The sequence below is a fragment of the Chenopodium album genome, chromosome 19 (assembly GCF_948465745.1).
Source record: "Chenopodium album chromosome 19, dcCheAlbu1.1, whole genome shotgun sequence".
Taxonomy (NCBI): domain Eukaryota; kingdom Viridiplantae; phylum Streptophyta; class Magnoliopsida; order Caryophyllales; family Amaranthaceae; genus Chenopodium; species Chenopodium album.
The window spans coordinates 34,291,196-34,363,284 of NC_137852.1; the positions used below are offsets into that span (position 1 = coordinate 34,291,196).

General features: G+C 36.4%; 3 protein-coding genes across 3 annotated transcripts; 2 read left to right on the forward strand and 1 right to left on the reverse strand.

Moving 5' to 3' along the window:
* The first annotated feature begins 7,138 nt into the window (after window positions 1-7,138).
* On the forward strand, window positions 7,139-28,588 carry LOC145595217 (uncharacterized). Its single transcript, XM_081651598.1, has 21 exons — window positions 7,139-7,440; window positions 11,545-11,640; window positions 12,859-13,010; window positions 15,630-15,702; window positions 16,403-16,525; window positions 17,769-17,877; window positions 20,052-20,131; window positions 20,337-20,418; window positions 20,679-20,818; window positions 20,936-21,046; window positions 21,202-21,318; window positions 21,479-21,568; window positions 23,073-23,126; window positions 23,833-23,907; window positions 24,266-24,341; window positions 24,447-24,546; window positions 25,077-25,146; window positions 25,466-25,527; window positions 26,607-26,716; window positions 27,414-27,692; window positions 28,127-28,588. Exons 1-21 carry the CDS (start codon window positions 7,315-7,317, stop codon window positions 28,396-28,398), a joined length of 2,397 nt encoding a protein of 798 aa, XP_081507724.1. The 5' UTR covers window positions 7,139-7,314; the 3' UTR covers window positions 28,399-28,588.
* Window positions 28,589-36,949: 8,361 nt separating this feature from the next.
* Window positions 36,950-40,174, forward strand: LOC145595220 (uncharacterized). The gene is made up of 2 exons (XM_081651599.1): window positions 36,950-38,794; window positions 39,589-40,174. The coding sequence occupies exon 1, from the start codon at window positions 37,098-37,100 to the stop codon at window positions 38,553-38,555; it is 1,458 nt and encodes a 485-aa protein (XP_081507725.1). The 5' UTR covers window positions 36,950-37,097; the 3' UTR covers window positions 38,556-38,794; window positions 39,589-40,174.
* Window positions 40,175-41,256: 1,082 nt separating this feature from the next.
* Window positions 41,257-49,262, reverse strand: LOC145593585 (NADH dehydrogenase [ubiquinone] iron-sulfur protein 1, mitochondrial-like). The gene is made up of 5 exons (XM_081649857.1): window positions 48,741-49,262; window positions 46,823-47,069; window positions 45,200-45,494; window positions 44,342-44,716; window positions 41,257-42,425 (listed from the first exon to the last, which is right to left on the reverse strand). Exons 1-5 carry the CDS (start codon window positions 49,180-49,182, stop codon window positions 41,526-41,528), a joined length of 2,259 nt encoding a protein of 752 aa, XP_081505983.1. The 5' UTR covers window positions 49,183-49,262; the 3' UTR covers window positions 41,257-41,525.
* Window positions 49,263-72,089: the final 22,827 nt, after the last annotated feature.

The following is a 72,089-nucleotide window of genomic DNA, read 5'->3' on the forward strand; positions in this document are numbered from 1 at the left end:
TTGTGTGACACGTGTCATCCCAGATATTTGGGAGAATGTCGGCCTTCAGGCCCAAATCCCGAGAAAGACGTGATACGGCGCAGCCCATCTCTGATTAGGGTTCTGTCACCTAATCAGGGGCACAAATCCCAATGACCCTATAAATAGGGAAATTCCCCTCTTTTGGAGGACACGTTCTTTCATTTACTACAAACTGTCCCTTTGATAGAGACAACTGAGCTAGAAAACCTAGCTGATCCCCACCTAAATTTCCGCACCTTTTCCTCTCCTTCAAGTTACTAACTTGAGCGTTGGAGGCGGAGCACCACCCAAACAGTGTCTCCGTGATTTTGCAGGTACAGAAGCCCTCCGGACCAGTCTTCGAGTTGTAACTCTCCCAAGGGACAAAAACCCCCAAAACAGTAGGCTAATACCCTGAACCACCATGAATAATCTATCCACTGAACCTTAATTAACTTGATATAAGCACAAAGAGCAAACACAAGACAAAAAAAAAACCAAATAATTAAATAAAATAATATTTACCCAATACATGGCATAGATTTTTGATACAAGAACACCAAGAAAATCTGAGATTAGAAAAAAAATTGAGATCGATACCTTTAACTCCATGAAGGTCTCTTGACTAAATATAATGGACAATTGAGTCAGATTTGTAGATCCTTTTAATGAACCCGGTAATAAACCATAAAAAAAAAAAAAAAAATTAACCCATTCCAACTATATTGATATTGATTTGGGTTTTTGATAAGTTCTAATTTTTCAATTGTTATTTCGATTGGCTGTATATTACTTGATGAAAAATAAATGTACTGTACTTTCTGGGTTTTAGTGTTGAAGATTGTATGGCTTAGTTTCAATGTGAAGAGAATGACTTTACTTTCTCTTTTCTATTGCTCCACTTTTTTTTTTTAACATTTATTTTTTTATTCCCTGGAATATCGTTTGATTACTTTACGATTTATGTAACACCCCAATAATTCTCCCTTTTTCAAACCACTTACTTTAAATAAAATAGTGGAGAACCGTTGACGTGCAACCGCCACGTGTTAAAACGTTAAGGCTTTATCAAAGTATCACAGCGGAAAATCAAACTTAAGTCTTTAAAATAACATAGTTTAGAAAACGAATAAGTCAAAGCTTACAAGTTGGAACCATTTAAGGCCCTTATTAAAACCAAACCAATATTCAAAATCCCCAAAACATAAGCGAAATAGCAAAGCATAAATAAGTTCGACACAAAGAACGAATACGCTCAATTACACCATCCCTTGACAATGCGATTGTCAAATCCCTGAACTTCACATCATCAAGCTAACCTGTGCAATACTGCTCCCCAATAATACAAGTGTAATAATTGGATCATCACAGGGTCATTGAAAGGCGAAGGCCATGACCAAAGAAAGACACACACAAAATCACGTAATTAGCAAAGCTGCGTACATACAAGCTACAACGTACAAAACCTAGTATGCTCAATTAATTAAAATAAATAAACATACAACACGAATTCATTAATCAAGACTCCACACTTAGACTATTCAATTGACTCAGCATACTTACTAATTAATTCCAAACACTTGACTCATATTTAATTCAATTAATTTAATTTGGAGTAAGCAATATACGAGGTTGTCCAATCCACCAAATCATTTTGGTCCCAAATGACCATTTAAAATAAAAGTATAGCGCGATGCAAGAATGGGCGCGACTCCATTCTCACAAAGTTAGTCTAGGATCTCATCTAACTTTCATTATAAAATAAAATATAAATACCAAAAGAGAAGAGGACATGTTGATCAAACAAGCCTCTATTGGCCACGGGCTACCACCGTGTACCCCAACCCATAATTGTCAATACTCTAGAAGTGCACGCTTTCCAGAGTTTTATTGCTCATCCATGTTTCACTTTACATGATTACAACTTTAATTAATATCCGACTCATTTAAGTAGACCATACATAACAATCATACATCAATTCACTTTTAATCTTATTTAGGACAATGATGATCACATCACAAATTAACCTTTAATTCGATTAAACTTCCAAATTATCCAAAATTGTTGAACTTAGTCAACTCACCTAGCTATTTCGGCTTAATCCACCTTTACTCAACAAACTAACAAGTTATGATTGAGTAATAAAAAAAAAATAATAACCTTTTTGGAATAATTAATAAATTCATTCTACTTAAACCATTCAATTCCAATCCTTTAATAATCCAAATGTGGTTAACAAACCAATCTAATAAAAATATGCTTGTATCAACATTCCATACAAACAATTAATCCAATATAATTCAACATGCTTGTATCCATAATTCCATACAAACACAATGAATTCACCAAAACTGTAATCCCCCGTATTTTTAAATATATTATTAATGAAATCACATTTTATTCATAATATTTATTTGTATTTTTTTCAGATTTAATTTCAAAAGTTTCAAATTATTTTTGGGTTTGGTGAACGATTTTATTACAAAGAACTTTTTATGAACCTTTCTTCAATAATTTATGTCCAATAAACAAACCAAACCCACTTTACTTTCTTAATTGGCCCATTATTTTTATGTGGCCCAATCTTAAAACTAACCCTACACCACTCTCTCTCCTATAAATACCCCATACATCCCCAAAATTTCCCCACACAAAAGGTTAATCTTATTTTTTTTCTCTTTTGTTTTATTAATTTGTGTAATTATAGTTATTGATTATGGGTTTTGATTTTATTGTTTGAAATTAATTTTTATTAGTATCAAATTGTATTTTGATGATTAAATTTTATAATTTTAGATTTTATAAATGTTATAATTTTCATATTTTGTAAATTTAATAACCTAGGGTTTTAATTATTGAAAATCATGATTTTAGGGTTTTTATGAACAATTGATTTAGGCTTTTATAGTAATGATGTTTTGAAATTTTGGTGATTATAACTACTAATTAGTTTAACTTAATTTCAGATTATTTTGAACACGTAAATTCTTGTTTTAATGTTTAGATTTCGGTTCGTTAATATTAATCTCGTTTTAATCCCGATCAGCAACTGAACTCATCTGATTTTGACAAAAACGTAGTGTTTTCCATGTGGAAACGATGTTTTAAGAAAAGTGAGCACCACCCTCTCGTGGCCAAATTCTGCCTCTAAATATGATTTTCGGGCAGTATTTCATTTTTAACGAAGTTTTTTTATGCTTAAAATTTTATCCTTGAGTTTGATTAATAAAATTAATTATGTTCAAAGTTAATTAAGCATATAAAAATGTTTTTTTATTTTTAATAAGTTTTTCATCATATTATATTGTTGGAAATTACTTGGGTTAGTAATATTAATTGGTGGTTGTTTTCTAGGAAGTGATTATACCCTAAGAGAATTTTAAGTGATTATAAGTGGCACAAAGGATTGTTTATACGAGGTACGTACATGTCTACTTCGTTGCAAGTAATATCATGTTTAGGTACCAAAAGGAAAGAACTTAGTTTCATAATTAGAGAACACTTGGATGGAAATTGTTTGGTTATATATTTAATTAATTTATGTATTTATGTTTATGAGGCATGTTTTGGTGAATTAATTATGCTTGTATGGAATTACGGATGCAAGTATGTTAAATTATATTGGATTAATTGTTGGTATAGAATGTTGATACAAACATATTTTATTGGATTGGTTATTTGGATTGTTAAAGGATTGAATTTTAATGGTTTAAGTGGAATGAATTTATTAATTATTCCACAAGGTTGTTATTTATTTTATTTATTACTCAATCATGACTTATCAGTATGTTGAGTAAAGGTGGATTAAGCCGAAATGGCTAGGTGGGTTGGCTATGTTCAACAATTTTGGATAATTTGGAAGTTTAATCGAATTAAAGGTGAATTTGTGATGTGATCACCATTGTCCTAAATAAGATTAAAAGTGAATTGATGTATGATTGTTATGTATGGTCTTCTTGATTGAGTCGGCTATTAATTAAAATTTTAATCACGTAAAGTGAAACGTAGATGAGCAATAAAACTCTGGAAAGCGTGCACTTCTAGAGTATTGACAATTATGGGTTGGGGTACACGGTGGTAGCCCGTGGCTTTTCGAGGCTTGTTTGATCAACATGTCTTCTTCTCTTTTGGTATTTACATTTTATTTTATAATGAAAGTTAGATGGGATCCTAAACTAACTTTGTGAGAATGGAGTCGCGCCCATTCTTGCATCGCGCTAAACTTTTATTTTAAATGGTCATTTGGGACCAAAATGATTTGGTGGATTGGACAACCTGGTCTATTGCTTACTACAAACTAAATAAATTAAATTAATTAAATTATATATAAAGAGTCAAGTGTTTGGAATTAGTTAGTAAGTATGTTGAGTCAATTGAATTGTTTAAGTGTGGATTCTTGATTATTATTGAATTCACATTGTATGTTATTTACTTTAATTAATTGAGCATGCTAGGTTTGTATGTTGTAGTTTGTATGTACTCAGCTTTGCTGATTGCGTGCTTTTGTGTGTGTCTTTCTTTTGGTCATGGCCTTCGCCTTTCAATGACCCTGTGATGATCCAATTATTACACTTGTATTATTGGGGAGTAGTATGCACAAGTTAGCTTGATGATGTGAAGTTTAGGGATTTGACAAACGCATTGTCAAGGGTTTGGTGTGGTTGAGAGTATTCGATTCTTGTGTTGAACTTATTTATATTTTGCTATTTCATTTATGTTTTGGACTTTGATTATTGGTTTGGTTTTAAATAAGGGCCTTTATGGTTCCAATATGCAAGCTTTAACTTATTCGTTTTCTAAACTGTGTTATTTTAAAGACTTAAGTTTGTTTTTCCGCTGCGATACTTTGATAAAGCCTTAACGTTTTAACACATGGCGGTAACATGTCAATGGTTCTCCACTATTTTATTTAAATTAAGTGGCTTGGAAAAAGGAGAATTATTGGGGTGTTACAAAAACATGTCTCATAAACATAAGCACATGAATTAAATCAATGTGTAACCAAACAATTTCCATACAAGTGTTCCCTAAATATGAAACTAAGTTCTTTCCTTTTTGGTACCTAAACATGATATTACTTACAACGAAGTAGACATGTACGTATCTCGTGTAAACAATCCTTTGCGCCACTTTTAATCACTTAAAAGTCTCCTAAGGAATAATCACTTCCTACAAAACAACCAACAACAATAAATTAATACTTAACCAAATTTCCAGCAATATAAATTTGATTAAAAGTCCTTACAACTTCATTAAATACATGTTTTTATGTTTAATTATGCATTAGAAATCCAATAGGAACAAAAGCCCCAAATTAATTAGTCATAAGAACCTTAAAATCTCAATTTAAACAAATTAAAACCCTAGGTATTATAATTACAAAATCTGAAAAATTAACAACAATTATAAATCTAAAATTAAAATCTTTATACCATCAAAATATAATTTTGACACTAAAAACATAAATTTTATATTATAAAAACTAAACTCAAAATTAATTACATAACAATAAGCAAATAGAATTGAAAACAAGGGAAAGATAAGGGAGTAAGTGGCCGCCGGCTGCAGGGGCAGCGGCGCCGGTGGTCAGGCGGCGGCAGGGTGGCGCGCCGGTGGTGGCAGGGCAGCATAAGGGGCGGCAGCAATAGTGAGTCACAACTCACGTATGAAGGAAAAAGAAAGAAAGAAAAAGGAAAAAGAAAAGAAAAAAAATAAAGGAAAAGAAAAATAAAATAAAGAAAATAAAGAGGAGGAAATATAAGACTAACTTTTTTTGCGGGGAAATTTTTGGAGAATAATGGGGTATTTATAGGAGAGAGAGTTTTAGGGTAAGTTTTAAGATTCGGCCTCATAAAATTAATGGGCCATTTAAGTAAGTGATGTGAGTTTGGCTTTGTTTGTTTGGACATGAATTATAGAATGAAGGTATGTATAAGAAATTTGTACCAAAATAATTTTCGACCCAAATTAAAAATTGAAACTTTTGAAATTAAATTCCGGAAAAATACAAATAAATATTATAAATAAAATATAATTTCATTTATAATATATTTAAAAATACGGGGGATTACAGTTTAAATTTTTTTTTTTAAAAAAAAATTTAAGGGGAAATTAAGTTTTGGTTATTGATGTATTGGACTACTATTTTACGTAAATATATATCTACAAGCACCTTATTCTAAACACTTCTCAAATTTTTTTTAAAAAAATTCCTACTTAGAACCTGTTCTAATTTAGTGAAGTGAATAGAGCTGATTGAACTAAATCGAACTATAGAACTAAAATGAATTGAACTTGTTGTAGCTGACTTTTAACAATTATATTATTTTATTTTAACATGACTAATTTAATCAACGCATATAAATAAGCCAATAAACATTATCATCAACAAATAAGGATTTATATTGAGTGGTGAACCTGGGGTACATACTTGTTGAGATTATTAAAAGGAAATAAAGCAAAATTGGGATTATTATTTACAATTTTTTTTTTCCTTTTTCCAATCTGGTCAATTGGCCTAACAATGCGAGTCTGAACTCGTTCAACTTAGGGCCTGTTCACATTTATTGAACTAAGCTGAACTAAACTGAACTGATTGGAGCTGAACTGAACTGAACTAATTGAAACTGAACTAAACTAAATTGAGTTGAAATGAATATTTTATGAGAGAAGGAAATTAGGAGCTGAACTGAACTGAACTGAACTGATTGGAGCTGAACTGAACTGAACTGAAATTAAGTAAATATGAACATGTCCTTAGTTAAGTAATATCGTATTTACTCCCTCCGTGTTTTTTTAATTGATACATATTGACCGGCACATAATTTTATGCAATTTAATTCTCTTAAATAAAATAAGAGGTAAGTGGGGTAGTGGAGTATTAAAAAATTGTTAAGCAAAGATAGTGGGGTTAATAGTTAATTGAAAAGTAATATATGTGAGAGTAAAGATATAATAAGAAAGTAGTAGTGGGTTTGGGTGGAGAGGAGAGACATAATATTTTAATGTATTGTTTTGCCAAAAAAAGGAAATGTATCACTTAAAAAAACACGGCCGGAAATGGAAAATGTATCATACAAAAAAAATGTTTTGGGAGTACTTATGACTGTATGAAACTATGAACCATTGAACCTTCTCTCTTCTAAAGGCCAAATTCTGTTGGTATTCCATTGAATATTTACAGATCGCACATCAATTGTTCGTTCGTTCAAGTTGGCCTTGCACTACTGTCTTTCATCTTTCATCTTTCATCTTTCATCTTCAATCCCAATCTCAATCTCCGAGATCGAGAAGCGTAAAGCAAAAAGCTAAAGATGTTCAAGTTCTTGAAAGGAGTAGTTGCAGGATCTGGCACTGGCGTAAAGGATCTACCCTACAATATTGGGGAACCATATTCCTCTGCTTGGGGTTCTTGGGTTCATTCTCAAGGCACTTCTAAGGTATTTTTTTTACCTTTTTTTCTGCATTTTTTGTAATCAATTTCCTCTAATTTTGGTGGGTGATTGAATTTTGGTGCTCAAGTTAGCAATTGCTGTGACTTTGTTGATTGAATGGAATTTTGTTGTAAAATTGCAATGTGTTTTTGGTGTGATTGGAATTTTAATTGGGTGATTAGTGGAAATCTGAATCGTATTGTCGGCGAAAATCGTTATGTTAGTCGGAAAGTCTTCTTGAGTTGAATGTACTATGTTTATTGATTATATTGTTGTAATTGAATTCATATTGTTCATTTTAACTCGAACTCGTAGTGGTTTAGTTCGACTTGTGTAGCTGGATGGTATCGATTACTTGATTGCTGTGAAAGGGTTGGATTTGTGGCAGCTGTGAATTGTCTTGATGGGTGTTTACAGGTCTTTCCAAGTTTGTTTAATTTTTTTTTGTTTGATATTCAAGCTCATTTCATTAGTTGGATGTGCTGGTTATAGTAAGACACGTAACGGTTGTTGACTTCTCTTGTAGCTAATTGTGATTGAAAGATGGATGGATGAAATGGGTTTCTATGTTTACTAGGATCTAGGATGTAAACTGCACCTCGGATGAGTTAGTTCGGTGAGGGCGCAAATGTTGTTTAGGGCATCCGCGGTATCAATACATTTATTAGAAGAGTTGATTTAGGAGGAGATAGTTTCAAAGATATCTATTCTAGGGGTGAAAATTTTCATTCAAGGAATTTAGGATAATTATTATTTAGTTTCCCTCGTTTTAAAAGCTCTTATTTTCTCTTATTTTTTCCCCCCTTTCCATCCCTTCCGTAATTAATTGGTTTATGAATAAATGTAGGTTTGAACATTTAAATGTTAGCCCATGGAAGTTGTCGCCTTAAGAACCTAATTTCAACCTAGTTAACTAGAGAAGGAAAGGAACAGAAATGAGAAGAGAGGGAAGAAGGTTAAAAGCGTGTTTTTTATTTTTTATTTTTTCTATAGAGGGTTGGTCTTTTGATGCTCCTATTGAAGTGGAGAAAATAACAAATGGGTTTTGTTTCTTCTTTTAGTGAGATAAACATCCAATCTTCAAAGAGGTCCAAGATAATTCTCCCTCCGTTTTTTATCGGCTAGAGATTGGATTGCGCGGAGTTTTTAGGTGGTTTAATAAAATAATATGTTAGTGGGGTAGATAAGGTTATTATTTTATTGAAAAATAAAGTGGTGTGAGAGGAAGTGTGAGGTGTGACCATTAGAGGAGTGAGAAATAATAAAGTAAGAAAGAGGGTGGACATTAGTGGGTAAAGATATATTATTAAATTTTAAGAGATTTCCAAAAATAGAACTCTAGCTTATAAAAAAATGGACAAAAATAGTAACTCTAGCTTATAAAAAAACGGATGGAGTATATGGATACAAAAGAGGAAGAGAGAAAGCGATGAGAATAAGATTATGTTAGTAGTGGTAAGGAGTGTTTGGATTTGCATGATGGGGCTTATTGCATAGTGTTAGGTGAAATGTGGCAATTGATGGAGCTAGAAAAGTGTAGGAGGTTATGTCGGAAGTATAATTGTAACTCACCCCTTTCCTAAAACTCTTTTTATATAGAATCTAGACACCATTGATAGCTTAAGAGAATATTCTAAGGGGTCGTTTGGTTTGCATGGGGTAATCGAAATGAACAAAGGGAAAGAAAGAAAATGGAATGAAAATCCCTCAAATTTCTTATGTTAAGAAACATAGGGAATCAAACCACTAGTCCAACCACCATACCACCACCACACAACAACCTATCTTCTTCGCTTCTTACCTTTTCCAGCTTCCACCCCACCATTTGCCGCACCTCCCCCACCACCGCTGATCTTCGCCGCCTCTCCTAGGCCCTCGTCGCTCCTCCCCTCCCCTCTTAAAACTCTCCCCTTCCTTGAAAAACATCGGCAAGCTTCGTAAAACCCTAAAAACCCCTCCCTATCCCCTTAAAATCGCCGTTCGTCCATCTCGCACCCTTGAAACCCTAGTCGCTAAGGTTTCGAGGGTGGCCGGAGAATCGGCCGACGATTTTACAGGGAGAGAGAATTGTTTCTAGGGTTTTGCGGGGCTAGGGTAGGTTTTTCCGGGGGAGATGCGGCGAAGGTCGGGGGGACGACCGATGGTGCGGTGGCTAGATTTTCGGTGGTTTCGGTAGGAAGTAGGATGGTGGTATGGTGTTGTTGGGGTAGCTAGGGAATGAGAATGGAAATATCCGAGGTGGTTGGAGAATCAAATTAGAAGGATTTGGGGGTAAAAAAAGGGGGTAAAGGGAATGGGAAAAAATGTTGTTCTTTTTAATATATGAGAAAAAAACATAGTGAAGTGTTGCGCAGTTGTTTCATCTTGATGAATACTTTTAGATTATCAAACATAGATAAATGTTACTAGCATGTAATTATGAAATTTTAACGATTTAAAAAGTTCGTTGACAAATGTTTCAAATGGAAATGAAAATAACTTGTAAGAACAAAAGTAGCAATGTATAGGAGAGGAGAAAGGGTATTTGGTTATTCATAGGCTATGCTTGGATTGATGGTAATGTATTAAGAGGCCGTTTAGTTTGCACGGGGTAATAGGAATGAAATTAAGAAAGGTCACAGAGAATGGAAAGAAAAATCTTTGATGTACACCACACATAAATATCACCCTTTATTGTCGCCACCCCCCTTCTCCTTCTTGCCGTTGTAGCCCCTTCTCTCTCTTCTTATTGTTTCATCACCATCATTAAAGCTCAAATTCAAGGTTTTAATGGTCAAATTTGAATATGAAAACTCTAGCTCTAGTGTTTTCATGGTCAAATTTGACCTTTTAAAGCCATGATTGAAGATATTAAAAGGTGATTTCTCATTTCTAACTTTTTCTAGCGTTATAGATTTTTGAATGGTTGTTTTTCGGTGGAAGAGGGTTGGTTTTTATGGGGGTGGTGTTGTGCGGGTGGGGCGTGGTTTTGGAGAAGGTGATATTGGTTTTGAGTGATTGATAGGGGTCACGTGGTGGTGAAGGTGGTATTTGGTGGTTGGGTTTGGTTCGATTTGTTATTGGTGGTGGTGCTAGCGGTGGTGATGAAGGTGTGGTGGTGGTAATGGTGATGAGGGTGACTTTAGTAGTGTTGTTTGGACATGTTATTTATGGTGGGGTGGTGTTGGTGGGTACTATTGTGTGGGTCGTTTAGGAAATGGAATGGAAATACTATTGGGGATGGGGTAGGAAATCATGGTAGAGGGAAGTAGGGGAAACAAGAGGGGAAAGGGAATGAAAAAAAATGACCTAACAAACAACGAGTAAGGGATTCAAGCTAATTCATTGCTTTTACCCTTTCTTGATGGTCCCTAAGGGAATAATAAAGTTAAACTAGGAAAAATATAAGTGATTAGAGGTGTTGTAAATGAGATAAGGAGTTGAAGATGAAATAAGGTGGTGGTGATATGAGGAAAAAAGTGTGATGGAAAAATTATTACCCTCATAATGAGGGTAACTCACCCTCACTATAGGATGAGTATTTCCTCCAAAATGAGGGTAATGTTTCCCATTTCTTCAACTCTTACCACACCATCGCAACATAAATACATAATCCCCTTACAATTATGCTATCTCATCTTTCCTTACTACACTTCTATTTACTTTCATGTTCTTTAGTTTGACTTTTATTATCCTATTTATAACTTATTCCCAATTCATGCACATCTTTAGAAAGAGAAGAGTACTTGTGTCAATGTACTAGTTAGCTTTCACAATCCATCCCCCCCCCCCCCCCCCCCCCCCCCCACAACAAGATTCTTGGTGATAGGGATAGGACATTTTCACCTATGAAAAGCTCTTTCTAAAGTAAGAATTACTTCTATTGAGATCACATTGGGTTTTGCTTAGTGCCATTCATTGTTAAGGCATGGAATATTGGAGTGCAAGTACATCTGCAAAATGTTGGTGGTTTAATATATAATATAATCTTTTGTTTGACAAAGATCAAGTATGTTTTCCCATGTTTTTTAATTTTTTATTTGTGTGTGTGTGTGTGTGTGTTTGCACTGTTGAAAAGTTATTTATCTGGTTATAGTTTTTTAATTCCGTATCATTGATCTATTGTTCCAGGATGATGGGTCTCCGGTTTCAATATTCTCTCTTTCAGGAAGTGCCCAAGATGGTCATATAGCTGCTGGGCGCAATGGGGTAAAACGATTGCGGACGGTATGCTACTCACGTTACTGTATTTCCTTAAACCTATTGATTCCCAATTGTATTTCATTCTAAAACAAGTTAATGCCTTCAAGTCATGGTCAAAGTAATCTAGAAAATTCTAATGGCGTTCACACGCTAAAACTTGACGGAACTAAACAACAGCCTCACAAATTGAAATTCCTTAAAAGTCGTTGCCTTTTTCCCAAATGTATTGCCAAATTGCTAATGGATTTATTTTTCAACTTTAACCAACCAAACTTTATTCAACTGTTCAATCTTTTCTTGGCAACAAACACATCCTTTAACAAACAAGGTTATACCCATATTATCCCTAACAAGGCTAATGAATGATAAGTGCCAAAGAGAAAGAACTTATGGATAACTGAATATGTTCTTTCTTCTTATGGCAAAACTGTTGTGACTTGGATTGGAAAAAGTTCTTCTTTAGTTGGGAATTCGATATCTTCACTTGTGACCCCACCCAAGTTTCAAAAAGCTTCAGGAGGACTGGGGATCATTCTTCTTCTGGATATCAGCTGTAGGGAAACCCATGTGCAACTCTTTATCAAGAGAACCCAACTTCAGTTTTAGAATATGAATTCATATTACCATTCAGGACATTCCTGAATATGTTCTTTTTACGTTACAAAATAAAATGTGATGGTTTGAAATTAGTTTTTTACTTCTCACTCCAATACATCTATTCTTTCTGACAATTAAGCATTATCTAAGTTGCTATTTTCTCAATCCACTTCCACGTATTTTTTTTAAACTCAACAATTACTAAAATTTGTGCCTAATCAACTAGGAGCTTTATTGTGGGGGCGTAGAGAGTCTGAACCTGGACATGACATATATGGAAGCATACTAGTGTCACAATTCTACGTGGTTCAGGGTAGACAGTACCTTGGGTAGGACAATTACAAACCATATATTAGAGAGAGTTGAGGTTCTAGTAAAAATTGGTATTCAAGACCCACTTATAATCGTTTAATTGAAGTATTGTCTGAATTTCTTTTGTTCTGTCTATTGAAGATAAAATCCACCATATAAACAGCTATCCAGGGGTGACAGGCATGTCTGGTTCTCTAGCTGCCTTTTTTGGTGCATTTTTCTCCTTTGGTAGTTTGGTGGTTGACCATCTGTTTTGCTTGATGCTTCTTACTCCACTTGATTTTTCTCAAATATTTTGTGTACTTGAAGATGCTGTTTTGGCTGTTTTTGCAGGTCAGACATCCTAATATATTATCCTTTCTTCATAGTACTGAGGTTGAGATGTTTGATGGATCTAATACCAAGGTCACGATTTATATTGTAACTGAACCTGTTACACCATTGTCAGAAAAAATCAAGGAGTTGGGTTTAGATGGCAAACAAAGGTATGTGTACTGTACTTAATATTTTACTCATAACTAGAAATGTATTACACAAGTAGATCCAAAAGGTAGAAAGCCCTAAATAGGGGAAAGTCGTTCCCAAGGAAAAAATGAGCTCCCTAGGGAAAATTCTAGCCCCACTCTAGTGAACCTATGAGTTTATATATTTTTGAATGATTGGACTAACGATAGGCCTATATACCTTGGATTTTTTTTTGTTAAAATTAGGCTTTTTATATATACATGTGGGTGTGTTTGAAATGACATCTAGAAATTAGAAGCATAGAAGAGTATTTAGAATTGTACCTCTCACTAAATATATTTTCTATGCTTGTTAGACTTGTAAATATCAATATAAATCATTAAGGATCTTAAAAATAAATCTAAAATTTAAATTTTCTCTAGTGTGGGACAACCACCAGTTGTGAACATTGAAGAATAATTGAAACAAAACCTCTTACTCCCTCATTTTTATATGTCTTATATTTAAATTGGCATTCAAAAAAGGAAAAAAGGTAAAGAAATCCTCCTCATCACATCAATTTTCAGAATTCAAATTTAAGGGTTGTTTAGTGAAGCCTAAACCTACAAGAGGAGGGGTGTGATTTATGTGATGTTGTGGCTTTTTGTTGCTAAAGATAGGTGACCTTTGCGGGTTAGTCTCGTGATTGGAGGCTTGTTGACTATCATAAAACTTTTTCTCTCTTTTTTTTTTTTTTTTTTTTTTTTTTTTTTTTTACATATTTTTTTTTTCTTTTTTGAGAAGAGAAGGAGGGGAAATTACATTGGTTTGATATGATATTGAGAGGACTATGACTGATTGAAGCCAAATGGGGTTGGGAAGGTGAGATGCCCAAATGGAAGGGTTTTGCTTCAAACTTTAATACTAATTTGATCTCTACCTTTTTTTTTTTTGATTTTGGATGCTTGATTCTTTATATCTTGGAGAAAAGACAAGGGAGCATTTGCAAACAATAAAGTGAAAGACATATGAAAGGGAAAGAAGGAGAAAGGAAAGCAAGACCCTCCTTTCTCCTAGGTTGTTTATTTTTAAAAAAGAAACGAAAACCATACAACAAACATCATGCATCCCTTTCATCTACTCCAACCACCACCAATCCTCCCCTCCATCGCCTTTGCCACTCCCCTCTAATGCCACTGTTGCCACTTCTTCTCTTTCTCTCCTGTATCCTATCTTCTTTCTTGGATCTACTTTTTTTTTTGGGTAAGATTTCTAAATGTGTAAGGTTAATTTAGGGTAAGTGGTGTGTTTGTCAAATGGTAAAAAGTTGTTTTGGTGTTGGTGGGGTGGTATTTTTTTTATGTGGCTAGGTTATTTTAGAGGTGGTTGGGGTGAAATTTAGGGGGTTGGGTGGTGTTTGTGGTCATTTGGGTATGTTTACATTGTGGAGTAGGAAGGTGGTTTTGGTGGGTGGGGTAGTTATGGTGAACTTGGTTTTATAAAGCGCGCCTCGAGCCCTGGGAAATGGGCTTTAGCTAGTCGAGGCTTAGACACCTACGGAAGGCGCGCGCCTCGTGCGCCTCAAAGCGCCTTGGGTAAGGTGCGCCTTTGCGCCTCAAGGAAAATAACTAAGGTTTAAGTTATAATTTGAACAATGGTGGACATTTTTTCAAATTCAGACTACCTTAGATTTACATATATCATTATTTAATTTATTATGAATCTTTTTAATTGGTTTCAAGTACAATCAAAGTAAAATGTAATTTGAAATAAATGTATAAATACATGCGCCTTGTATACAAAAGGCGCTCGCCTTCGCCTTGCGCCTAGGCTGCAAGGACTATTTGCGCCTTGGTGCACCTTGCGCCTTTTAAAACTAAGATGGTGAATTGGCGATGATGGGTTTTGGAGGTAATTAGGAGGTGGACTGGGTGTTTTCTAAGGTGGGTGGGTATTTTTGAGGTAGGTTTTTATGGCGGGTGAGTGGTTTGGAAAGGTTTGGTGGGTGGCACTGGTGGTTGGGCTGGTTTGCTGGTGATTGGGGTTAGCAAATCTAGGCATTAGAAAAGTGGGATAGGTGATGGTATGATGTACTGGTTGTTCAATTTTGTAGTATAGTTGGTTGGGTGTAGAAAAGTTAAGGGATTAGGATGATTCATTTGGGATTTTAAGAGAGTGGGGGGGGGGGGGGGGGGGGAATCATAGTAGAGGAAAGTGGGGGAATGGGATGGGTGAAGTGAATAATAATATTGGTCAAAAGGAAGAGAATCAAGGTAGTTGATTGCCTTTCTTTAGGACAATATGATACTGCTGTTTGTTTTAAAAAATTTATTCGACGCCTTGTGTTCATTACAATTCTTCATTATTAGATGTTTGCAGTTTGTTAAAAGTGAATCAGTATCAACTTTTTCTTTTTTAATTTTATCAGAAGAAATCTGACAAGATTCTCAAAAATTGCTTTAATTTTTAATTTACTGCAGAAAAGGATGTTATTATAATGTGTATGTCTGTTCCTAATTCTCGTGACTTCTGATACTAGAAGTGATTTGATGTAGTTTTGTGTTTAATTTCCTTTCTATTGTGATAAATTATAGCTCTTCAATGTAATTTCTTTATATTTTTTTTTTTATTTGGTTTGTTTCACTCTTTTTTTGCGGCAGGGATGAGTATTATGCCTGGGGATTGCACCAGATCGGCAAAGCAGTGAGCTTTTTGAATAATGATTGTAAGCTTGTAAGATTTCTCTTCTATGGCTTACATCTTTAATAAAATTTGATGATTAACAAGTTTTATTATTGTTGTTATTGTTATTTGTTTTATCTATAATCTTACTATTTGGGTGACTTGGAAATTTTATGGTGGTTGCAAGACATTACTTCCTTTTTCTGTTGTATTCTATCTAATTTTAATCTGCGTGTGTGTTGCTAATCTTCCTTAAGATGGCTCTATTTTGTTGGCCTAGATATTTGATTTTGTTTGTATATTTATTTTTTGTGTGGCTGGATAAACTTTGTATTTATTGGTCTTCAGTGCTCACCTTAATTTTAAAATCTTTTCAGATGATTTAAAAAAAATATAAAAATATTAAGATGTTGAAAATGAACTTTGAACAAATTTGGCAATATTCCACATGATTATGCTTTATGTGATATAGTATAAAATTGCGGGGTTAGTTATTGAGGTTTGACCATATAAGAAGTGGAATATCAAAGGAATACAGAGGGTGTAATTTGAGCTCTATTGTACTTTTTTTTCTGCCCCATGTTTGTTTGGGATATGAACCAAAATTCATCATTTCTTTGTCTTTGGGACCTTAGAGTATTCTTTCACAATTAATTCATTGTTTTCAGTATATAAGTTTGAATGTGTTTACATCTTTCCATTCTAGTCACTGGCAATTTGATTTATTGTCCTATTACTTTTTCTGAAACAGATTCATGCTAACGTTTGCTTGGGGAGTGTGGTGGTTACTCAAACATTGGACTGGAAGTTACATGCTTTTGATGTCTTATCTGAGTTTGATGGAAACAAGGAAGGTTCCACGGGGTCAATGCTGGTAATATTTTTCAGCGCTTAATTGCTCTCTTTATGCACACTTTTTTTTTGTTTTTGTTTTTTGTTTATCAAAGAATGAATATCATGAGTTATGTAGCACTATAATTGAGCTACTGTTTAAGGGATATTTTGAGATCCTAGAAGGTTTGTGCATTCAAAGTGCTTGTTGCTAACTTCCTCACATCACCTGCTAGCATAGTAGCCCTACCTAATATGTAAATCTATTTTAGATCACAAGATGAATGTACAAAGCCACAAATAAAAAGATGAAACATTTCCTTGAAGAGAAATGCTACTGCAGTGTAAATATTTCGTAAAGGAAATTATTTGTTGAATAATTATTACAAGGAGGAGCTGACTTTGTAAGAAACTAGATTCATGAAGCAGTGTTTGAACATCATTATAAGCGTGTTAAGACTGATGTGAATCAAGGAGAAGTAGTTCATTGATGCTGTTAGCAATTGATGAATTTAAAGAGATGCATTATTATTGAATCCTTCTGAATCCATTAAGAGTAACTTCCAATCCTTTGCTATGTTTTTAACTTTAACTGCTGCAGAACAGATAAATATATGTGGTTGTGTTTTTCTAAGTAATTTTTTTTTTTTTTTTTTTTTTTTTTTTTTTTTTTTTTTTTTTTTTTTTTTGGAAAAGAGCTAGAGGCAAATCGATGGGACTGGGACCTGGTTAGAGGGGATTGAAGTTGAAGAATGTGCTATGAATTGATATTAAGGGATAATGTTGTTAGTAGCTTGAAGGAGAAGTTAGATTGCTTGTTAGGGAAAAGCTCTACAAATAGAGCTAATTAGAGAGAGATAATCATGTTGAATACTGTGATTAGTGATAATTTGTAGTTTTGGGAGAGTGTCATTTCTCTTGAAAGATTGGCAAGGCTGTAATTGTGATGAGCACCTTAATTAGCGTTAATTTAGTCATATCCTTACTTGATCTTCCTTAATATCTCTTTTCAGTCTGTAATATTTTCATTTTGGTCACTAATCTGAGCTAATTTATAGCAGAATGACGAGGCATATAAAATCAAACTCTTTTGTGTGTGTGTGCGTGTGGGGGCAACTGCAGTTACTGTATTTAGACAAACTCATAATTTTTCATATTATTTGGGGTATCTTTTTCTGATTTTATCTGCAGATTGTTTTGTTTTGTTTGGTTTCCTGAAGGACTTGAGAGTAATATCGTATTGAATAAAACTGTGATTACTGATTTTTTGCTCCTTCTGTATGCAGCAATATGCGTGGCTTGTTGGCACGCAATATAAGCCAATGGAATTGGTAAAGTCTGATTGGGTAGCTATTAGAAACTCTCCCCCGTGGGCAATTGATTCCTGGGGAATGGGTAAGTATCTTTCTCTTATTCAACCGCTTATCTGTGCTGTGAAATTTATGTCTGAGTGTTAGACCATGATACACAGATGGAGAGAGAGGACTGTTTTTACATTAAAAGAAGAAACTTATTTTAAAATAAAAGTAGGTTAGAGGTTTTGTATTGGTGACCCAAGAGAGTATACAAGGTATTTTATTCTGAGTCAATCAATTAATCTATCAATCAAAGCCTTAATCCCATTAGTGGGGTCGGCTACATAAACCAAAAGTGATTATTCCGTAAAGTCATCCACAAAATTAAAAATTGATCAACCCAATAAGGATTTCTATTCTCAAATGACAGAAAAAAAGGGGGTTGAAAAGGCAACCAGGTGGCCATATCCTTTTAAGTTCCTCTGAAATATATGGTATATGGGTACTTAGAAATCATATTTTGATGGAAACTCAAAACCTTACCAGCAATATTTTGTTCCAACATTCAAAGCCTGCCTTTTTCTATAGGAGTATCAATCAATATCAGGGTAATAATAGACAATATGATAGCATTCATATTTCATAGCACCTTGACTATTAATATCATTTGAACTAAATGCATGCAATGCGTGATTCAAACTACTATTAAATAAGGTACTACTTCCCCCATTCCAAATTGTGAATTATACATATGAATAAATGGTCATGTGGGATCTTGTTAGATCCATTTCAATTTGCAGTTTATTAAAATTCAATTTATAGTATTTTCTTACAATAATATTAGTAAAGATATTTTTATTAAATTTATGTGTTGGCAAAGGTGATAAAAGAAATGTGTCTACTAATTAGGAATGGAGGAAGTATGTAATAAGGGTTGATAAAAAGTTAATGCGTTATAGGTATTTTAGATGGACATTAAACTCCTCATGATTTAGCTATTTTAGTTATAAGCCCTATCAATACTGAAGCAAATACAATGACTCACTGCATAGAATGGAACACATGTAAATACTGAAAAGATTGTTTACATATATTAAGCCTCCAAACTGACAAAATCCAATATTAAGTACATGGAGTATAAAGCACTGGAATTAATTATGGAACTGAAAGGGGTTTCTGTGGTCAAATTAGTGAAAAAGATCTCAAACAAGCAAGCTTAGCGAGAAAGCCAATATTTTGTGTTTGTATAAGAGTCATAACTCATTTTTTGATGTGCAACCATTAAAACAAAACCATTGTATTGTTCCCAAAAGGAATCTGATGTGCTGACATTTTAGTTGAAGCTACAATGTCATGTGTCATCTGTTTTGGTGCAATTTTTGAATGTGTGATGATTCCATGCTCAGTTAGTTAACAATAAGTTGGCATATGAGAATGCTATTTTTATAACCCAAGCCTCTGGGACTTGGTACTGCATAAGAGAGATGTGTTTAATTGTTCATCATGCAACAAACAGTTCTAAAAACTTGATATTGACAATAAACTACAGAGTGAGAGAATCATTCTCAAATTTGCACTCTTGCGAGATTGCTCATATTATTGTATGTAAGAATAGGGTCATTACCATTATTTAGGATTGGTTTAATTGTTCCAAATTCATAACAATTTAAATCTTAAAAATGGCTTTTAGATGGGCATCACTTTCTCTCCTCTGTCTTTTCTTTCCTGATAATCAGAAGCTTTTCACAAAAGCAAATCACCAAAAGCATGTTAACACTCAATTTTAAAAGAGCAAGCAAACCATTAAGATGTGATACTGATATATAATGATGTTTTTGTGAAAAAAAATTACACTTTACAAGTGTATATATTTGAGTATATTTCTATACTCTACATACTTGTATGCTCCAATCTCACGATCTGATTCTGAGAGCCCCTTCCAATCCAGATATTCTGATTACATCATCTTCTATAATTTGAGGATTTTGAAATGTGGAAGTGGTAGACAGTGTGTATGCCCCTTTTATGTATATTTAACCCATCTAATTATGTTGGAGCATTGATTCATCTAGGGGTTAGATTTCAGATGAGGTGTCTTCAAGGGAAACGTGTAGACAAGCTAGTATATTGTATATTAGGGGCTTATGTGTGGCGTTTCAGATTGTTATGCCTGTAGTCCTGCTTTTTTATTCTTTTCCTGGTTATGATATGTGTTATATGCTCTTTATTAAAAAATTTATATGTATATCTAAAAGTATGCATTGTAACTTTCAGGTTGTCTGATATATGAGATCTTTTCGGGTACAAGGCTGAGCAAGACAGAAGAACTCCGAAATACTTCTTCAATTCCAAAGGTTGAACTTTTCATTTTGTGAAATGCTGTTTATAAATAACTAATTATTAACCTTCAATTTTTTTTTTTTTTTTTTTTTTTTTAAATTTTAACTTTTTTTTACTCCTTTAGCACAATTGTATACTGCATGTGTTGTATTTGGCTAAGTCTTGATGTCCTTAAAATAATGACAAATGCTTTTATGTGTTGATTTCCTGTTCTTTCAGTTGTTGCTTCCAGATTATCAGAGGCTATTGAGTTCCATGCCTTCCAAGAGATTAAACACTTCCAAGCTTATAGAAAATAGTGGTAAGTCCTGCAATTTTCTTTTTTAGGTTTTGTGACTTGCATCATATCATTGGAATCTATATTATGGTATATGTTTGAGGCTAGAAGTTCTATTTGTTGTCAGTTTGCCTTTGAAGGTTTAGGTCTTTGTTTAAAAATCAATATAATTAGATGCTGCTATGATGTGTTTAATATGTAGTTTTTATATTTTTCTTAGGCTTTTCTTGTTAGGTAGCCATTTTCTGTTATAACATGTTTATAGTATTTGCCCCATCTTTCAGAATACTTTCAAAATAAGTTGGTGGATACAATACATTTCATGGAGGTTCTCAGTTTAAAGGACAGTGTGGAGAAAGATACATTTTTTCGCAAGCTTCCTACTCTGTCTGATCAACTTCCTCGCCAAATTGTGCTGAAGAAAGTACTACTCTTGTCTGAACTTCAGTTAACTCTCATTTATCTACCTTCACTTTTACATGTTCTTATGAAGGCTGCCTTTTCTATTATTTCTCTAATTACTGGTTTTACTCTTTCTTAGATACTTCCACTACTAGCTTCTGCTCTAGAATTTGGCTCAGCAGGTGCTCTTGCTTTGACAGCATTGATGAAGATGAGCTCTTGGCTTCCACCTGAAGAATTTAGTATCAAGGTCATGATCTTTCTGGTTCTCCTTAATTGTGCAAGGGATAACAGATCTTTTATCCGCATATGCGATTCCTGACCAATCTTTGGCATGAATTGTTGTCCTTTATATGAGCTTATATGCTATTTATTGATAGGTTTGCCAATTTGCTTTCTTTTTAGGTGCTGCCAACCATTGTGAAGCTGTTTTCATCTAATGATCGAGCTATAAGAGTTGGATTGCTTCAGCATATTGAGCAATATGGAGAGTCATTATCTGCACAAATTGTTGATGAACAAGTATGATAGCAATCACAGCATACTTATTATGTCCTTTTTAACCGTGATATGCTTCCCTTTGTCAGATTAAGCTATCTATGCTTTTTGCCACTTTATATAATAATATTCTTTCATTCTTTCTCTCTCTTGTACTTAATTTTGTGTTGTTATTTGTGAATAGGTATATCCTTATGTTGCTACTGGATTCAGTGACACATCAGCTTTTCTTCGAGAGTTGACATTGAAATCAATACTTGTTCTAGCACCAAAGGTATTAGTAATTACCAATTTTTTCTGTCTGATTTTGAATGATACTCTCATTTTATGTCTAATTTTAGGAATAGGATTTGTGTTGCTCTTTAGTTCATTAGCTGTTTGTATATTGTGCTCATAGTTGAATGATTATTAATTAATCTTACCTTTTGTCTTACATTGTTTATTGACTTCATCATGTGATGCCTGATAGATTTAGGACTGTAGAATGACTAGATGACTGAAACAACCAGTATTCTTTTACCTTTATGTACTTTTCTAGTACTGTTAAGTGGGAAAGGTTCAGAGTTTCAGACTTTGTTATCTTTACTTATTTAAAAAACACTGTCAGAGAAAGTGGCAGATGACATCATACCCTAGAGCTTAGTTTTTCGGTAGATGGGAGGTGGTTTTGAGTGTTTGGCGATGGCTTTTCAGGTTGGGTGGTGGTTTTCAGTGGGTGGCTTATTGTCTTAGAGGTTGAGTGGGTGGTTGGGTTGGTGTTTGGTGGTGGGGAGAGAATGGGTTGGTTAAAAAGGATAGGCAAGTAAATTTAAATACTTAAGTGTTAGCCATAAAACATCAACAGGGGCACACTAATTAATTATGCACAAAATAAGTTACTTTAGAAAATGCTAAAAAAAAAAAAAAATCCATCAAATGAAATGTGTAAAAACACGAGGCCTCCATATATAGTTTTCTATATTTTTTTTTATTTTTTTTTTTATATTTTTCAAATTATGTGCATAATGTAGCCTTTCATGTTGCAAAGCTTGTTTTATGGTAATTAAATGCTCCATTGTCCAAGAATAGTATACTCGTTTCTTTTGGAAGTAACATGGTGATGGTAGTGTATCAATAAAAAGTAAGTAAAGTGGCCACACGTAGAATCTTTGCATTATTAAATATTTGTATCTTTTGCTTATACATAATTTTGACCATCATTATATTTAATTATTTATTAACAAAAATATAAAAAATTATGTTTTGAAAATATGCGATGAAACTAATCCACCTTTGTAGCAACATTTTTTATTTTTTATTATTTTTTATTTATGAATTAGTAAAAAAAATTGTTGAATTATGTTTATGAATAGCATAAAAAGTCAAAATGGATAAGGTATTGAGAGACAAAGGGAGTACCACCGAAAATCTAGGAGGCAGGTTTTACCCATTACCATTTTTATATACACAACTCTTGCTATGAAAGGGACAAGTTCTAAGCAAGCATTTTACTAATGAAAAAATTGCTTGTCCTCTGGAGCTTGTGCTCAGTTGATAGAAGCCTCCTAGGTTTATCACCCTTTAGCCTTTTTGATTGTCTATGCAGTGCTTATGCTGCCTTATATTCCATTTTCTAAAGCATTACTGTAGCTTTAAAAGTCTTCACATGGTTATATTCTTGGCTAGCATTTTTTTTTTGTTGGTGAATATTATCTTTGCAAAAGTTTGTAGAGGAAGCCAAAATTGCGAGTGTATTCTGTAATTCATTCTGAACATGACATTATATTGATCCATTTCAGCTTTCACAACGGACAATGTCTGGATCATTGCTGAAGTATCTTTCGAAGCTACAGGTATTATTTGTTCACATGCCAATGGAAATTAATCCCTCTTTTTATGTTTGTCCCATTTGGATTGATTTATTGGAGCAGAGTAATTGTGACCATGATTATTCATTGATATATAAGACAGAACATGTTCATGGGATCCTGTTAGATTTGTTTCGTTGTGTATTTGTAAAATATTGATTTTCATTTAGTTAATTATACTTTATTAGAGATATTCTTGCTTGTGGATATGCGTTAATAATTGCAAAAAAGAGAGATGGGATAAACATTAAGGAATAGAGGGAATACACTATGTTGGTCATAATCTATTTTGTTGCATGTTTGGCTCATTTGGTGGAAGGTTACTTATGATGGTATTTAATTTATATGTAACTTTGTAAAGTTAGCACCATGCCCATGTCTGTGGTAACGGAACTCAATCCCCAAGAATGTATTTTTCTTCTCAAATTTCCCTTCAAAAAATCACCTTTAGATGTGAAGGAGATTTATTTTGAAGTGATGTTTAAGGGTGAACAAGCATTATCGTGGACATTGGCTTGAGGCTCTCCTTACAAAATTAAACTAAAAATGCAATACATCACCACCAATTATGATGCTTGCCCTTGTTTAAATGACTTTGGTCGGGTACTAGATGAGTTCCATTTTCAAGTTCATTAACTTTAATAGGACTTCCTAAATCATTCTCTAATTTTTATGCTTATAAGTTTTTCAGGTTGATGAAGAGCCAGCTATTAGAACAAATACCACCATATTACTGGGAAATATAGCAAACTATCTCAATGAAGGGGTAAGCATTTAGGCTTTTGGTCTTTTGCTTCTTTCTTGTTCTCTCCTTGCCTTCTCAATGTATTCATGTGTTTCTGAGCAGATGTTGGAGCTGGAGTAAGACTGTTTCTGTATTTTATTCATTTTCAAGTTTTTATTCGGTTTGATATATGAAATCAATTAATTGGAACATACTTTCAGTCTGGTTCTGGGCTTCTGGCTGATTATGTTGCCTTTGGTTTGCAAATCCGTTATCTGTGATTTTCTTGATAGATTTAACTTCAACATACAAAGTGCAACTGTTTTCAATTATACTAAATGAGTATTTTTGTGGGTAAATTAATATTTAGTTTCTAACTTTTTTGTCTCTATCTTTGAAGACAAGAAAGAGGGTTCTCATAAATGCTTTTACTGTTCGTGCATTACGCGATACATTCCCTCCAGCAAGAGGAGCAGGTATTGCAGTCAGCAGTTTTCCACCAAGTTGAACTCTATACCCTTTGAATTTGTTGTTTTATGTAACTGTTAATAATATGTTTTTTCTATTCTTTGTTTTGACAGGAATTATGGCCTTATGTGCCACGAGTTCCTATTATGATATCTCAGAGATTGCAACAAGAATTCTCCCAAATGTAGTAGTGCTTACTATAGATCCCGACAGGTCCTCTCTCTAGACTTTAATCTCTTACAGCAATATTCCTTGTATTACGGGGTTTGGGAAATTGGGACTCCTAAATTCCTAACGCAATGTATGTCTAGCAATTGTGGTAATTATCTTAATTTTAGGCACTTTTTTGCCCTTTGTTGGGTCTTTCATGGATACGATTAGCCCCATTAGCCTAGCAGTGCCAGATGGTGCTTGCAGTCTATGTAGCTTCAAGTTTCATGTATGCTCCACTTGATTTGCTAATGTACTAAAGAAGAAAAGCCTCCAAGTGATGATGAACATATTACATTTTGATAAATTCTTAGTAGAAATTTCTTTGCAATTAACATATAAAAAACAATCATACATGTTTCTATTCAATTTCATAGCAGCCGTAAGCCTTTGTTGGTTGTGCTTTATTTATTTATTATGTTTAGTCATTCCAGTAATTGCATTTGAAAATTCATGGCCAATTAGCGTTGTTTCTTGACTTCATGGATTGTTTCTAGCTTTGCCTTGCTGACTGACTTTCTTTTTTCACCTAGTGATGTGCGAACCAAGTCCTTTCAGGCAGTCGATCAATTTTTAAAGATTGTGAAGCAGTATAATGAAAAGGTATCTGTTACGTTTCTAATTTACTCATTTTTGGAATGATTATGTGCATTTGGATCCTCAATTTGTAAAGTACTAAGAAGATTATGTAAATACTGGCTGGGAACCAAACCTAACCTGTATGCATCCTGTGTTTTTTACATTATCTTTTTTTTTTTTTTTTTTTTTCCGGGTTGAGGGTGGGCTTGATTCGAGTTATTATATTAGTCAATGTTAAGTGTCTAATCATGTTAATGTAGGGTTTGGTGAATGTCACATATAGAGGCATTCGACCAATTTTTTTTAGGTTATGTTAAACATTTGTAATCTATTTTATTGACAGGGTGATACAGGAGATTTAAGCATGGAAAACATTGGAACTAATGGAAACTCTAGCTTGCTTGGGTGAGTAATATCATATGCTACTCTACATTTTAATTTGTAAAAGTAGTGCATGGCCCGAATGATGTTTCTGGTTGCTACTTTGAATGTCATATTATATTTGTTACACTTTTTGTTTTTATTTTTTTTATTATTTATTTTTTTTTTTTTTACTATTTTAAAAAGTTTTTATATTTCAACTTGGTGGTGTTTCTGTTGTATTTTTTTGAGTAACTTTAATCTTTATTCTTTTTATTTGTCTAATCTCTTGTGTATTTTGGTTCAAAGATGTAAATAAATGAATGTGATTAATAAGATGTAATTCTATTACATATGAAAAGTAAATACATTATTGTTCAAAATCATATTTCTAGTTTTATTCCGTAAGAATATTTATAGTCTTGTAATCGTCTCTTATGCAATTCAGCAATATCATTAAACATACTTCCCCCGTTCCCCTAATATTGCAACAAGGGTGGGGGATACGGATTTTAAGAAGAGGAGAGAGATAGAGAGGAATCATTGGACCCATGTGATAAGGAATGAGAAGGAGAGAAAACATGTGCAAATAGGAAAATGTTATAATATCAATGAAACCGACCTAAGTTTGCTGATTTTATATTTATAGTGTATTCAACATACATTTAAAATAAGATTATTGTTGTATACAATGTACAATATTTTTCCCAGAAAAATGAATATTAGAGTTGCTTGAGTATAATAATGTCAAGGATGATATTATTGTCATTTGTATACACCTTTATCTCTGTACTTTCTACTAGTGGTATGTTCAGTAGAATTCCTCTGCAGATCTTCATGCTTGAGCTGCATTTTTCTTCTTGGCTGCTAATTTATTGGATAACTCTTAGAAATATGTTTGCAATGGAGTTTTTCATTCCTGTGTTCTTATTTGAATTTCAGGTTGTGTTTGCTATCAATTTTTTGTTTTTCTGATCATCAAAATTTTTATGCTGGGTTTCCTTTTTCTCATTCCTTTTCTTTCTTTTGTGTTGGGTTCTTATTCCTTACTGTATTCTGTAGCTACTCACTATTTCTATGTAATTTTTTCTAAATTATGTTGTAATAACAAATGTATGATACAGATGGGCTATGAGCAACTTGACTTTGAAAGGAAAAACTTCCGAGCAGGTACCACTTGCCTCTGGGGGTTCTAGTGCACCACTTGCTGCAACTAGCTCTGATGCCAATTCAGGTGTGTCTATTGTCCTTCCTGAAGCTCAATTTCAGTTCCAACATGATAAATTGCTAGTGGGCTCGGTTTCACTTTTAGTCTTGTCTGTGTCCATTTATTTCGTAATCCGATTGGAATTCGGTTAAAAGTAGATTGGGTTCCAACTCTTCCAAGTTCTTTTTGCTGGGTTTTGTAGTAAGATATGCCAGGTTTAGAAATCACAGGGTGAAAGCACATATCATGTGTTTTGTGCAAGCATTTGTTGAATTCTCATGCAGAAATGTTGTTGGTATATCATAGGTTTAGAAAGGATACCATAAGAGCATGTGATGTCAGCTGCTGAACATTTGAATTCCTTTTCATTATTTTCCATGACGAGTGGATGAGAAAACCATTGTTCTATAGAATAAACTGGAATGAACTATTAGATGAATCTATAAATTCTAACATGTGATTTAGCTGCTTGTTTTGGGGGTCTGGCTCTGCTTTGTGTAACTGTCAATTCTCTTTATGATGTATCAGTCCCAATCTATCTTTTTTATTAGTAAAGGCCCAATATATTGGTTATGCCCTATACATGTGTTGTATAATATGGGATATCAAGTAAAACTTAGTCACAGCATATGTGATAGTGGCAGTATTTTGTATAGTTATTGACCTGTGGTTATATAGAAAATCTGCTTCTGGAAAAGCTATCTTACTTTGTCAATGGTTTCAGTTGTGGATGCTGTTGCTACTAGTGCAATAATATCACCTCTTCGCACAAGTTCCAGTGTGGATTTAGTCGATCATCCTGTCCCAGCTTCCCCAACCTCAACGGATGGCTGGGAGGAAACTGAGAATGGGCTTGATGAGCATGATAGTGACAAAGATGGGTGGAATGATTTTGAATCACTTGATGAACCAAAGCCATCTCCAGTCCTTGCAAACATCCAGGCTGCTCAAAAAAGGCCAGTTGCACAGTCTAAGCCTGCATTGTCTCAGCCAAAACCAGCAGGTAGTTCGCCCTTCACGTGTCTTGACTATATAAATATGCATATTGACCAAGTAACAGAATAGGCTTACTGTTGCATAAAAATTCTTGCTTAGCTTGTTGGATAGCTGTGGTTGCCCATTTATGTGTCAAAATTCTAATTTTCTAGTACTTCAAAAATAAAAAAATCAATCAAATTATGGTTTCTTCTTTAACTTGTAGCTGTAAGGCTTCATAAATTGTGGTATACAACACTTTAGACTCTGTAGTATATGAGGACCTTTGAATTCAAGTCCGCTCTTTGAGGGTTATCTAAATTGGGATATTACTTACTATGCATTCTGTATATACGAAGTAATAAGATGAGATTTAATCAGTGTTTGAAAATAGAAATAATTCACAAATGATGATTGATGTAAACAAACTTCTGCTAACCGATAGACATTTTTCTTTTTCAGCTTCAGGTTTGCATTCAAAAAGCACTGTGCGTAAAAACAAAGATGACGATGAGTTGTGGGGTGAGATAGCGGCCCCTCCTCCCAAGGCCACTTCAAAGTCATTGAATTTGGGAGCTTCAACGACAAACGATGATGACTTGTGGGGTGCTATAGCTGCTCCACCTCCCATGACAAAAGCCAAGCCCCTTTCTCTAGGGAGAGGTCGAGGAGCAAAACCTGCTGCTCCAAAATTAGGAGCCCAAAGGATTAACCGGACATCATCTGGGGTGTAAATATGATAAATGAAACTGTAAGCTTAAGTCAAAACTTAGATGTGAGAAAATTGTTAAGGTCAGTTATGTATAATCCCATTCTTTTTACTGATTTAATATATAGTATACCAGTGTTTACTGAAAATGTATTTTTGGGCCTTCAACGATACCTTCAGTTTGTTTTATTTCAAGTAATATTCTTTTTTTTTTTTTTTTTTTTTTCCCCTTCTAATATTTGTTTGCTGCATAGACGCATAATTTTCTGTAAGGACAGGATCGTAATTGTGGACAATGTGAAGCTTCTCTGAAGTATTTATTGAAGTAAATTTTGGGTTTTACTCCGTATTTTGGTTCTTTTTTATTGAGTTCTACATGCATCTATTTTTGCATTACTAATTGTAAAGGAAAACTTGTTGCTGTTTCTTTTCTTTTCCCTTTTTCTTCTTTTTTCTATATATATATATATATATATATATATATATATATATATATATATATTAAATGGTTGATGTAGTATTGGCGCATAGGTCGTATGTATTTTGCAACAAATATGATGACAAAGTTATGAAAAGTACCAAGGAAAACTTGTTGCTGTTTCTTTTCTTTTCCCTTTTTCTTCTTTTCTCTCTCTCTCTCTCTCTCTCTCTCTCTCTCTCTCTCTATATATATATATATATATATATATATATATATATATATTAAATGGTTGATGTAGTATTGGCGCATAGGTCGTATGTATTTTGCAACAAATATGATGACAAAGTTATGAAAAGTACCAAGGAAAACTTGTTGCTGTTTCTTTTCTTTTCCCTTTTTCTTCTTTTCTCTATATATATATATATATATATATATATATATATATGGATTTGCTACAATGAGAAATGAGAAAATGAGAAAGCTACTAATATCCTAACACATGTCATTGTAAAAATATGAGAAAGTTAAAAATAAAAAGAGGAGGAAATTTGAATTTTAAACCATGATGATGTGTCAAGGGATTATTGGTTTTCTCATTTTCTCATTTCTCATTCTAGCAATTCCCTATATATATATATATATATATATATATATATATATATATATATATATATATATATATATATATATATATATATATATATATATATTAAATGGTTGATGTAGTATTGGCGCATAGGTCGTATGTATTTTGCAACAAATATGATGACAAAGTTATGAAAAGTACCAAGGAAAACTTGTTGCTGTTTCTTTTCTTTTCCCTTTTTCTTCTTTTCTCTCTCTCTCTCTCTCTCTCTCTCTCTCTCTCTCTCTCTCTCTCTCTCTATATATATATATATATATATATATATATATATATATATATATATATATATATATATATATTAAATGGTTGATGTAGTATTGGCGCATAGGTCATATGTATTTTGCAACAAATATGATGACAAAGCTATGAAAAGTACCACTGATTAGTAAATAGTATCATTTAATGGTGTAACCGTATAAATTATTTTTTAATTATACAAATAAACACATGTAAATGGTGCATCGAATATTATACCATTGTGAAATCTAATATTACAAGAAAACTTATACTTTAATGGTATTATCAAAAATAGTACATAAAAAATAATAGTTGATGTTTCTAGTTTTATTTTATTTTTTAAAAAATTTGAGCTTAAATTAATACAATTTGAGCTTGTGTGATATATATATTTTTATTATTGTTATTATTTTTATTTTTTTTATAAATCAATTCATAGGATATCCTACAGGTTCCATCTTAAAAGAACTAAGAACTTAATCCGAAACTTGTTGGAACATGTTATCAATTTCACTACTCAGCATCGGAACCTCTTATTCATATTCCGGTTTCGAAATATGCGAAAACTAACATGTACATGTTTCAATTTAGGGTATCCTGAATTTTTTACTCACCTCTATCATATACCGCTATCACTGAAATTTTATTATTTAACTAGTCCATACCAAAACACTATTTGCACTACAAGTACTAGAAAAAAAAAGGAAAATTTGATTCTAATAATCCAACCTTTGCGCGATCTTTTTTTAATAATCCGACCTTTTGATTATTCTACAATAATCCCACCTTTACACCCCATTCTATTCTATTAGGCCAAACGGGTCATCAACTTACAATAGCAAGTCACCTTGCCATGTGTCAAAATTTGATTAGTCCAAATTTAATTTTACATTTTAAAAAAAAACATTTTTGAATTTTATTTTTATTTTTTCCCTCATTCCTTACTTCCTCCATAATTTCCAGCCAGCAACCACCCAACCTCCTTTTCCTTCCCATCCTCTTCTCTTTCCGGCCACCCCACCACTAGTCCACTACCCGCCTCCCTTCCCCGTACCCCTCACCATTTTCCCTCATTTCTTGATGTCACCCACCCCCTGAAATCCCCTCCTCAATCCACAACTCAAACCCAGAAAAAAAAACAACCACCCACCTCTGTCAAAGCTCCGTCAAGCTCAAAACCCAGGAAAAAAACCACCAACATTCTTCGAAAGCTCGACACCCATAAACCAACCTACCTTTCCTCAAAATCCAGCCAAAAATGGTAGATCCTCCGGCACCCGCTCTTATAAACATTCGTTCAAATATATAAATGTCTTTTAGGAAGAATTTGAGGTGGGTTTTTGCAGAATTATAGAATTGGATGATGGGTTTTGGAGCTTGAGTTCCATAGAAATGGAGGTTGAGAGGAATCAGGAAAGAGAGACATTGCTGTTAATGGCAGATTTTTGAGTTTTAGGGGAAATGAGGACAACAATTAGGAGAGAGAAAGTGGTTTTGAAATTGAAATCAGAGGTTGAGTTGAGGGGTGATGGTGGTAATGGAGGGAGTGAGAATGAAGATGATGATGGAATCGAGCTTTCATGGTGGTTGTTGTTGGTATTTTTGTCGATTATTGATTTTAATGGTGGCTAAGGGGGTGGTCGGAATGGAAATAAATGGGAAGGGGAGGCAGGTAGGTGGGGGTGGTCGGGGAAGGGGAAAGTGGGTGGCTGGAGAAGAATTACTTATTATTTTTTTTTTTAAAAAAAAAAATCCTTAATTGTTACAAAAAATGAAAATTAAAAAAAAATTACCTGAACAATAGGTAGTAGGTCAACTTGGCCTAATAGAATGGAATGGGGTGTAAAGGTGGGATTATTGTAGAATAATCAAAAGGTCGGATTATTAAAAAAAGATCACGCAAAGGTTGGATTATTAGAATCAAATTTTCCAAAAAAAAATCATGATATACCATGAGGAGGTATTATAATACCATTACACTATTTAGTGGTACTGTTACTCACTTTTTTTTTTTTCTTTCGTCATTTGACTTTTCACGGTCTCCACGTTTTTATAGCATATGTATATAACTCCATTTGATTTTACTAAAATATATAATGAGACGAATTCAACAAAACCTCACATAACTATAACATAACCCTATTTGGTAGTAATTAGTTGTTATTGAGTGCATAGATGATTGCATTAACTAATTTGACTAGATGGTTATATTAGTTGATTTGACTAATTAGTTGTAAATAATGATTGTGTTAAAGTGCTTGGTATTTAGATGTTTATATTGTTAGTTGTTTCAGTGAAAAAAAATGGCTTTTTGGGAAAGTTCTATTAGTTATTTACCAAACACCCAAATTAGTTTTTTTAAATGATAATGAGATAGAAACTTTCCAAAAATTATTTACCAACCTAGATGACTATATCTCTATTATTGATTAATGGACATTTATGATCAAAATATTTAAATTAGACCCATTTATTTGCAATTGGGCAAAAGAATGGAGACAGAGATCTCATCAGTCCCCATTAATATCCAATATTAACAAGTTTTGTTAATATAGTGGCATTCTTGAAATTACATTACCTTGGAATTTATTATTTATTATTTTTATATTGCTAGTGCTAGTGTTAGTGAAGTGGACTAACTTTAACAGTGTTGATAACTTGATGTTTGAGTCTTGAACTTAGGAGAGAGAAAACATTGGAGAAAACTACATCTGACTTCTTCCTCCTCTTTCCATCTTCATCTTCCTTTTCCAACCTTTCTCATCTTCTTCAAACTCTGTCATCATCAATGGCGAATGGACCACAACACAACACCATAACAAACACATTCTCAACCCCAGCAACATCATCGCCGCCGAATTTAACTAAACACCCTAAGTAAAATACATAAATTAAGGGCATACTTAACTCTAAATAGTAGGTATTAATCATTGTTTGAGAGTTGAGATCTTCCTAATAGTGAGTCTGGTTTAAAGTTTGAACATGAATTGTTTCTTTAAGTGACATTATGTTTCCAAGGAAACTTCAATGGTAAACGTTATGAAGTTGTATTGTAAACGACGCAGTTACTGGCAAGTTAGCTGGCTACACTTGACTTTACATATCTGCCCCCAAATTCCCCTCGAAATGACACTATTACCCCTATATATTGACAAATCTTGTTAATATAGGATATTAACTTGTATTTTCTCTATTACGAAATATTTAGGAAAGTTCGTATTCATATATATATATATATATATATATATATATATATATATATATATATATAGGGCTGGCAAACAGGTCGGGTTGGGTCGGGTTCAGGTCGACCTGTTTAGATAAACGGGTCAGGACCCCCCAACCCGAACCCGACCTGTTTACTTAAACAGGTCAAAGAAGTCAACCTGAACCCGACCTGGTTTTAAACGGGTTGACCTGAACCCGACCCGTCTAAACCTGTTTATTTTTTTTATTTTTTTTTATTTTTAATAACCTTGTAATTTGTTTACCCTGTATTTTTTAAAATTAAATATACCTGTATCATTCAACTAACATAAAATACAAATTCAAAGCAAATATAATTCCATTGACATTTCAAAATTAAAATAAATGTTGCTGTATAGTTCAATCATACAACAATAAATTTAAATATAATTAATTGGCTGTTTATTATCAAATAAACAAAAAAGCAATAAAATCAAAACTAGTGTTGCTGCATTCTGCATAGTTCAGTATCTTCATCATCTAATTCGGATTCGCAAGTTCAATGGGTTCAAGAAGAATAGGGTTGTCAGCTATCTGTTGATTAAGAATAAATTAAATAAATAATTAAGCCAAATGCAGAGAGAAATCACAAAAAATGCAAAAATTAGCCAACAACATGTTTTAATGGAAAATCACAAAAAAAAAAAAAAAAACCGTATCAAAACACAACAAAATTAAGTAAAGAGAATGAAATTAACAAGTAAATTACCTTGATTATGTTAAGATGAAGATTCAACGAGCTTCAATCAACAATTTTAATGGAAAAGAGTTGAAAACAAGAGAGAGAACTAGAGAAGAAAGAGGAGAGAGAAAGAAAATGAGTAAAGAGAATGAAAGTGAAAGTGAAAAACGGCGTGAGGTTGTAAAATGTTTTAGGGTTTTTCAATTTTCATTAGATAGTTTGGGCTTGGCCCATATTTAAACATTAGGTTGGTAAAAATAAGGTGGTAAACGGGTTAAGGCGGGTTGGGTTCGGGTTGACCCGACCTAAAATCGACCCAATTAGTTAAATGGGTTTAGGCGGGTTGGTTTCAGGTTGGGATTTCCAGCCTGAACCCGACCTGTTTAACTTCAGGTCGGGTTCGGGTTGACCCAATTACATAAACGGGTTGAAAATTTCTCTCAAAACCCATTTATTTCGGGTTGGGTTCGGGTCGGGTTATCGGGTTGGGTCAGCTTTTGCCAGCCCTATATATATATATATATATTCTAAAATAGAGAAGCTTCAATAGTTGTAGCTAGAAACCTAGAAATTGGGTTACAAAGTTGCAATATCTCTAGCTAATAGGTTGACCATTAAAGCTAGAAAATGCAATTAATTTGGTCGAGCAAATTAGCTTTGCCAACCTACTTCTTTTCTTTTTCTTTTTCTTTTTTTTTTCTTTTTGTTGTTGTTGTGAGAATTAGCTTTGCCAACTTGATTAGAATAATGAAAACACAATTAAAGAGAGGGGTTAAGGGGGTACTACGCAGAGGTGGAATTCATGTCATTGGAGTGCAAAGTAGCTAAAATGGTAATCAATCAATAACATAATACTAAAACAAACACCAAGAATGACAAGTGTTAATTTCAGGTGTAGTTTATTCCGTCCAAAAATACACCTTCCCTTTTTGCTAAAATCTTCTTTGGGAATTTTCGTAAAATATAACTAACATAAAATTATTCCAAATCTATTATACATATCTTTAATAATAGTAATAATAATAATAGTAGTAATAATAATAGTAGTAATAATAATAGTAGTAATAATAATAATAGTAGTAATAATAGTAGTAATAGTAATAATAGTAATAGTAATAATAGTAATAATAGTAATAGTAATAATAGTAATAGTAATAATAGTAATAGTAATAATAGTAATAGTAATAATAGTAATAGTAATAATAGTAATAGTAATAATAGTAATAGTAATAATAGTAATAGTAGTAATAGTAATAATAATAATAGTAATAATAATAATAATAATAATAATAATAATAATAATAATAATAATAATAATAATAATAATAATAATAATAATAATAATAATAATAATAATAATAATAATAATAATAATAATAATAATAATAATAATAATAATAATAATAATAATAATAATAATAATAATAATAATAATAATAATAATAATAATAATACTAATAATAATAATACTAATAATAATAATACTAATAATAATAATACTAATAATAATAATACTAATAATAATAATAATAATAATAATAATAATAATAATAATAACAATAATAATAATAACAATAATAATAATAATAATAATAATAATAGTAATAATAATAGTAATAATAATAATAATAATAATAGTAATAATAATAGTAATAATAATAGTAATAATAATAATAATAATAATAATAATAATAATAATAATAATAATAATAGTAATAATAGTAATAATAATAATAGTAATAATAATAGTAATAATAATAATAGTAATAATAGTAATAATAATAGTAATAATAGTAATAATAATAGTAATAATAATAATAGTAATAATAATAGTAATAATAATAATAATAATAATAATAATAATAATAGTAATAATAATAGTAATAATAGTAATAATAATAGTAATAATAGTAATAATAATAGTAATAATAGTAATAATAATACTAATAATAGTAATAATAATAGTAATAATAGTAATAATAATAGTAATAATAGTAATAATAATAATAATAATAATAATAATAATAGTAATAATAATAATAATAGTAATAATAATAATAATAATAATAGTAATAATAATAATAATAATAATAATAATAATAATAATAATAATAATAATAATAATATCTTCCTTTATAGCTATTTATTCCATTTTTCATGTCTTTTAATATTGGGACAATAAGTCATTATAAAACGGGAATTTTGATTTTATAATTTTTAGTATGAATAAGATAAAAAAATTGAAGGGAGTTTGATAACATAGCGTAACATTTATATACACTTTATTTATGCATGTAATCATGTAAGAAATTTTGATTAAAAAATTTTCAGTTTTTATTTGTATCTCTCATATATACTTTGATATATTATCATATTTTTAGGAAAAAAATTGCCCAAATATAATTAAATTAGGGTTATTATTCCTGCCCATTAAATGTAATAAATAATTTTAAATACTTACATGGTTAATTATAAAAAAAATTGATACTAATTTATCATTGAATTTTTAAAACATTCATATGGTATAATTTACATTTTTTTTTAATATACTCATTTGTCTAATCGACTATTTTTAGTGTATTTCATGTTTCATATCATTATGTACGCAAAATAGGAAGACAATACATATGTTATAGTTGTATTTTGTTTATGTTATTTTTATACAATTTTTGAAATTTTATTATTTAAATGTACTGAAATTTTTGATTGACCGGGTTTTTCTTCTCTCTTTTGAGGGATTTGCCTTTTATTTCATGGATTGCTATAGAGTTGTTTCATGGTTAAAAATTTGTGCGGGATTGAAAAAGAGATTAAAATTTCGACAACAATCGAACGAATCAGACGGAAATTTTCTGCACGGCTACAACAGATCGATAGACCCCCTCGCTGAAGAAGGCTGTAGATCACAGCGATATGAAAGAGGGTATGAAGAATGTACGATTTGCAACAACGATCGTAGCTTTGCTTACGGAATGTTTTTATTTGATTCAATTATTATGCATTTATTAGATCTAAATCTCTTTGTAAAGTATGACTTATTTATGAATCAATTTCATTTAAAAAAAAAAAAAAATACCGTACATGGCACGGGACCTAATCTAGTTAGCTTTAAAAACTAACTTCATGCAGCAGATAGTTAGCTTGCCTGTTGCTCTTAGCAAGTTAGCGGGTACCTCTCTATGAAAACTTACTGTAGCTACAATGGCGGCAATCCGAAGAAGTCGTCTTCTTCCTCACTTCTTCTCCACCCTTCCATGGTACTCTCCACCACCACCACTCATTAGCGACCCCATAATCTCAACAATCTCAACCGCCATTAAATCCGGCAATGAAAAACCTCTCAAATGCCTCCTTCCTTCCATTAAACCCCACCATATCAATGAACTCATCAATGTCAATCCTCTCAAATTATCCCCACTTTCTCTCTTCAATTTCTTCAATTGGGTTTCTTCTCAATCTGGGGTTCGTCTTACTCTTCACTGTTACTGTAGTATGGCTCATTTCCTTGCTGCTCACAACCTCTTCCGTGAATTGGCCTGCATTTTTCGGGTTATCGTGTCTCGAAAAGGTAAGGATTCTGCTGTTTCGGTTTTTGGTGTTGTTCTTGAAACTAAATCTGCCTATCATAGTAGTAATTTTGTGTATGGTGCGCTTATGAGTGCTTATTTAGAGTTGGGTTTTATTTCTGATAGTATTCAATGCTTTCGGTTGATTAAGAAGCATGGAATTTCATTACCTTTGAGACCATGTGCTCGTTTGTTTGATCATTTGTTGAAGACTAAATCAGCTGAGACAGCTTTAGGGTTTTACAAGGAATTTTTGGATTATGGGTTTCCTCCCAATGTGATTGATTTTAACATATTGATGAATAAATTTTGTAGAGATGGTAAAATTAGGGATGCTCAAATGGTGTTTTGTGAGCTTGGGAAGCGTCGATTAAAGCCTACGATTGTTAGTTTTAATACTTTGATTAAAGGGTATTGTAAAGTTGGCGAGTTGGAGGAAGGTTTCCGGCTGAAGGGGGTTATGGAGGATGAGAATGTATCGCCTGATATCTTTACGTTTAGTTCTTTGATTAATGGATTGTGCAAGGTTGGTAGGTTGGAAGATGCCAATGATTTGTTCGAGGAGATGTGTGAGAGAGGATTGGCTCAGAACGATGTCATTTACACTACTTTAATCAGTGGGCATTGTAGGCATGGGAAGGTAATTACAGGTCTGGAGTTGTATGGGCAACTGTTAAAGAAAGGCTTTGAGCCTGACTTGTTTGTCTATAACACACTGGTTTATGGCCTTTGCAAAGATGGTGACTTGAGACAAGCAAGAAAGCTTGTGGATGAGATGTCTCTTCGAGGTTTAAAACCTGACAGGATCACTTATACTACACTTATTGATGGAAGCTGCAAAGAAGGTGATATTAAGATGGCTATGGACATTAAACATAAAATGGTCAGAGAAGGGATTAGCCTCGACGATGTAACTTATACCGCTCTTATTTCTGGGCTATGCAGGCAGGGCCTTGTTTTGGATGCTGAAAAAACTCTTCGAGAAATGATGAGAGCAGGTTTTAAACCTGATAATATCACATATACTATGGTCATTGATAGGTTTTGTAAGGCCAGAGATGTTAAGATGGGTTTTAATCTACTCAAAGAAATGCAAAACAATGGCCTTGTTCCTGGGGTTGTGACCTATAATGTTCTGATGAATGGGTTATGCAAGCAAGGAAAGATTAAGAATGCTAATATGCTCCTGGATGCAATGCTTAATTTAGGAGTGCCACCTGATGATATTACTTACAATATCCTCTTAGAAGGTCGTAGCAAACATGGAAATCCAAAAGAATTTGCTGAATTGCAAAATGAGAAGGGGCTTGTTAACGATTATGGTTCTTATACATCTTTAATAAATGAAATTTCTAGATCATCAAAAGATTATGAAAAGAGATGATTGGTTCTCACAGTGAACTATAGAAGTTTTTCTATGGCTGTTGTCATCTTGCTGATGTGACCCTGGTTTTTGTTATGGGAGTAGATCAGAACAGTGATAACGCATCTCTTTGGTATACAATGTGAAACCTTACAACATCATATCATTATGGTACTTTTGGCTTGGTTGACTACATCAAATTATTTTTTATTGTCAGATTGAAAGGCATACATCTTACGTCTTAATTGCAATACTTGGCGGTAAGCTCTTTGAACCTTTGATTTTAGATTCTTTAGTGACAAGTTCTCTTTTCATGATATTTATGAATATCGATTGCTAAGAACATTTAAGTTCAAAGATTTTTGGATTGACAGAGAACATCTGTGGTGGTTAGCTGTTCAACAAGATGTTTTGTTGGTTTCTTTATTTTGTTGTGAGAATGTCTATAGCGGTAAGAAAATTAAATACCATGGAAAACTCTTTTCCTGCACCTTAAATCAAACAAATCAAATGTGTTTAATGAACAATTAATTCTCTGTGACACCAGTCCATGTTAATCATTTTAATCTTCTTGATGCTGTTTTATCTTGCCTCAAAATTTTCACAACTGTATTAAGCATCTGACAGCTTAAAATGCTCTTATTTGGCAATTTTCTGTGGAGTTGAATTCATGTAAATTGTAACCTACATAATCTCGCCAACATAAAGTAAGTTGAGATTTCTCATGACATGTCTTGCTAAAATGTTGTACCTTATGCATCTGTCTTGAACCACTTTGATTGGCAGTTTCTATAGTTGTATCATTTTATGTAGCGTTTAAGCCACTTTGATCATTATCTTCTATTTTAGAAGCTTTGCAAGAAAATGGTGTTAAGATCTGGTGATGTCATCAGTCTTTTACCTCATTTCATGCTTGTGCATTCTACTCCCTGGAAAGCTAAAAGGCTAATGTAGTTTTTCTATTATTTGACTGACCTCCTGCAAGTATGTAACACCAGAGATCTGCTCTGTTATCTGATTACTAACCTTGTATTTTTATTTTGTGGCAAGAAAGTAGCTTGTCAGAAGAAAGCAATGGATTGTCAGAGTGCAGTCTCTATGATATGTGACTTCTTATGTATGTCACTTTACGTCCTTTTTCAAGGGTGGAGGAAGCTAGGATCAAGAGTTTATTGCCTTAAATCATAACAGTAAACACACTGGCCAGTGGCCATGCCCTGCTCAAACATCTTTGCTTTTGTCCCTTTGTAATTTTGCATACTTCGTCTGTATGGTGTGTATAAGTACCAACAAAAATTTTGTCTTTGTCCTGCAAACCTATTTTGCAGTGTTCATGTCCACATTGGGAAGAAATATAGTGACCTTTAAAGGCTCTATACTTCATACAAATCGATAAATTTTGTAGACTTGCACTCTGCCAATCTGGGTTGTGCAGGGAAAAGGAAAGGACAAAATGGATGATCTGAATAATCAGGGTTCAAAGGTAATCGCTAGCCAAGATTTATCTAAAAGGACGGATTCATTACCGATGTATCTTGGTTACATATTGATACTTTTTAGAAAGGAGGATAGCACTTGGTACATTGGATATTCGATTAGATTCAACGCTGGTTTTCCTGCTGCAACAGAGCTAGAAAGTATCAGAGAGGTGGCTGATTCAGGCTTATTACTCAATACTCATAACTGTTGCTGAAATTATCTTAAAGAGCTGTTGAACAAACCTTGAGAGCATAAATGTCTGATTTATCAGTTATCCAGGATGGAGCAAATTTAATGAGACTTTTGTTGTCATCCTTATAATGCTAGATGATCAGTAAATTAAGTAGCTCATTGCCTAGTAGACTACAGGGCTAGGATACGGATGAAAGGAAGAAGCCACACTTACTCTCTTCAATTTATTTCAGTAGCTAATAATTTTTTCTTGTTGGAGATTTTCAATGTTTGTTTACTTATTAAGTTATTATTACATATTTTTTTATTGTATTTTAATCAAATCTATGAAAATTATATATTTGAAAAATACGCACTTAGATAAAATTAATAAGATCTCACTTTACATTGTTCTAAAAAAAGAGAAAATATAAGTTTATCACCTCGATTAACAAATTTTGTTTGTCAAATGGCAAAATTGTAATTAATCATTAACTTTGTATCAAATATGGGCCATTTAGTTGTTGATATAATTACAACATTGTCATGATAACTAGACAATTGATTGATTTATTTGCCACCTTTATAAACATTTTTTTTTTTCAAATAAATATACCGACGCTTGTCAAAACAAAAAATAAAATATAATTTTAAAAAAATATTTATTTACTACTTTACTCAACTAGAATCTCCTTCAAATACACGCCCAGTCCATGTTTCCATATATGTCCACTATCCACTAATCATAAAGTAGTTTTCACCAACATAAATCCATGGAAAACATCGATCAAACAATTCTAGAGTTTCAATTTTTTGTCATAACTAAAGCGTTAGTCTTGCTAGGCTTAGACAAGATTAGTTGAAGCTCGGAATAGGAGTAATTTCTTGAAATGTATTAGAGTCCTCGGTGAATATAAATTTTTTTTTCCAAATACCGGTTAGCGACAAATGTAATCCCTCAATTAGGTTTTAATTATTGATGTTACTGTTGTTTGTGTAAAATTGCTTCTTAAAGCATGCCATACAAAATATTGAAAATGCCCTAGATTAATTAAGCACAAACAGAGAAATGTACTTTATTTTTCGGCCTTGGCGCAATTTTATAAAATATCATTGAAGAAATACAACAGATAAAGTAAATTGTTAGTAGCTGACAACAGCCCGCATACTAGGGTAAATTACAGAAATTACAAACTAAATACCAAAATGCTGTCACTTGAGACAATTTTTCATCACTGCAGTCCAGCTATCATAGAATCATGTGATATGTAATGCTGAAATGCCCAGGGCTTACAAGAAAACTAGCCCTGACTAATATTATTGCAAAGATTGGAAATAAATTTACTTCTTCAACAACTGTGAAGAGCACTGAGCCATAATCTTTGATGCCCGAGTAATAGCATCTGTCATATAGAAATTTTCAATTGCTGCCTTGAAAGGAGCTGGGTCAATTTCCTTCTTAACTTCAGGCTTTATCAAGGTAGAGAAAGTAGCTGGTTCTCGTTCTTCCATGCTCAATAAATTTGGTGCCACAGTCCTCATCCGTTCTCGGATATCAATAAGGGAATCATATGGCAGACTTATTCCAGCAGTCTCGGACAAAGCCCTAATTATCTTCCAGTCATCCCTGGCATCACCAACAGTAGGAACTGCTGGTAAAGTTTGCTGAGTGCGTCCTTCTGTATTAGCATAAGTACCTTCCTTCTCAGAAAATGCTGATGCAGGTAAAATGACATTGGCACGATATACACTCTGATCACCATGGTGACCCTGATATACCACAAAGGCATCACTAGGGACTTTGTCCAAGTTGATATCATCTGCACCCATCAGATACAGAAACTTTGCAGACTCGATACTTTTGTCAGACTCTGGCACAAGACCAAGGTCAAGGGCAGCAGCTTGAGCAGCATTCAAGAGCAATACATTAAGACCATTCCAGTCTGGTCTAATGACATTTGCTGACTTTGCAATGGTTTCGACAATAGAAAGGATAGCATCCTTGTCCTCTCTCTCAAAGAGCCCAGCGCCAACAATAATAGCTGGCTTCTTAGCATTTTTTAAGGCTGAAAAAAATGAGTGACTGCCTTTGGCAAGTTCTTGCAGGGTTTGTGGACCGGTGCCTAGATGTTCGTGGTCATAGTTGAACTCTGCAGCAGGTCCAATATAACCAACCTTGGCATGGTTTGCCCGTACAGCTTTCCGAATTCTGGCATTTACCATGGTAGCTTCAACTCTTGGCTGGGAACATTAATCCCGAGGCAATGTGAGTAAATTCTTAACAATCAAAGGTAAATAAAGAGCAATTACCAATTAAAATCAAGTTAGAGATTAATATATATTTTCAGATCAAGTCATATCTAGACCAGTAAATTTTTTGGAATACATATATTGATTAGCAAGATTCATGTTGAACTGTTCAAATCCATGTTGTTGTCTTGAGGATTTGACATGGGTACTTGAGGAGTAAAGAAGAGTTGGTACAGATTGCTCTGACCATTAGAAGAAACCAAAATTCTTACTGTGGTATCACCATCCTGGCCAGAGGAATTAGAACTTTCAACTCCTATATATTTCCACTTGACAATATATAATAACCCAAAAATAAATTCATGATGCTAATATGATTTCGTTCTGGTTGAATTTAGTTAATTTGATATTGTGGTGATACATGGGTCATTCACTGATTCGCATAATTAACAATGGGGTTTCGATGTTTAAACTACAATTGGAACCTGTTTAAATCTTGGAATTTCAAAGAAGCAAAAGCCTATGACTTGTAATATTTCAAATGAGATGGACACTAGATTTCACCGATGGGACATGTAGACCAATCTAGACTTCTAGAGCAATGTCTTGGACAAAAAATCCCGAACCACGTAACTTTTTTTTTGGTTTTGTCATAGATTAAGAAAGATCACAACTCATTATTATTTAATAATTATTTCATTGCAGAAAAGATTAGCCAAACAGAAATATGCTAAATCTTGAAGGTCACAGGTACCTCAATGATACATAACTTAAAAAATTAAAGCAATAGTCAAAATTTCCCCTCCAACCACAGGGCTAATTATAAAACACCCCAACCCCAAACCCTTTTTTCCCTATAATTTTGCACTCAAAACACCATTTTTTGATTACTATCAGGTTAAATACAACCTCCTACCTGAATAGCATTGCGTGAAGAGTTTGGGATCAAAATGTCATTACACAAAAGTCAATTTAGTAGATATCATACGGCATCACAAATTTCTTACTCTCAACCAAATGGGATGGAAAACCCAAGAAAGAGGTAAAGGTGTAAGAAAAAGATAAGTTTACCCCTATGATCAACCAACCCTAATCTCATCTCTCTCCTTCCTATCCTTCTCCCTTAAGCCCATCCTACCATAACCTCACCAGTAAAACCAGCAAAAGCTCATACACTACCCACCTACCACCAAGCACCTTTCTTCTAGTCTTCCTCTATTCCACTGCCTCCCCTGAATGCGCTTTCCCTCCAGGTCATCGTCATTCTTGCCGGTGAAAGTCCAGAAAACCACCATCCACGACTACCATAATCGCACCACCAGCTCTATAGGCTTTTTTTTTGTGGCAAGTAATTTGGTTCCGTTTTACTCACCCATCTCTCTCTTCTTTGGGATCAATGGTGGTTGACAGAATGACAGCGATGGTGACGATGAGGGTCACAGAGAGGAGCTTCATGTAAGGAAGGTTGTCATGTGGGTATATCGGTTGCGATAGTGGGACGGTGTGCTGGCCGGTGGTTATGATTGCGGAAAGGGGTGTGATTGGCGCCTTAGCAGTGGTTCGGGTGGGAGTAGTGGGTCTGATTGTGGTTGCAGTGGGTATTGTGCGTCTGGTTGTAGTTGTGGAGAAGAAGGGGTGAGGTGTGAGAAGAGGAAGTAAGGGTATAACATTACCAAATATAGTAACATTACAAGTAATTTGACATTTCCTTTCAAGGAAAGCGCTGCGAGAAGAGGAAGTATAAATATACGAGGATTGGTGTGGGTCAGTTTTATAACTTCTCCAAGACACACACACACACACAAATGACACAATGCCATTTTATTAATTACTAATAGCCCTGACAATTGAAGTTCAGGGGCAAAAAAAAAAAAAAAAAAAAAAAGAAAAAGAAAATAATCACATACCTGGGTGCCAATGAGAAGGAAGACATCTGCATTTTCAAGATCAGCAATGCCAGTGTTCAAAAGATATCCAGAACGAATATCGGCTTGTGGCTGCCCACCATTTCCTTCACACCAGACATTATTTGATCCCATCTTGTTCATGAAATCCTTCAATGCCATCATGGACTCTGCATCAGACAATTTACCAGCAACACCCACAATTTCTTCTGGTTTAACCTTGTGCATAACCTCAGCAATCACATCAAGGGCATCACGCCAACTGACAGCTTTAAAACGTCCATCTGACCCACGGATCATAGGGTCATTCAACCTTTGCCTCTTTAGACCATCATAGCAGAATCGTGTTTTATCTGAAATCCATTCTTCATTGACGTCCTGCATAATTGTGGTACATGGTCACAACACAACCACATAGGTGAATACTATGAGCAAAAGTGGGATTTAAAAAAATCCTCAAACTTTGTGGAGGTAGTTTTCAACAGGCCCTCACATTCAAATAAAACATTACAGGATGGTCAGGACCTACTAACAAATAATAAAATAAAATAAAATAATATTATGCCGAAGGAAACAGGGGTAAGCTCCATTTATGTGCTAACCAGATTGTCTGCTAAACTATGGTGAACATTCTAAAAGTTTTGGTACACATCACTTAATCACATGATTAAAAAGAGAAGGAAAAAAAAAAGAGGACCAGGAATCCTCTCATACATCTAAGAATAATAAATAATACATGCTGAAAACACTATATAAAACAATTGAATAAGGGCCCTTTGTTCACTAACATCAAATGGAAACAAGATAGACCGAGACCAAGACAAGTGGAAAAACAGTATAGTGATATACAATCAAAAGTACCTCATTGAGTCGTGGAATGATACGCATCACTTCTGGTCCTCTACTATCAATCCGTATGTTCGACCCAACAGCATCAGTGACATCAATACTCTCAGTTGGCTTTAACTCCCAATTCCGGGCCTTAAATGCAAAAGGTTTTGAAGTAAGGGCTCCAACAGGGCAAATATCAATCACGTTGCCAGACAACTCACTTGTCATAAGCTTTTCAACATAAGTCCCAATTTCCTCACCACTACCACGGCCTAACATGCCAAGATCCTCAGTTCCAGCTACCTCACTGGCAAATCTGACACATCTGTTCAACATATCCAATGTACGATGAGAATAAGCCACATGCTGAATAGATTGTATTTGAGGACAATGAAGAAAGGGTTAAGGTTGCCCAGTTTCACGCATTTCATGTAATGACACTAAAAACATTCCAAGAGGTGGGGAAATTATTCTTGGTAGAAAATGATGATATACAAGGAAACGTGTTTCCAAACTACAATGTGTGTATTTTTTATCCCAAAAATTTAAGGGAGCATTTGGCTAGCTATTGCATATAATTAAAGAGGGAGGACGGAATGAAAAACACCCACATTCTTCATGTTGTTTATTCAAAGAGGAGAAAAAAAAAAAAATCTTGCTTCCACAACTATCACCCATCTACAACCACCGACAACACCACCATCTCACACTTTCGAACATAGAAAAGCAGATAAGCACCAACTTCTATTGCCGCAGCGACATAGGGGTTTAACCACCACCACTTTCTTCCCATGTTTTTCATTTCTCGCTCAAATCTAGTTTTAAGTGGGTGGGGAGGGTTTTCGATGGTCTGTAGGTTTTTTTCAGGGATGAGTGGGTGGGCCGGGGGTGGATTCTCAGTGGTGAATTGTTTGTTATCAAATATTCAGATGTGGGAGGCTGTTGAGGTTTTCGGCAATGTGCGGGTGGTATTATGGTGGGTGTATGGTTTGGAGTGTGGTTAAAGGTGATTTCCGAGGAGTTGGGATGGCTTTCTATGGTGTAGGTGATTTTGAGGAGTGAGGTGAGGAGGCATCGTTGGTAGTGATAGGGTGGTGAAGTGTTCAAAAGAAATGGAGAGAGATGCTCAAAGCGGTGGTCAAGGTTAGTTGGATGAAAAGGAGTTTGGGATATAGAAAAATTATCAAGGGATGATGGAAAATAGGGCAAACATAGGGGTTAAAGAAAATAATAAAAAGTTTTAACAAAGAATAAGAAAGAGAATCAAGGTGGTTAATTGTCATTCTATTTCTCCAAACCCCCAAAACAAACATCCCCTAAGCGGCACAAGCATAAACTATATGAACCAAGCATTTAATAGCTTCTGATTATGTTTAGTTGGTTAAAAGAATATATTGAGCTTGACATTTTGATTGCTAACTTGGCGTAGCTTGCAGTAAATGCTAGACCAGATTCAATACCAGCTTAATTGTGTTAGATAACTTAACTCAAAAGGCAATCACACTATCCTTTTCAAAAAGCATCTCATCAATATATAAGATCCAGCCCATCCAGGTACTTCTTTGACACTCCAGATAGAAGTGTCAAGTATGTTCAAAAAAAGTAAATCAATAGAATAAACAGCGTGAAGATAGCCTGAAGATAATTACTGACCTTGTACACTGGATACACCGAGTCATCACTGTTTTGACAAGTGGGCCCAAGTTCTTATCAACCACAGCTCTTTTTGTTTCAGTAAAGCGACCCCTATCAGAACCAAAAGCCATAGACTGATCTTGGAGATCACACTCTCCTCCCTGATCACAAATTGGACAATCAAGAGGATGATTCATAAGCAAAAATTCCATTACTCCCTCCCGGGCCTTCTTGGCTATTGGTGTATCTGTTTTTATCTTCATCCCTGCATTCAATAATCATAAAAAATCTAAATGCACTCCACATACAAGAACTAACAACAACATCTACAAAATCTAAACCAAAGCATCAAAAGATTAAAAAAAAAAAAGATAAAAATTTGACCCAAAGAAAAAAAGGTCAGAAAATATCGAAAGACTACAGAATAAATTAATAAAGAGAATAAATGAAAAGAGAAGACTGAAATCAACAAACCAATAGCAAAATTTGCAAACCAATAGCAAAATTTGCAAGCAAATGAGATTTTGATTTTAGCTCGCCAATATTACTTTATCCTTCAATTTTTTTTAATTGAACATTTTGGTGCTTCACACTTCCCAAGGCAAAATTTTAGACTTTAATATCTTTTATTTGGCTTTAGTAAAAATTATTAAACAAAAATGGATAATTGAAATGTATAATTCAAGATGAATCTAATAAAAATCCCACACGACTATATATTGCAAAAAACCAGATTCAAGAAAAAGAATTTGGATTTGTGGGAGTAGAGAGAATGATGCTTTTCTTTAGTTCTATGGTGGCTTCTCAGATATACTTTACAAGGCATGAAAATTACAACTCTAAAAACACTGTTGCCATAGCCCACAAGTTTATGACCAACTAATTAACTAAATCACAATTTCCAATTTCCCATCAACATAAATCTTGTAACATTTATCATGATTTCCATTTACGCTTAGGAAAAGTAAAAATTATATATTGTTATTCCAGCCTCTATCTAAATTTTTGCTACCCCGTTCCCCCCATTGGGACAAAACTTTGTAAGTTGTAATATGGTCAAACCAAGGTAGACCAAGCCACCTCTTATGTTTCATTAATATTACATAGTATGAATATGTGAGAAACTCCTAAAGCAATACCTAACATATCTATCATGAAGTTCCTCCTGTCTCCCACTCCCAAATTTTGAAACAAACAATAAACAAGTATAAATCCTCAGCCTCTATCCATACACAAAAATATTGATGTTTCACAATTTTGATCAATGTACCTTTATAATTTATCTTTTCAAACCAACCATAGCATAAATCTACCAGAAATCAAAACCACCACGGCACCACCACTTAATTAAACTAACAAACTTTACCCTCCCAAATATACACAGGCAAGACATAATTTATCTACAAGAACACGGCTTTCTCCGACCAAGTTTGTCTCCTAAAGCTGACACCCCAAAATACACTACAACTTTGATATTCAAATTATTCACTAATCAAATCTCCGACGATAAACATTTGCACATTTCAAACCAAACAGAATATAATCCTTCTAGTTTTTCGATAACAGAAGCTTCACACACCCTCCAAAATAAAACCAAACATAGCGTAAATTTAAAACCCTCACTACAATTAATTCCAAAAAATTTCTTAATCGATATCAAAACAATAAACATTTCCCTTAAATTAATTTCTGATCATATCTCCTCATAAATATCAAAACGATATACATTTCCACATTTTAAATCAAACAATATATAAAACTTCTAACTTTTCAATTTCTGAACCTCTAAACCCTCAATTAACAACCAAACATTTCGTAAATTAACAAAATCAATCACACACAAAAACTCCCGATCATTTCAAACAATACCAACTAACATCTCCAAAAATCATGAAATCAAAATACAGATTCAATCCAAATCAACAAGAATGATTACCAGGAAGAGCGGGCATAGCGCAAGAAGCAACAGGTTTAGGAGACTTCTCAACTTCAACCAAACACATACGACAATTCCCAGCAATGGAAAGACGACTATGATAACAAAATCTAGGAATATCAACGCCAGCAACCTCACAAGCCTGAAGAACAGTAAAGCCCTTAGGGATTTTGACGGCGTAACCATCGACGAAGACTTCAATGGCGTCTTCAGGGTTAGGGAAATGAACACGAGCGTTGTTGACGGGAGGACGAGGAGGTGGTGCAGGAGGATCTGGGGTGGGTTCAGCGGCGGCGGAAGCAGTGTTGTTGAGTTCAGGGGTCGAGACGATTGAGCGGATGAGGGAGAAATTGTGGGATCTGGTTGTTGTTGTGGTGGTGGTGGTGGTGGTGTGGAGGATTCGTCGAATCATTGCTCGAGATGTCAATGAGCTTAACCCCATTGTTTTTCAGAATTCTCTGATTGATTCTTGTGTTTTCTCTCTCCTCTTCTCTCCTTGTTCAGGGTGTCGACGTTTGTGACATACTACTCCACCGGTTTCGTTTTGTATAGAGTAAGTGTGGAAGGCTCGGGGAGTCTTCACTGTTCGTGGGCCTAATTGGGCTTCTGAGAAAACTAGTGTTTAGCCCGTGTAATGTACTGTATAAATTTTTGCCTACACTTGTAAATATAATTACTAATGGGAAATTTTGTCTAAAACTACCCTACAAAAAGCGAACGATGCGACGGGGGTAACCAAATATAGCAGCTACCGGTCCCTTATTTTGCTTAAAAAACAGGAAAAACGGGACAGTTCGAAACAAGTTTCTCGCGCAACAAGGCAACTGAGAAAACCGAATTCGCCCCAACCTCGAATTCGGATTTTCGAAGGACGCGACCCCCAACCCACGGGGGGAGCACAGAAACAACGGAGGAGTGAAGCTATGACTTGTGAGTGAGAAACTTGTTTCGAACTACGGCTGCTATACCCTTACCTGTTTTTTTTTTTTATTTGTTTAGAACTACTCGGAAGTTACAAAACGTTTGGGTAGCACTACGCATTAACGTTTTCCATCCAATTAAGACATTATTGGGCCCACTTTTTCACTTTTCCCGCTTAATGAACTCCCTAATTACCTTCTCTCTCCTCCCTAATTAGCTTTCCCTCAATTCTCACTCAAAAAATCTAAGAGAACATACTCAATCAATTAACACAAATTCTCAATTATTCATGTAATGTTTCATACTTTCCTTTTAATTCATTGTTTGTTGTATTTGTTTACAAATTTTAGTTGAACGCAATTAACATAATTAGGGTGTAAATCGGTGATTCGAATGAGGGTTTATGGGTTCCAAAAATTTGGGGGTTTTGGTTTTAAGGGTTTAGGGGCTCAATTGAGTTATTGGTTCCGGTTATTTTGATTTTAAATTGAATTCAATTGCATTTTAATTACTAATTAGCCATTAATTGGTAGGATGTCTAATTGGCCATTGTAATTGTAGGATGTCTAAATTTGGGGGTTTTGATTTTTAGGGTTTAAGGGGAAGAGTGGGAAGTTAATTAGGGAGGATAGAGAAGGTAATTAGGGGAGTTAATTAAGTGGGAAAAGTGAAAAAGTGGGCCCCATTAATGTTTTTTGGATGGAAAACGTTAATGGGTAGTGCTACCAAACTTTTATTAACTTTTGGGTTCTTAACAATTAAAAAAAACAGGTAGTTGTTCATAAATGACCCTATCTTTAGGGTAGTTTTAGGCAAAATTTTCTTACTACGAAAAAAATCCGATTGATTTTGATTTTTCGATCAAAAGTACTATGTAAAATCCTCGGGCTAAGTTCACGAGTTGGAGATAAGCGGACTCGAACCGCTGACATCCGCCACAGGGTAAACCACCGTTTCTCAGGCCCCCGACTGACTGATTCTCACTATGTCTAAGCTGGTTCAAATCCTGCTCGGCCCAATAATCCGCTCATCCATTATGAGACGAAGGTTTTTGTCTTCCCGAAACGGTTGATACACGTAACGGCGATTACTAGCGATTCCGGCTTCATGCAGGCGAGTTGCAGCCTGCAATCCGAACTGAGGACGAGTTTTTGGGGTTAGCTCACCCTCGCGTGCCTACATCCTAGTGTAGGTAAATAACTAAATATACCTACACCCCCCCACCACCACCAGGGTCGTCCTGAACTTTTTGGGGGGCCTGTGCTATGTAAAAATAGTTAAGTCCTATATTTTTTTTTTATCTCCATTCCATAATAATTAACACATTTAAACTTAACACACATGACAATATGTGAATTTGAGTTGTTATTAGGCATTAACTTAAATTATTTAGAATGAAATTTGTTAGCTTAAAAATAAAATTATTTAGAAATTAATATAAGTAATTAAACTTCATATTAAAAGCTATAAACAAACATTGTAAATAATAATAATTGCATTTCATGCACTACTTGATATCTATAGTTAAAGTTAGTACGAGTATTTGAATAGACAAAGTACATCAATTATCAAGAAACCGAAAGACTGAGAGAGTATTATATACCTCGTATTTCTTTAGTCATAAATAAAAATAGATTTTTGTTACGTAGAAGGTTAATATAGTTAAATTAAAAGACATAGAAATATATCTTTTTCTCAAAAAAAAAAAAAAAAAAAAAAAAAAAAAAAAAAACAATTGAAAATGAAACCAAAGGGGAAAAAAAAGAGTTTAAGCGCGTGTTGGGAGAATCGAGTGCAAATCCACCGAGCAAGCTTTGAATCAATGAATTGTTACAAAAACCAACTCAGCCACTTTGTTATAATTTGCATTTATTCATTGTATATTGATTTTATACTTAAACTGATTTTACAGATTTTGGGCCCCAAGTAACATGAGGCCCTGTGCTGTTGGGCTGTTTGCCCAATAGCCGGCCTTGACCACCACCACCACCACCAATTTATCTCTCTTCTAAATAAAGTGTCTCCCAAAAAAAAATACAGATGATATCTTTTACCGTTGTTATCTTATAAAGAGCATCATTCTATGATTTCTCTTTCCAAAAACCACCATATTTTATTTTCTCTCTCCAAAAGTTTCATCATATCCATTTTCTCCCTCCAAAAACCTTCATCTTTAGTTTTCTCTACTTAAATACTGTAGACACCCATTTGTGTCTCCCTAAAACCAAACCCGATGATGAATAACCTTTCACGTTGAAGTATAATCGAATAAGGTGAAAGTGTGAAAAGTTAAGTGTTGCAGTTTAGTTTTTATAAAATTATCTTCTCTCTATTTTTGAAAACAACCTTATTTTATTAAAAATAGCCAATCCAGTTTAGTTTGGTCCATGACAAGGGTCCAATAATGGTGTAGTTGGATGGGGCTCGCAAAGACCATACCAACGATATATTATAAGCCCAATTCCGATGAATATTGAGGAAGTTATGGCCAAAATACTATACTGAGCCCGATTTGTTATTTACATACGGCCCAATGATCTAGAGGAGGGCCCAATGTTGATTAATATTCGGATAAATTATAATTTTCTAGAACTTTCTAGAAGGTTCTTTTAAATTCTAATAGAGTTAGGATTAATAATTATTTTAAGATGGATTTTTATTTGGAATAAAATATTATTATTTTATTATTATTTTAACACTAGGCGAAAATATCAATTGGCCACCGGTTCAAAACCCCCCTATGCCACCGGTTTTGAACCGGTGGTCAGTTGGGGGGTGGCAATTAGCTTTTTAAAAAGCCACCGGTTCAAAACCGATGGCAAAAACAAGTATTGCCACCAGTTAACCGGTGGCAATAATCTGTCCCGCTCTTTTTTTTTTTGTGTATTAGTGAGTATTATATTGCCACCGGTTTTTTGTAATACCCGAATATTTTATGATTTTATATATAGTTTATATTTATTTATTAAATAACTTTCCTAATTCCATAATTTTTATTTTAGAGTTGGGAAAGTTTTAAAACCATATTTTAATTTAAATAGGACTCCTTTTATCAACAACTATAAATTATCTTAAACCCTATTAACCATAAAACGATATTTTATCAAAAAAGTGGTTGCCGATTCCTTTTGTGCGTAGGATTCATTAGCCAAACCCAAAAATTGATTCTTGTTAAAAGTTGTTGTTTCATGACTTTTATCATTCTCCATTATCTTATTTATTGATTTGTAAAGAATCCCACGACATGTTTGTATAATGAAGGCTGCGATTTGCGACGCTGCTCAATCTATTTCTTGGTTTGAATATCGTAGTTGATAGTATTTTGTTCGTATGGTAATCACACGAATCTTATTTCTTGATTTTGTTTGATTATAAATTGTTAGTATTGATTGTACTTCGTATTGTTATATGTAAATTTTATTATTTGTGAATTATATGTGATCATGATTTATATGTATGTGGTTAGTGTGTGGTATTGTATGATTTAAATGTCGCATTGATTGATTGTATTATTTCTAGGGGTTTTAATGTTGTTGTTATAGGGAGTATTGTTTTATCGAGGTTTAGGGTTATTAATGCAGAGTGTTATTATTGGGTTGAGAATTGATTATATTTTGGTATTAGTTTAATAGCCCTATAAGAGTTGAGATATATTATATATTGAGTTGATCATGTAATATTATTTGGGAATTTGTGCCATTATTGAGAAATTATCAATTAATTTGTGAATGGTTATTTGATCGATATATTAGATCAAAAGGTTGAGAAATTATTATTTTGTTCTTGGTTTGAGGCTCGGCGTTATAGACCTTAGTCCTTGGCATGTTGGTAAGGAGATAATGATCATGAGTTAAGAATGAGGTACAATCTTTATTATTTATTTTTCTATGGTCCCCTACAGTGGGAATTGGCCCGTATGTGGTCTGGTTCAAGGTGTTTTCTAATTATTGGGAGTATTCAAGTTTTTATACTTGTTGGTTTTATTCGAATTACCCATGTCCAAGGCTAGGTATAGAACAAAGAGCATGGCACACTTATTGGGTATGATCAGTTAATTGAGTAAAGGTTCGTATTATTATTCAAGGTTATTTTCAGAGTACAATGTGTTATGTAGTTTTGAACTACATTATTTAATTGAGCTAGTAATGTTAATTATTCTATTATATTCTGTATTCTTATATATGGTGATTACTCAGCTTTTTTCTGACGTGTGTGTTATTTTGTTGTGCTACTTGTGTCTGCGGCCATGTCTTTTTCTTATGGTGACCCTGCGACGATCTATTTTGGAATTTGTCCTTAATGGTGAGCAGACAAGATTGTTTTAGCAGGTTGATCAAGTGATCGTAGCTAGAGGAGCTCAAGTGTTTCGATTAGTTTGTTATAACAAGTTTATAAAGTTGTATAAATAGCTCACCTTGTTTATTAGGTTGTAATTATTGGGATTTTGTAAGCCTTAACACTTGACAAGTTGTCGAGTGTGGCGGTAATACCTCCGATTTAGGTGTATGCTTCCGCAATTTTATTTAAAGGTTGTTTATTTTCCTTTAATTCTTGTTTATTATTAATTAGTAAATCGGGGGTGTTACATTTTTTGTGTATTAGTGAGTATTGCCACCGGTTAATAATGCCCTTAAAAAACAAAAATTTTTTTTTTTCATTTTTTTCACTTAAAATGTAGCAGAACATATTTATATGTATAATATAAATAAAAACACATATATTCATCAATATGTAAGTAATTGTACACTTTTTAAGAGTGAAAAACTAAATTAATAACTACAAATAAATTAAACGTACAACAATTCCAATTTAGAAGATCTAAATTAATCAAATTACACAAAACTAAAATCGAATATAAATAAAAAAAATTTACAATATAAAAAAAAATATTCCTTCATCTTCACTCTTCGATTCCATTTTAGATCTAAATCAATAATAAGCTTGCATCAATCAAAACAAAAAAAAAATCGATTAAAACAAGCCACTAAGACATACAAACCGTACACCCACAAAAATGCAAAAACCCAGAAAAAAAAATCCACAAAATTAAAAACAAAAACAACTGAAAAACCCAGAAAAAAAATCCACAAAATTAAAAACAAAAACAACTGAAAAACCCAGAAAATCTACAACTAGTAATACCCAGAAGAAAACCCAGAAAAAAAATTAAACAAAAATGAAAAGAAAATCCCATAAATAATTTTAAAAAACCGAGAAAAAAATCAAAAAAATCAACAACTTAAACCCAGAATATTCGAGAAATAACGAATTAAAATCCCAAATTGATTATAATCGCATAATTAAACCCCAAAAAACGCATGCATCAATTAAAACAAAAAAATTAATAAAACTCATGAAACATAATCCCCAAAAACCCAGAAAACCCAAAAGACCCAGAAAACACGAAAAAAAAAATCAAATTAAAAACAACCAAGAAATTAAAAAAACCCAGAAAAATCAATTAATTAAAAGCTTAGCTTCAGTATTCTTTGGAAGAGAGTAAGAGGCGAGTTGAGACGGCGGCGGTGGTGAGACGAGTTCAGACGTTAGCGGTGGTGAGAAGAGAGTAAGAGGCGAGTTGAGACGGTGGCGGTGGTGAGACGACAGAGCAGGAAAGAGAAGGGAGGCCGACGGTGAGATCGATGAGAGATCAGAAAAGAAGAGATGAGATGGAAGAGAGAGGAGAGGAAATCTGGAGAGAGAGAGAGGAGATGAGATCGAGAGGGGAGGAGATCTGGAGAGGAGCTTCGATCAGGAGAGGAGAGGAGGATCAGGAGAGGAGAGGAGAGGAGGAGAGAGAATGAGGGAGGCTGAGAATGAGGAGAGAGAGTAGGGTTTGGGTTTATAAGGAGAGAGAGTAGGGTTTTTTTTTTTTTATAAAAAAAAAAAAAAGTAAAAGCCACCGGTTCAAACCGGTGACAATAATTATATTGCCACGGGTTTAGTTTGAACCGGTGGCAAAAACCTCCCCTCAAAATCCCGCCTATTTTTCCCCACCGGTTTTTAAAAACCGGTGGCCTTAGGGCGGTGCTTATCTTCTTTTTTCACCTAGTGTAATTATACGTTTTTAGCTTCCGTACGGATTCCGTAGATCAAATTTGGTTAAAGATCGGATTCTGCGTGGAAAACGCGTGAAAGCCAGGTTATCGCCAAACGACAAGTCTGTCGCGACATAGTGTATTTCTGGCGACAACGTGTAGTTTTATTCCTTATCAAATTCTGTCAATTTCCGGACTATTTTTCTTATAAATAGGGCCCTCGACCTCCGTTTTTTTATCATTAACTCTCATCAAGGCTTACTTGATATTCTCTCTCTCTTTCTAAACTAACCCTTTTAAACACAATACCGCATACACAAGACTTAATACATCTAGCCAAGTTCGAAGTTGCCTTCGCCCTAGACGTGCAAGGTTGATAATTTCTGAGGGTTTGGTCCCAAATCTAGTTTAAACTTTATAACTCTTTTTCTTTCAATTATTTAATTTAATTCTTTAATAATTCTTTATTGAAGTTTACTAACGCGTGTAATTTGTTATTAGAAAGAGGTACGAGGCTTCAAAGTAAGTAGATTAGCTTACCATCTATTTATTTGCTATGTAGAAAGCATGCTTAGATTTGTTTAATTCCTAGTATCATGTTAGGATGTTTTTTTATTGCTTTTTAGTATCATGTTTAGGATGCCTCTTATTATTTCAAATATCATGTTAGCACCATAGGTTTAAAGCTTTGATCTTTATTGTTTAGTGACATGCTAGGATTTGTTATTAATCTTGTTAGTATCATGCCTAGGATCTTGCTATTATATTTAAGCTTTATTATTTATATGGTTATGATTATGATTTTTATTAACATGATTGTTATTATGATTATTTATGATTATTATTATTATTATTATTATTGATAGTTATAATGTTGCTTGATATTATTTATCATTGTTATTGCTTGATCACGCCTTTTATGCATGTTTAAAGAGAATTTGTACTTGAAATCACGCTTAATAAGTTAATTAATAATTTGCTTTAGGCTAATATGATTTTAATTCAAGTGATCGCCAATAATAGATCTATTTGTGCATTAACATAGATTAAACAGGTTTAGGGTTAACCTAATGTTTGTATGTTAGTCAAAAAGCGAACATGAATACGAGTAGAATAAAGTAGAGGCCTATGATATAGGGCGGGTCCTTTGTTTTGTAGATTGGATTCGTACCCTCATCCGCGAACCCTATTTGGTTCAAGACCTTTTGGAGTTGACGATCTCATGGATCGTTATGGGGTGTAACCTTCACCTCGTGAACGGTTTACAAGTTTCTAAAACTTGTTGGCGACTCTTTTGCTCTCTTTTCTTTCCCTTTGGACGCCACCATACTTAAGTGTATGATCACAGTGGGGTTCAAGCTTGGGTTTATGATGCTTGAAATATTTCCTACAGTTTTTGGCGACTCCACTGGGGAGGATTTCTATTTTAATTCCTGAAATTTATTTTGGCAATGATTTAGAATGAGCGGATGAGACTCGAAAAGTTCTAAGTTTTCATGTGCGTAATTTTGATTCACATTATTGAAATATGCATAAAAAGGTCCTAATTGGATAGACCATTGGAAATGAGTCAAAAACATAGGATTCTACACATAGGAAATTTGAGAAATATCTTTCACTATTAGAATCGAAATAATACTGCAAAATCTGGAAAATTTTAAGAACATAGATACTTGCCAAGGCATGTAGGAACTAGCGTCTAGAAAACAGGGCTTGTCGCCTGTAAAGTGCTTCTGTCGCCTTGCGACAGTTCTGTCTCCTGGCGACAGTTCTGTCGCCTGGCGACAAGGGTACTTTTACGGCGAGAGTCCCTGTAGTCTGGCGCCAAGATCTTCCAATACCGAGCCAGAATTCTGCCTTCTTATTTTGACCATTTCTAGCACTGTTCGCTCGATTCTACTTCCTGATTGAGTTTTTCTCTCTTTTCTGAAACCCATATGTGTTCTACGCTTTGGGGGTTCACGCTCCATCTACCCAATCGAACGCTCCTAGCAACGACAGGTACATCCGAGTTAGTGAATCCACCAAACCGTGGAAGCAAGTCTTTAACTTGCGGGGTCCCATCCATACGCGCCAACCCTTCCAAAGGTAAGGCTTCCGCGCGATGCATCTGGACTCATCACCATGGACCCTCTTTAACTAACCCATATCCTTAAACTTTAGAGAACTAGAGCCATGGTTAGGTTGCAAACTTATTGCATCATGTTGTGACTTTGTGAATTACTTGTGCATCCTTGCTTGTGCATACTATATATGTACTAACCGTTTGTTTGACTTGTGTTTAAGTCTAAATAAACCAATTAATGACTAAAAAGGACTTTAACTAAATTAATTGATTAATTTGACTCATTAAAGGCTAATAAATTAATCAACTTAACTTAGTACGACTTTAGGCATGTCCCCTTAGAGTAAAATTATTGGAAACAGTCCAGATTAATGTTCCAGCAATTGCATAAAAAACTGGGCTGTGGCGCCTCTATTTACTGTCTGTCACCTGGCGACAACTCTGTCGTTTGGCGACAGGCTTTAAACAGTGGCGACAGTTCTGTTGTTATAGCGACAATCCAGTTTCTTAGTCGAGTCATCACGACGAGTCTAATTAAACAGTCTACTAATCAGTTTTCACCAGTTTATTAATGGTTTAAACCATGTTTAAGTCTTTATTTGAGTCTAGGTGTTTCGGGGTTTTTTGTGATTCCCTCGGATACTGGTCGCGCTCTGTTGACAAAGACTTGGACACCTGCAAAATAACGAATATTCCGGTGATCGGAATATTCGCCTTCGACGCTCAAGTTAGTGAACGGAAACGGAAAAGGCTAGAGAGAGAAAGTAGAGAGAAGTTGGAGTGTTTTTAGAGCTCTTGTATTAATGTCACATCAAATTCCACCCCTCCCATCATAAATGATTGGGGTATTTATAGGGGTGGGAGCATGTGCCCCCTTAGGGTTTATGCCCTAAAATCTCAGGACGTGATTGGCTGCGCAATCAGAGGTCGCCACGTGTCGTGGGGGGCGCCGTTTTACGGCTTTCAAGGCTTTCTCGGGATTTGGGCCTGAGGTCATCAGAGCCCTTTTCTCTTTCTGATTTGTAGCTTTAGGGTATTAGACATGGCTGACAAGTGTCACCATAACAAGGAGACGCGTGTCTCACTCTCATAGGGCCACGTGTCACCTGTTTATTGGGCCACGTGTCACTATGAGATTGGGTCACGTACCTGGGTATTTTTACCCTAAACATTTGCCCCTCAGAGGGGGTGGCTCGTACACTTACTGGCCGCCTCCTCTAATCTTGCATTGTGGACGTCCTGGTACTTTGGGTTGGATTTGCTTCCCACCTGCCCTGGACGTCCATATACTTTTGATTCAAGGCTCTTTTCGCTACGTGGACGTCCATACATCTTGCCCTGGACGTCCTCGTAGTCTAGGATGAGCTTGTCTTTTTGCTTATTTAGACGTCCATATTTTGTAATGGACGTTCTCATACTCGGAGAGAGGTTTACCCTCTGGATCCATGCGGTCGCCCGTTGGACGTCCTCACACTCTAGGAGGAGTTGCTCTTCTACCTACCCAAAGCGGCCACATAGAAGAAACTAGACGTTCTGGTACTCTGGGAGGAGCTTATCTCCTAACTACCCAGAACGGCCACAGAAATGAGACTGGACGTTCTGGTACTCTGGGAGGAGCTTATCTCCTAACTACCCAGAACGGCCGCAGAAATGAGACTGGACGTTCTGGTACTTTGGGAGGAGCTTATCTCCTAACTACCCAGAACGGCCGCAGAAATGAGACTGGACGTTCTGGTACTTTGGGAGGAGCTTATCTCCTAACTACCCAGAACGGCCGCAGAAATGAGACTGGACGTTCTGGTACTTTGGGAGGAGCTTATCTCCTAACTACCCAGAACGGCCACATATTTTCTTTTGGGGTGACCTGGGCTTTCTTGATTTCAGACGTACTTTTTTGACTTTCCCATCATGCTTCGTACGTCTGAATTCCCGTTTTGAACTGTACGTCTGAAAACTGGGCGAACGCTTTTCAACTTAGATTTTCTCGTTGTGGAGACTAAGTGTTGAAGGTGTAAAATTCTCGAATCTTCCACTTAACTCATTTCAATTCACTTTAACGTGCCGTTAATGGTCCGTCTGGTTTTTTTCACAAGTTAACAGAACCCTAACGTCGTCCACTTACGTCTTTCTAGTAATTTCTCAAGGAATTACTGTTTGAATGTTTAGGCGGGAAAAAAGATTTTACCATTTTACCCCCATGAATTCATTCTATAAATATGGGAAGTAAATTCTCATTTTCACACTTTACCCAATTGTGAATTCTAGAGAGAAGGCAGAGCATTCTAGTGAGAGAAAGTGATTTTCCCCTAATCTTTAAGAGCGCCGCCGTGAGTTTGAGTTTTCCGTTGAGTTTTCCGGACATATTTGAGTTTTCCGGTCAATCTTCAAGAGCTTCACCACCACCTTCAAAGTTTTCAGAACGTACAGAGGTAGGCCGTCTACATTTCCTCTTTTTATTTTTCCTTGTTTTTCTTCTTCTTTTACTTCAATTCTGGATCCATACTCGGCTTCGTCCGACTCTTCTCATGAGGCCGGCCGTTCGCCTGGGACTGAGGAATCTAGAGTGGACGGAGAAGGGATGTCTCCTCCTTGGAGTGAGTCTATGTCTAATATGTACATACTCACCCCCACTTATTCTTCTTTGTCCAAACAGGCAATGGCAAGAACCATGCGTACGCGTGAGCGTCATGCGGCCAGGAACCCAGACGGCAGTCTGGTTCATCCAAGGGTCCCCTATGACCCTAGTAACCCGAGTACTATGGTGGAGACTAACTCCACCACTCAAATTACGACCGCCTCCACTAGCTCCCAACACTTGGCCGTGGAGGTCACTTCTTCTTTGGAGGAACGCCTTCAAGCTGAAGGCGCCTCGTCCGCTCCTGTCTCGGAACTCAGGTTCCCTCAATTCGCCAACTCGGTCATGGATGGGGCCGAGCTGGTAACTTGTAGAGACAACCCTTCCAATCCTGGGTCGGACGCTGTTGGTTCGTCCGTCCCCACTTCTTCTTCTCGACCTCAGCCTCCTCTGGGTGGGGCGGACAGGCCCTTAACCGGAATCTCCATCCGAGAACCGTCCGCCCTGCCTATTCGCAACGCCCCTCCTTCGGGAAATGAGGCGGACGCTGCCAAGGACAAAGGCAAGCGTCCAATGTTTGAAGAGGACGTTCCTTCTTCGATGGGCGTCCCAAGTTCAAGGGGTCCAATATCGACCGAGGCAGTAGACTTGGACAGAGTGCTGTTCTCAGAATTTGGGAATGCCCCTTCTCACCAAGTGGAAGAAGAAGAGGTTGAGAAAGCGGCCGTGGGTGAGACGACTGACGGTGAGGCGGCGGCCGAGGAGGACGTCGCCAATGTGGACAACTTCAGGGACCCGTACGCTTGTTCAGTTGGGGAGACAGCCCTGAAGTTCCTTAGGAAGGATTTTGAGAAGTACAAAGAGTTCCTCCATTTGGGGGAGGGATTCGAGATTCAAGTCCCCAGGAAGCCCTTGGCCGTGGCTACCTGGGATGAGGAGAAGCCGCGCAAACGGGCATTCTGTGTTTATAGGGCCGCCTTGGACGTGGGGCTCCGCTTCCCTCTTCACCCGTTCGTCCGGACTCTCCTGGACGAGTACGACATCGGCCTCTTCCAACTGACGCCAAACAGTTGGTTGAACGTTTTTGGGTACTTGGTGACGTGCATCGCCAAGAAATTCACGCCAGACTTTACGGTCTTCTGTGAGATGCACTCACTGACTCGGCTGGAGAAAGACGTGGATGGTTGGCTCATCTTGAGTTCAACCAGGGATTATATGGTCGTGGTCGACCGTGTCAGCAAATGGAGGGACCGGAAGCACCGTTTTTACCGCATCAAAACTCAAGATGCGGAGTTCAACCTTCGCATGAACAAGTGCCGTCCAGAGCCTATTCAGCTCGGACGCGGAGACCACAAGCCCGACAAGCCGCCCATCCACCCAAACCACGAACACCAACTTGAGTACTTCAAGGTCAACCGAGTCAAGCGGGGCAACAAAACTGAACGGGTCCCTAGCCATTGGGTTCCTCTTGCCAATTGGCTTAGGGACCCTGTCTTCATGTCTGCGTACGGCCTGTACCAGCACATGCCCCAAGGTGGACATTTAGAAATATAGACCCTTTTTTGTACACATGTAGAGTTTTTCAGAAGAATTTTCTAACACTTTGCTTTTTATCTTTGCAGCGGAGGCGTACGCTATGCTTGACCCGGCCCAAAAAGCTGAAGTGGAGATGTCCGAGGTGGACCTGGCTAGGTACAAAGCTCGTTTCAAGATGTACGAGCAGATCAAAGAGGTAAACACTTAGATTACTTTTCAAATTTTTCATTCCTTGACGTGACCGTTCTGCTATATTGGGAGGAACCTACTTCCTGAGTTTGCACGGACACTTTATGTCCGTTCATGCATGCTGGAAGGGAGCTTCTTTCCCAAATCGCACGGACACCATATTAAGCTTTGACTTCAAGTATTTTTCTAACTTTAATTTGTATTTTTGCAGACCTCCTCTTCATCCCCAAAGGCCAGGCGGAAGCAGCCGGCCACGTCTACTCCGGATGCGTCCGCACCCAAAAGGAGAAAGACGGTTGCTTCCAAGCCGTCGTCCAAGGCCGCAGCAACGGCAAAGCCGCAGACTGTTTCTACACAGTCTAAAGGAGAACAACCCCGGCTGACACAAAGCGGGGCCTCCAAGCCCATGGAACCTGTTGCTGATCAGGTCCACGAGGAGTCCGTCCATTCGGACGGTGGGGATAGGTTAACCCCAGAAAAAATGACCGGTCGCTGGATCGGGACGATGCTGGTCAACCCGCCGTCCAGCGACGCTGAAGGGAGCCGTCCTGAGGAGGGGGAAACTCCTCTGCCGCCTCCTCCCACCAATCCTTCTCCTCCAAACTTCTCCACTGGTTAGCCATCTTTTTCTCACTTTTTATAAGCCCTTATTTACTTGTGATTTTTGGCTAACTTTTCTTACACGGTCGTCCACAGATATATCAGAGGAGATGCAGTTGAAGGTACCCGGCCAGTCGCTGACTGGCGCGGACAGGAAGGCCATGCGCGAGGCCATGGTTCGCGCGGTCCCCCAAGCGCAGCGTGATAAGCTGCGGGGGATCAACGAAGGCTTCCTCGGCCCCATGCTAAACTGCAGCGCCGAGGTATACTTCTATCTCCTTATGTTTTTTGCTTTCCAACACTTAGCCAATTTTTCCATATTTTTTGACTAAGCTTCTTCCTTCTGTCCGCAGCTCTTCCTCCGTCTGAACGCCTTCCTAGACTGGAAGGACAAGGAGAACGAGCGGTTGAAGAACGCTTGGCTCGAAATCAGGAAAGCCGAGGATGCTGTAACTGGGACGGCCGCCGTCCAAAGGGTACACTTTGAGACCCAAATAACCGCGCTGGCCGACAAAGCGGCGCGGCAAACAGAGGACTTGGTCAAGCTGGGCAAGGCACTCGATCAGGAGTCCTTGGCCAGGGAGGCCATGAGGGTTGAAAGGGACGAGGCCGTCCTGGAGAAGGAAAAGTGGAAGTTGGGCTTCGAGGCATCCGAAGCCTTGAAGAGTGAGCTGAAGTTGGCCCAAGCCAACCTTAAGTCTGCGCTAGATGAGGCGGACGCGCTGAGGGCCGAGGTTGAAACCTTGAAGAAGTCCCTTGCGGACTATGAGGAGCAACTTAAAACTCCTCGGCCGCTCAGCGTAGACGAAGTCATCCACATAGAACAGAACGCGGAAGACAGACTTAAGGCATACTTCTTTGATGCCTTCGACTTGATGGTGGACGAAGGTGAAGCCGCTTATTACGAGGAACGCTTTAAGAAGCGGCTTCAGTACGTCTGCCTTCGAGAAGAGGCAAAGAAGGCCGGCATGCCTCCTCCAGAGCTGGTAGTTACTTCCCCCAAGTCCGGAGAGGACGGGGATGAGGAGGAGAAGGCGGTCGAGAAAGTGGAGGAGCCTGCCAAAGACGATACGACTAAGTAGAGCTCAGGTCCTCCAGCAGCCGTCTGCCCAGCTTCCCAACTTCTTTCCTTTTGCAACTTTTACTTAGCTTTTCATGTACTTCTCTTTTTTTTGTTATTTTGAGGCCGCCTTTTAGAGCGGTTTTGTAAACATCTCGGCCGCCTTTGTGCGGTCTAATTAATGAAATTTTGTCCGCCTTTTCAGCGGTTTTTACTTCTGTTTCATACTTAGTAATTTTTTGCAATTTTCTACTTTTTGCAAGTTTTTCGTACGCCTCAATATTATGCTTTTTCGTACGCTTCTAGGGGTATGCCCCTTTATTCGGTGTTCGCCTAGTCCATTTTCACAATAGTTTGATTAACTTGATAGTTTTTATACCTTAAAAGAGTATGACAACTAGTAAGTTAATCAAATCATAATAAAGATTGCCCTTGGACTAGGCGAAGCACCGAATCAATTCAATTGGCCGTTTGGCTTTTATTGTACGAGTGGTCCGTTGAATCTATCGCTCGGACGCACCCTAGAAATCCTAAGTATTATTTCAACTTAGAGATTCCTTTATCGGCCGGGCCAAACACCTTGATATGTCCTTGCCTTATTTGTAAAGGATACTTGCTTTCTACACAAGTTTGGAATACCATGCCTTAATCGTCCGCCTAAAATTGGGGCGGACACGATGTTCTCTGAATTTCAATCAAAAATTTTATTTATTATGATTATTTTTTTTTTTACATGGCCGAATTGCTATATTGGGAGCAATCTTGCTTCTTTTTTACCTCGGCCATTCAAAAAGAATGATAACCCGTGTTACTATGTTGGAAGCAACTCAGTGAGTCATTTCACTCGGCCATTAATCATAAAAACAAGCAAATAAATATAAGTTAAACGACAAATAATTCAACAATGCCTGAATTTTCATTAATGTTGTCAAAAGTACATTGTTGTGGCCGTATGGCTTTAATTACAAGGCTCGGTCGATAGACCTAACTGTATAAACAGCTTTTTTGGCTAAGTACTTAGAGAAACAAAACTCAAACATAATACTTCTTCAAGTTATCAGTGTTCCACGTCCGTGGGATCTGACGGCCATCTATTGCCTCGAGGCGATATGTGCCGTCTCGGACTTCTTCCCTGATTCTGTACGGCCCTTCCCAATTTGGAGTCAACTTGCCATCCTCATTGGCACGGCCAACAGCTTCCATTTTTCTCAATACCAGGTCCCCCATTTTGAGCGGCCGCTTAGACAATCGGCGATTATATGCCCTTGTCATCCTTAAGCGATAAATTTCATGCCTGAGCACCGCATTTCCCCTAGCTTCTGGAAGGAAATCTAGGGCGGTCTTCATGGCCTCCCAATTGGCCGATTCATCATAAAGCATTACTCGCAAAGTGGGCTCGTACATTTCAATTGGGAGTACAGCCTCGGCTCCATAGACCAAAAAGAATGGAGTCTCCCCGGTAGAACTCTTTGCTGTTGTCAGTATGGACCAAAGTACATTGACCAACTCGTCTGCCCATAGGCCGCCTGCTTTTTCAAGCTTGCGTTTTATCCCGTTTGAAATCAACTTGTTATAGGCCTCAACTTGACCATTGGCTTGTGATCGGCCGACTGAGGCAAAACAATGAGTAATGTCTTGGTCTCCCAACCACTCTTTGAGTTGACGCGTCTCAAACTGGGGTCCATTGTCGAACACCATTGACTGAGGTACTCCGTACCGAGTAATTATGCTTTTCCAAATGAAGGCTGACACATCCGTCCATTTAATGCCCCGGACGGCCTCAGCTTCAACCCATTTGGTGAAGTAGTCTACTGCCACTAATACATATCGTCTCTGGCCGGATGCAGGAGTATACGGCCCCAAAATGTCCATGCCCCATTTGGCAAAGGGAAGCGGACTACTGATGGCTGATAGACTATTTGCTGGACGATGAATAAGGGTTGAAAATCTCTGGCACTTGTCACATTTTTTCACCATTTTCATGGCGTCCGACTTCAGGCTCGGCCAGTAATATCCCAAATGTGTTGCCTTTTCAGCTAAGGCTCGTCCTCCAATATGTGAACCACAATGGCCCTGATGAAGGTCATCCAACACATCATGCCCTCTTTCAGGAGTTATACATTTAAGGTAGGGCTTCACAAAAGCTCTTTTGAATAGCTCCCCATCCTTCATCTCAAACCAGGTCGCCTTCCTCTTCAATAGCCAACTCTCTTTTGGATCGTCCGGAAGTATTCCATCTCTTAAGTAGGAAACAATTCCGTCCATCCAGGTTGAACTTCTATCTAGGATCTGAACAGGCTCGGCATCAATGCTCCTTTTTTCCTTTACTTCCCAAAACACTGATCTTGGAGTATCACATGATGCCGAGGAAGCCAATTTGGAAAGGGCGTCCGCTTGATGATTTTCTGAACGAGGAACTTGCTTGAGAGAAAAAAGTTCTAGGCCCTCGGCCTCATCCTTCACTAGCTGCATGTACTTCATCATGGCCGGCTCCCTAGCCTCGAAGCCACCATTGACTTGGTGGACTATCAGCCGGGAGTCCGAGCATACTTCAATTTTGGTTGCCCTGGCCGCTTTACACATCCTTAGGCCGGCCAACAATGCTTCGTACTCAGCTTCATTGTTTGACGCTTGGAACTGAAATCTCAACGCGTACTCATACTTATCTCCCTCAGGAGATTCACATATAATACCAGCACCACACCCGGTCGCTGTTGCACTACCATCCACCAACACTTTCCAGACTTGGTCCCCGGCCGGCTGAAGATCAGGCCGTGTCATTTCAGCCAAAAAATCCGCAAAGGCTTGCCCCTTGATTGCCTTCCTTGGTTCAAACACAAGATCAAAACCTCTAAGCTCTAAGGCCCACTTAAGCATGCGGCCACTTGCCTCTAATGTTGAGAACGGCTTCCTCAAAGGTTGGTCTGTATAGACCACAATTGAATGGGCTAGAAAATATGGCCGCAGCTTCTTTGACGCCATATACAAGGCAAGGCCAAATTTTTCTACTGGGGGGTAATTCAGCTCGGCATTATGGAGCACATGATTGACAAAGTATATCGGGGCCTGATGGCCGTCCCTTTCAGCAAGAAGGACGGCACTTAGAGAGTGTTCGGAGATGGCAAGATAAATATATAACTTCTCATTCTTGAGTGGACTGACGAGGCGAGGCAATGTATGCAAGTGATTTTTCAACTGTACGAATGCTTCCTCGGCCTCCTCTGTCCACTCGAACATGGCTTTCTTCTTGATGGTTTGAAAGAAGTAACGGCACTTATCCCCTGACCTTGACAAAAATCTTCCAAGGGCTGCTAAACAGCCGGTCAGTCTTTGCACCTCCTTAATTGTTCTTGGAGACTTCATGTCAAGGACGGCTTGAATTTTTTCAGGGTTGGCCTCAATTCCACGTTGATCAATCAAAAATCCGAGAAACTTGCCGGACTCAACACCAAATACACACTTCTTTGGGTTTAACATCATCTTATGCCGCCTGAGTTCGGTGAACGTTTCTCGTAGGTCTTTGAGATGGTCGGCCGACTCCTTTGACTTGACAATCATGTCATCAATATATGCCTCCATGTTACGGCCGAGCTGATCTCTAAAGACCGTATTTACAAGCCTCTGAAATGTAGCAGGGGCATTCTTGAGGCCGAATGGCATAACCTTGTAACAGTACAACCCCTGCTCAGTCACAACCGCTGTTTTCTCTTGATCTTCTTCCCACAAAGGAATTTGATGGAATCCGGAGTATGCGTCCATGAAACTCATAAGGGCGTGTCCGGCCGTAGAGTCAACCAAACGGTCAATCTTAGGCAAGGGGAAGCTATCCTTTGGACACGCCTTGTTCAAGTCTGTGTAATCCACGCACATCCTCCAAGTTCCATTCGGCTTTTTCACAAGGACTACATTGGCCACCCAATCTGGGTAAAAACATTGCCGAATGAAACCAGCGTCCAGCAGCTTTTTCACCTCTGCTGCGGCCGCCTGATTCCTCTCTTCTCCGTGATTTCTCTTCTTCTGACGGACAGGCTTCATCAAAGGATTCACGGCCAATTTGTGCACGGCTAGGTCAGGACTTATTCCTGGCATTTCACCAACTTCAAATGCAAACACATCTTTGAAATCCCTTAACAGCTGAACCAACTCATCCCCAAGCAATTCCAAGGCTATAGTGCCGACACTCACTGTCCGTTCTGGGTAGTTGGAGTCAAGCACTATATCCTGGTGGCTGCCGGCCGGCTGGGGCCTCAACTCATCTGGCCGGCCGACAGTCATTAATTGCTAGCCTTCTTCTGCCCTGGTCGCCTTACGCTTCTGGCCGACCTGGTATGCTGGGAGTGGGGTTCCTTCTTCCTTAACCTCGGACAGTTTTGGGCCGCGTGCTGTTGGCTTCACGGCCAGCTGATTGCATTCCTTAGCCATTTTCTGGCTTCCTTGAATTGTTCCAATTTTTCCGTCTGACCTTTCAAACTTCAGCAACATCAAATGGGGCACTATGACCGCCTTGGCTGCATTGTGAGTAGGGCGGCCAAGGATTACATTGTACCCAGTCAACTCCTTTACAACAAGGAAGCGGAAGACCATGTCTCTTCCTTCACCCTTCTGCCCAAAACGGACGGGAAGGTCAATCCGTCCGACTGGATGAATGATATTCCCCCCAAATCCTACCAAGGGGTGAGTTATATCTTGGAGAGCATCTTCTGGGAAGCTTAAATTCCTCAAGGCAGAGAGACTTATGATATCGGCCGAACTACCCGTATCAATCAATATCCGTCCCACCTTCAAATTTGCTATTTTCATTACAAAGACCATGGGATCATTGTGCAAAGCTCTGACCTCTCCTCGGTCAGCCTCACTTATGATCACTTCAGGAAATGGCTCGGCCTTAACAACGTCCGTTTGCATCACATTTGAAAAATTTCGAGCGTCCTGCTTGATTCCTTTCATGGTAGGGCCGCCTGAAGCAAAGCCTCCTGATATGACGGCCACAAAGCCTGAATCAGTGCTATTCCCATCATCTTCCTTGTCATTCTTTTCATTTTGTTGCTTTTTCTCGGACGTGTTGTCTGTCCGTTTGAAGGTGAATTTGGACTTGGTCACATAGGGTTTCAGCAGACCCTTGTCGGCCAACTTATCCAACAGCCTCTTCAAATTGATACACTCATTCGTGTCATGACCCACATCCTTGTGGTAATGACAATACTTGTTCTTGTTTCTGTACTGGGCCGAGCCTCTCAAGGGCTGAGGCTTCTCAAACTCAAACTTGTCTTTTATCTCCATCAAAATGGAGTAGCCATCCTTGTTGAACTCATACTGAGGTTCGTACGTCTTGCTTTTCTTTGACTTGGGTTGCTTGTCATCAGCTACCCAGATTTCTTTTCTTTTGCTTCCTTCTCTCTTTCGGCCGGCCGAGTCTTGCTGAGAAGGTTGCTTCTTCTCAGCCCCCTAGGCCGGCTGTTCAGATTTGGTGAGCAAACAAAAGTCCGCGGCCTCAATATAGGCTTCGGCTTCCCGCAATACACCTGCGTATGACCGAATCTTTTTTCTTACCAAATCAAACTTAGAACCATTATGCCTTAATCCCCGGAGAAATTCTGAGTAAGCCATTTCGTCCGGAAGATTATGAATTTGGGCTTTTTCTTGGTTAAACCTTTGGACGTACGAGCGTAGTCCTTCATTCTTTCCTTGGACAATTGTAGCCAAGTTGAGACTTGTCTTTCTTGGTGGGATGTTGTATGAGAAGTTTCCCACAAACAACAAACTGAGGGTGGTAAAGCAATTTATGCATCCGGCTGGAAGGCAGTTAAACCAATCCTGAGCTACCCCTTTGAGAGTGGCCGGGAAGCATCTACACCATGTAGCATCGTTTACACTTTGCAAGTACATCAGATTCCTGTACGAGGTAACATGCGCTTCTGGGTTGCCCGTACCATCATAGGCACCCACTAGTACACTCTTCACTTTTGCTGGTTGAGGGGACGCTAATATGTCTTGCGAAAACGGAGGCGGCTTATCTCCCAAATTCAACAAACGCATCTGCCAATCAATGGGCTGAGGCTGAGCGGACGTTCCAGCCAGATAGGGAGCCTGGCCGTGCATCTGGCCATACGGCCCATACTGCCCAAAGACTTGTGGAGTTGGTTGTACCAACCCATTGGGTACTTGAGGAGGCTGATATTGCAATGGCTGAATTAGACGGGGAGTAACAGTATGGCTCTTGCTGGAAGCGGCCGTGTTGGTGTATTGGGAGAAAGATCGGTTGGAGGCCTCATCCGGCATGGTTGGGGTAGAGGCCGTGTCAGAGTATGCAGCCCTCTCCCTTTGCTTGTGCCGAATGTAATCCCTTGCATCCTTAAAACGCTGGGACGGCTCAGCCTCCACTCTTTTTGGCTGTCTGCCCCTCCCCCCAGCTGACTGTGATTTCGCCAGCAGGCTAGAGAAATTGGTCCGTGGGACTCGGGGAGACCTTCCGTGCGGACGACGGAATGGGGTGTTACCGGCATCAGTTGCATTGGTCTTGTTGTTGGCTTTCATAGAGGTGCTTCCTCCCCCTTTTTGCTGGACAGCCGCTAACTCCTTGCGGAGCTTAGTCAGCTCGGCCATTAAGGCAGCAGGGGTAGGTTGTTCAGCCTCTTCAAATGAGGCAGTCAAAGGATTGCTTGAGTGTATGGTAGTTCATATGTCCTATACATATCTATCCTCTCCCGGACGAGGTCCAAGATTAGGTGTCTGACCATCTATTGCCATAACGGACGAGTATCCCCACAGACGGCGCCAAATGTTTCGGGGTTTTTTGTGATTCCCTCGGATACTGGTCGCGCTCTGTTGACAAAGACTTGGACACCTGCAAAATAACGAATATTCCGGTGATCGGAATATTCGCCTCCGACGCTCAAGTTAGTGAACGGAAACGGAAAAGGCTAGAGAGAGAAAGTAGAGAGAAGTTGGAGCGTTTTTAGAGCTCTTGTATTAATGTCACATCAAATTCCACCCCTCCCATCATAAATGATTGGGGTATTTATAGGGGTGGGAGCATGTGCCCCCTTAGGGTTTATGCCCTAAAATCTCGGGACGTGATTGGCTGCGCAATCAGAGGTCGCCACGTGTCGTGGGGGGCGCCGTTTTACGGCTTTCAAGGCTTTCTCGGGATTTGGGCCTGAGGTCATCAGAGCCCTTTTCTCTTTCTGATTTGTAGCTTTAGGGTATTAGACATGGCTGACAAGTGTCACCATAACAAGGAGACGCGTGTCTCACTCTCATAGGGCCACGTGTCACCTGTTTATTGGGCCACGTGTCACTATGAGATTGGGTCACGTACCTGGGGTATTTTTACCCTAAACACTAGGCACTTAGTCCCATGGTCGCACACAAGAGTCAAAGCATGTCACTCACAAACACTTATAAGGCACACACTTAACATGTTTGTCACACCATGACCATGTCTAGAGAGTCTTGAATGCGTGTTTTCCGTCATTTTTTAGGGGGGTAAGTCGAATATTAATCCTCCAATCAACCACTTATTTGAACCCAATCCCCAAAAATATGCACCCTATTTTTTCCTTTTTCTTTATTTTTGCTTTTTAAACCATAAAATCAAAGTCAATTTGAGTCGGGTCATTAAAACAAATATGGTTTAATTTACAGCGCGTGGACAAGAAAGGAAGGGCATCTAATCAAGAACAACACTTTCATTCAAGTATCACTTTTTGATAAGCCAATTGGTAGGAAAATAAAGGAAAGCTAATAAGATAATGTCAAGTTAAGAAGAACTCAATGAGGTTAGGGGAGAGGTGGCTAACCTTGCTGAGATGTTGAAGGGTCTAACTCTTCAAATCAATGACCCTGCAAGACAACAACAAATGGAGCTCATTCAGGAAAGTTTGAGCAAGCTGTCCAATGACTATAGATTCCAAGGGATTAGCTCGCAAGGGGTCTCAGTGGACAAGGACCTTCTTCCGCAGAAATTCAATGCCAACGACATCCCGAAATTCAAGCCAATGGACAACCCTTATTTTCATTTAAGAGCTTTTGAAACTGTAATGAATATTAAAGGAATAGATTAGAAAGCTTTTCATTCTGTGTTTTCCTTATCTTTAGAAACTGTGTGTCAACAATGGTACTTTTCTCTTGACAAAGAGAAAACCTCTAGTTGGGAGTCTATTGTAAGTGCTTTCATTGATAGGTTTAAATGCAATATTCAAGTTGAAACCGATCATAGGGAACTTGAAATATTAAAAAAAAAAGAAAATGAAGGCTTTACTTCCTTCTTTAACAAATGAGGGAAACTTTTGCAAAAATGGTTGAGGTGCCCAGTGAAAAGGAATCTGTAGGGATGTTCATTAAGAACCTCCAAGAAAAATACTCA

What these genes read in the sequence shown, in the direction of transcription:
- LOC145595217 (XM_081651598.1), top strand. Translation starts at nt 7,315, where the DNA reads ATGTTCAAGTTCTTGAAAGGAGTAGTTGCAGGATCTGGCACTGGCGTA. An exon ending in GCCAAATTGTGCTGAAGAAA is followed by an intron (nt 20,819 to 20,935) that starts GTACTACTCTTG and finishes ACTCTTTCTTAG; the next exon opens with ATACTTCCACTACTAGCTTC. An exon ending in CTGAAGAATTTAGTATCAAG is followed by an intron (nt 21,047 to 21,201) that starts GTCATGATCTTT and finishes CTTTCTTTTTAG; the next exon opens with GTGCTGCCAACCATTGTGAA.
- LOC145595220 (XM_081651599.1), top strand. Translation starts at nt 37,098, where the DNA reads ATGGCTCATTTCCTTGCTGCTCACAACCTCTTCCGTGAATTGGCCTGC.
- LOC145593585 (XM_081649857.1), bottom strand. Translation starts at nt 49,182, where the DNA reads ATGGGGTTAAGCTCATTGACATCTCGAGCAATGATTCGACGAATCCTC. An exon ending in CGGTGTATCCAGTGTACAAG is followed by an intron (nt 45,495 to 46,822) that starts GTCAGTAATTAT and finishes TATGTTGAACAG; the next exon opens with ATGTGTCAGATTTGCCAGTG. An exon ending in TCCTTCTCATTGGCACCCAG is followed by an intron (nt 42,426 to 44,341) that starts GTATGTGATTAT and finishes TAATGTTCCCAG; the next exon opens with CCAAGAGTTGAAGCTACCAT.